The sequence below is a fragment of the Hydra vulgaris genome, chromosome 01 (genome assembly GCF_038396675.1).
Source record: "Hydra vulgaris chromosome 01, alternate assembly HydraT2T_AEP".
Classification (NCBI taxonomy): domain Eukaryota; kingdom Metazoa; phylum Cnidaria; class Hydrozoa; order Anthoathecata; family Hydridae; genus Hydra; species Hydra vulgaris.
In genome coordinates this window covers 113324-185412 of record NC_088920.1, presented here as the reverse complement: position 1 = coordinate 185412, position 72089 = coordinate 113324, and the positions used below count along the sequence as shown (strand labels likewise).

Sequence of the window (72089 nt, the reverse complement as noted above, 5' to 3'; positions counted from 1 at the left end):
GTTGCAGAAGACATTGTTTTTGCTGTACATTTCTCGAGTATATTGCAACATCTTCAACCACCGAAGACGAATAATAGTTATCAACTAGAGTTTGCAAATGTATAAAATATTATTAAATCTGTTAAGTGAATCGGATACTTTATCAGAAGATATCAGAAATATTCATTAAATGATTGAACTCAGAACTTTTCATTTAAAAAATTTAGAGGTTTCACACAGAACAACTAATTCTTATTCCGGTTTTAACACCAGTTGTTGTAAAATCTTCAGAAATTTTGATTTTTAGGTTTTTTTCTTTTGGTATCTTTTTTTATTTTAAATGGAGTTTAACTATTAAAGTACATTTGTACTTAATATTTATATACAATTAGTACTTTTTTTTTGTTAGTATTCACTTATACCTGCTAATTACAATTACTCTAATGGTGCTATTGATACATTATATTGTTATGTTTAGCATATTAACACTAAATTATTTTTTTTTTGCTTTTTTGTCCATTTCGTGGATATATTCGATAACAAATCTTGTTGTCTAAATTTGTAATTTTACCCGTAAAATCTTAAAAATATATTTGTAAATTATGTTGTAATTTAGTAAAACTCCAAAAAAATGTATTTATGGCATTGTGAAGATGGCTTAATTAATAAGCTTTTAAGAAATAATGAACTATCAAAGTCAACCCCAACGAAGGATTGGGATTGATGACATTTTTGACTTAAAAAAGTATATATTAAAACCAAAAAAAAAAATTATATTTAATGGAATCCTATAAAGGAAAGGTATAACGTTATATCGAAAAAAAAAATTCAAATAAAAAATTTATACAAATGAGTTTGTTTGCAAAGATGCTATAAAACCTATCAAAGTCACCCCACTTGACGGTACCTTTTGTTTAAAAACTCTCAGTCATAGTAAGTGGAAACCATGTCAAAATAACTACATCGAAAGTTTTCTGCCAACGGTTTCTATCCGTACAGAAGTTTTGCGCTAAACTTGTGTCCCATACATTTTTCGACTGTGCAAATTCAAGTTACGCGTCTTTTGTAAAATCAAGAACTAATTTATTTAAAATATGTAGCCATTTTGTATGAGGAATCGAAACTGAATGCAATAAAAAACATTAAAGTAATGCCGAGAAACTTAACTTTTAGGAAAAAAATTAATTCATGTAAAACTTATACGTGGTTTTTTTAGAGAATGATTTACATTGGTAAAAGTGTTCTTTATACATTACTAAAAAAACTATATTGTTACAAATTATAAAAGAGATTATATGCTCTATTATCATACTGAAGCGATCAAACGTGTTTTTCTAGCGTGGATAAATATTAGAATCTATAAGTCTACAATTTATATTTTATTGATTATATATTCAAATTTTAAAACAAATACAATGAGCAAATTAGGTTAATACGTCTCCATTGCGATGATGAGGGAACTACTTAATGCTTAAAAAGAAACGATGATTTCTTTTTTTTTTTTTTGATATCAACGACTTTAATAAACAAACAAAAAAAATAAAGGATTAAGTAAAGAAATTCAATAAATAAAAACTAGCATGAAGTTCTTTGGTGATCTGTGTGGTAAAAAAATAAAGACGCACGAAGACAAAGTAAAACAAGTAAGAGAAGAATTATATAATTGAAAAAAAATACAAAGAAAAATTTTGTCAAATAATAGCGAGTTTATGCTAAAAAGTGTCGACATAGAGGACAGGAACCGAATGAACAAACTGCGAGTTGACGGCCTCATGAAAATAGCGACGAAAGGGATTTGGATTTTACAAAACAAAAAGTTAAAAAAACTTTTTTGTGAAAGTAACAGATTATTAAGGGTAGATTAGGGTAATATGAGCACCTTGGCAATATGAGCATACTTAAAGATTTCTTTGATGCAAGCAGTCAATTTAAAGTTGCTTTGTATTTTTCGAATCAACTTTATGTGGTAATAACAGGAATCAGTACATTTTGCGAAAACGTATAGGCAGTAAATAGCGGCTATCATCTAATTAAAGTGGTACTCCAAGAAATAAAAGTCAATTTTGAAAAAAAAATTTAAAATTTGGTTCACTAATCTTTTGTTCACAGAGTACAAAAACTTTTAATGCAAAAGTTTAACTTTGAGTAATAGTAATTTAGATATATATCAACTTAGATGTTTGTAATTTCAATAACAACGCCATAGCAACCAATATATAAGCAAAAATAATCCCAATGTATAATCGCAAAAATCTATATATTTTGAATATTTTTATATAAGCATTATAGCCAACCTTATTTATTTTTTTGGTTATAAGTTGAATGATCATTCGAACTCCTAATATGGTTAGCGATCTTTACCATTCACCAAAAGGAGTTGCCATAGATTTTAAAATTTACAGACTACGGAAAAATTTGTTGATATAAAATATGACGCAGAGGTCGTCTCAACACCATCCGAAAATATTTTCACTATGCTTTTGAAATCAAAAATTGCGTACAAAAGTTGTTCTTTGGATATTTACCAATATTTGTTTAATGATATTTATATTGTATTTATCAAAAAAATTTGCGATATAATTAAAATGGACGAGATTAATTTGGAAGATTGTAATGTTTGTGATATTGTTTTTTCATTCGATAAAGATTTAGTTGGTAAAATTTTATATTTAATGTAAATATATTTAAACAAATATATTAATAATATTATTATAATATAGCATTAATTGATGGCATTAATTTATTTATATTAATAATATACATTATTCAATGCCATTTATTGTATTTAAGCCTAATTTGCTCTGAAATAAAGTTAAACTACTTAAAAAAAAAAATTAGTTAAAATGTTATTAACTTTGTTTATTTCTGATAGTATACCTAATGCGTATCTTAAAAAATTAATACATTTTGATTTTTGCTTTTATATATAATTGATACAGGCTTTAAGTTTAACCTAAACTTGAAACTTTGCTCTAAGTTACATTCTTTTTGCATTTGATTTTTGACTTCATGTCATAAATCATAAATCATAATTATTATTAACTTTTTCTATAATTTTTTTTCTACTTTATATTTGCCATATGTGAAATATAAATAAAAAAATTCATTAGTTCATGTCATACATGTCAGGGTTAGTTTATTAGTTCATGTCAGACATGAACTAATGAATTTTTTTATTTATATTTCACATATGGCAAATATTAGGTAGAAAAAAAATTATTAAAAAAATTAATAATAATTATGAAGTTAAATTTTTGGTATAATAAACAAGTTTTACTTTTTACCAATTTTGAAATATAGCTATTATTCAAAGTTTTTTATTTCACAATTTTTATTTATTCATTATGTGCAGAACCAGGATCAACAACAATACCTTTAGATCCCCTTAAAGAAACTCTTGAAGAACGACGCATTCTCAATCGATATAGAGATGTTTGTTTAAAACTAAAAGAACATCAAATATGCTGAAACATAATGTACGTAGTGCATTATGTTTCAGCATTCTCAAGAGGAATGGAAAAGGAATTAAAAAGTTTGCAAATTTAAAACATTTTTACAATCCAACAATGTAAATAGAAGTATATGTATACTTATGCATAAAATAATAGATGCATGTATAGATGTAATTTGAATGTTAGTTATTTGTGTTTCCATTTAAAATGCATTGATTTTATTTAAAATTTTATTTTTTATAAAGGAATACAAATTCTTTAATTTTAAAACATTTGTTATTTTTGTGTATATAAGATTCAAATAAAAATTAAACAAAGGAAAAAATAAAAATTTCGATTGTCCAAGAAAAACAATTGACCATCAATTCCATGTGTTAGCCGTTTAAATTGACTACTTGCCTTCAATTTCTTACATTCCACGCTGCACCTTGCTCAATTTTTATACTGTATTTTGCGTAAAATAAAATTCATTTGTTAAAAAAAAAAGGTTGGAAATGTTGATTATACCTGACGAGTCACTACTGTATGGGCATAGCATTGGTAAACTTATAATTATGTTTTGTCAAGCACGGCTTTGTTCAAAAAATTCCCGATTACCAGTGTGCATTTTTAAACTCATAGTCAAAGTAAGTGGAAACCATGTAAAAATAACAAAATCGAAAGATTTCTGCCGGTGGTTTCTATCGGTACAGAAATTTTGCGCTAAACTTGTGTTCTATACATTAGGGTGTCCCAGAAACACACTTTTTTTTTTTGAGGATACCTATAAAGCTTTTCCCATTCCCTGATGTCCCCGAGGCTAAAAGTAAACGAAAAAAAAAACCGTTGTCAAAAAAGTGATAGCTGTAAAATTTAAAAAATACGATTTTTTAAAAATAAATGTCTATTATGTCAATGTTAGTGATGATAGTTTAACAATATTATTAGCGTGATAAAATGCCAATTTAAGTCGTCTGTGGTCGATTAAAAAGGTAAACTTAATTATGCTCAATTTGATCACGTTTTTGAGATTTGTACTACATATATGTTTACTTTTATTGACATGCTACATAATGCATTTTACACACAGCTAAAAATTAAAAAAAATTAAATGAATAATATAATTGTTTAATGAATGATTGAATGAATAGATAAACTAAAGTATGTTATATAATTTAATATTTAATAGTAATTTCTAAAATGGACCGTCATTGTAAGAAAGACAAGAATAAAAGAGAAAAGAGGAAGATACAGACTAATCTTAGAAGGCTGCTGTTTCTTCTCAAGTATCCTATCAACCAGCTGCCCACAAACCAGCTCCCCAGCATTGGAAATGTGCTCAGATATATACAGTTTATCGAATCTTCCAAGACTTTAAAGTTTAAATCTACAAGACCTGTTGTAGCTTGTCCTCAACATTTTCTAGGCTAAGGTCTTATCTGCAAGGTTGGATCCTGTAAAGATCCCAACCATAAATGTGTTACTTCTCTTGTAATAGATGTGTGGAACAAGGCTGGTTTTGGCGAACTTATCATTTCTGGAGCTGCTGTTAGGTAGAAAATAAAGTAATTTTTAGTTACGTATATAAACAAATAAGTAAATCAAAAACAAAAAAATAAATAATTAATTACCAATATAAATAAATAAATAAAAAATAAACAATATTCATGTAATTAATAAACTTCTTTATGTATAATCAGGGATAAGATTCTGAAGCTCCACATTAAGTATTGCAAGCTAATCCAACTGAGAGATTTAAACTGGGATTCGAGCATTGGTAGATTCACTAAGACACAGGAAGAGTTCATTAATGAGAGCAGCAAACTCCTCGACATATCTGTAGGGAAATTTAAGGAGAAGATCCAATCAAATCAACTTCATTCCCAGAAGACCAAGGCAGAGAACATTCAGTTTTTTTTAAATCAAAAAGAAGAGAGAAAAATGTATATTATTACAGAGGTAGATAAAGAATTTGAAAAATCGTTTAAAAATAGACAGAATCGGTGGCAGAGAATGAAGCATATGAAGATTACAGAAGTGAAAGAAGGAAAAAAAAGAAGGGAACTAGTTTTAAGTGAACTTAAGGCTTCCTTTGAATCTGATGTTGGTTCTTCTGCATCCGAGTCAGAAACTGTAACTTCCACACAAGAAGATTCTGTCGATTTTTTACTCCAAAACTCTGATTCTATAGTAAAAGGCAAGGTAAATAAAAGATTGTATTAAAATGTAAAGTTGGTTGAACTAATTTTGAGGAAACTTAATAAAATTGATTCAATTAGATTAGAAATATCATAACTGTTTATTATGTAGATAATGATAAGCTTCAGTTCTAAGGATCTAGTGAATTGTACTTTTGAAGTATCTGCTCGATACAGGGTCGGGATTTGACCTCAAACCGCAATCATTGCAGCAGTATGCAACAAAGCAGGCGTAAATCTTGAGGATGTGCCCATCTCCAGAAGCTCCATTCATCAAAAGAGATTCAAGAAGATTGAAAATCCAGGTAAGAATAAATAGTAGGATATAAAATTATTGAAGATAATGAAGATCAAGTAAAACTAAGATAAATAAAGATTAAATTATACAGATGATAATGTTATTTTAATTACTAGGAGACCAGATAAGACAAGATATAATAGAAACTTTGAAGGGAAAGAGGCTTGTCCTGCACATTGACAGCAAAAAGATCAAAGAGATTAAGGAGAACCTGAACATTACTGTTACTGTTTAAAGGATTGCAATCAGTGTTACATCTCCTGATATTGATGACACAAATGACATTTTTCTTGGAGTAGTTCAAGCTGAAAGTTCCAAGGGAATTGACCAGGCACATATGATCTTAAATCAGTTCTTTGCTATATGCTGTGACACCACTGCTTCCAACACTCGATCATTAGTTTTATTGGAGTGAGCTACAGGTCGGATCATCCTTGTACAACATTTCAAGGGAGGCCCTGGAGTTTGGCAGGAGGGCACTGGTTATAAAGAAATTTAACAGGGGGGACTACAAGAAACTTTGTGAGCTAGTTGTCTTTTATTTGGGAAAAGATGTGCCAGGATTTTATTTTTTATCAACCTGGAGCCTGCCATGAACCCAGGTATAGTATCAATATCAATAATTTATAGTATATTATCAATAATTTTTGTGTTTAGGGGATATTACATTTTCAAGTTTTTCTTACATATTTAATAATAATAATAATAATTTATTCTAAAGGTTCATGGCAGATGCTTTATACTTTCAAACCATGAAGATGACTGAGAAGGTAGCTCAGGTCATGAATGAGGAAGAGAGGAAGATGGTAAAGAGAGCGGCATTCTTTGTTTCTGTATGTTATGGGCCCTGGTTCTTAAAATCCTGTATGGTGGACAAGTCTACTTCAAATGACTTGGCTGCCTTCACGTCATTGTTTGACATAAAGGACTACTACCCAAAACTCGGACAGGCCCTCCTTTCCAGCATGGAGCAACATGCTTGGTATTTAACAGAACAGTTAGCTATTCTGTCCCTTACTGACGATGATATCGATGACGAGGTGAAGAAGAAAATGTTGAAGAAATTAGTCAAGTGTAATGTCTCTGACCAGTTTCATATGGGGAAACCAAAGCTACCGGTTATTAGCAGGTCAACAGAGCTTACTGAGCTGGTAGGTTCCCAGAGCTGAATTTTGTTCAAGATATGTTAGATCCCTTTTGAAGAGGTGGAGAAGTGGATCAGCGGAGATGCCAGTCAGTTATTTGGTATATTTAAAAGGTTTTTGAAGTCTATTAAATGTGCCAATGACTGTGCTTAAAGGAATATCCAACTAATCTGTTTCATGTACTAATTTCATCCAACTAATTCTGTTTCATGTTGTTCAACCTGTAGCCTTCAACTTTGTTGATGGATACTGGTTGAACAACATGAAACAGAACCTCATGCTGGTTGCCAGAGACAACAGAAAAAAGCTGAAGAAGGACATGACAAAGAAACAATTCAAAAATATTTAATTTTTTAAACTGAAAATGTATATTTGCAAAAGAATTTCTAAAGTACATAATTTTTTTCCAGAAACTTTATTTTTTTTGAAAAATGAAATTTTACAGATATCACTTTTACTGGGACAAAAATTTTTGTGTGGTTTTTTTAGCCCATTTAGACCTTAGAGAATGGGAAAAGCTTGAAAGGTATTTTTTTTTTTTTTTTTTTGGGACACCTTACTATACATTTTTCGAGTGTGCAAATTCAAGTTTCGCTTTTTTTGTAAAATAAAGAACTAATTTATTTAAAGTTGACAGCCATTTTGTCTGAGTAACCGAAACTGAATACAATAGAGAACTTTTATAGTAGTAACGAAAAACTTTACTTTCAGGAAAAAAATTAATTTATGTAAAACTTATACGCGGTTAAAAATAATTTGTTACGAATTGTAAAGGAGATTATATCCTAATTTATCATACTGAAGAGATCGGGCGTGTTTTTCTAGCGTGGATAAACTTGAGAAACCATAAGTCTACAAATTTATATACTATTGATTATATATTCAAACTTTAAAACAAATACAATGAGAAAATTAGGTGAATACGTCTCCATTGAAATGATGAGAGAACTACTTAATGTTCAAAAAAAACGATGATGTTTTTTTTTTAAAAAAACTATTAACAATTTTAATAAAAAAAAATTGCAACAAAAAAATAATGGATTAAGTGGAATTCAAGAAATAAAAACTGGCATGAAGTTTGTTAGTGATCTGAATGTTAAGAAAATAAAGACGCATGAAGACAAGTATTCGTAAACAAGTATTTGTAAAGTATTAGCAAACAAGTAAGTGAATAATTATTTACCAAAAAAAAAAAAAAACACAAAGAAAATTTTTGTCAGATAATAGCGATTTTAAGCCAAAAAAAGTCGACATAGAGGAAAGGAACCGATAAAAAAGTTTACGAATTGACAACCATGAAGAAAATAGCGACGAAAAGGAACGGGAACTTACTAAACAAAAAGTTAAAAAAACTTTTTTGTGAAAGTAATACATTATAAAGGGCAGATAAAGGTAATATGAGCACCTTGGTAATATGAACATACTTCAAGGTTTCTTAGATGTAAGCAGTCAATTTAAAGTTGCTTTGTATTTTTCGAATCACGTTTACTTGGTGATAACAGGAATCCATTGATTTGCGTAAATTTATATGTAGTAATTAGCGGCTTTCATCTAATTAAAGCGCTGTTAAATTTTTTGCGATCTTAAAACATTATCATCACGCAAGTGGATCTTTTAATGATGAAGTTTTGTTAATAAAGAATCATTATACTCCAAAAATTGTTTCTTATTGTCAGGTTGCTATTTTTTTACTTAAATGGTTTGTTTTTTTTTGAGCTAATTTAAAGTGCTCACATTACTAAGTAGTCTGGGTAATATAAGCACTTTTGCTACTTTTTTGAAACCTCTGTGCTTTTAAACAAAAATTTTAGGTGCCCAAACATCTAAGTGGATCAGGAGTAGGTATCCCTAAAAACTGTTTATTCGCAAAAATTTTGGATCCAGCATAATTATCTTTTAAAATATTTAAATTATCGCTTAAGGTGCTTATATTATCCTAATCTACCCAATGGAAAAGGATATTGAAATAAAACGTGCGCATAGAGTTTCTTTTTACAATCTTATCTTTTTATTTTTGAAGTGGAAGTGAATACTCTAAACAATAAAAATACAGAGAATTGCCAAGAATCTGAAAGTTCGGCTTAGTTAAATTCTATCTATACTTCGCCGACACATAAATTAATTAGCAAACCAAGAGCCAGCGGGAAAAGAGGCGGAGGATTTGCAGTTTATATCTCCGACAAATATATATTTAAATTAAAAATTTTGCTACGTTTCTCAAATACCAATTATGAAAGATTTTTTTGAGACCCAGGTTTAGATACTTTTGAATAATTTTTATTCTTTTGACAATATTAGGGATTTTACCCCAAAAACTATATATTTGAACCCAAATACCTTTTCAACTTGACATAATGGTGAAAAATGAGTTGCATATTTGAAATCTAAATGAGAAATGCTATTCAAAAAGCAAATTGTTTTCTCGGCACCAGAAAATTTTTTTTTTGTTGACCTGTGTAATTTATGGCAAGAAACTATTTCCACTATATATGCCGCAGATGCATATTTAAAAATTGAAGAGCAGTGTCTTGTTTTCATATAAATAACCAAACCCAGTCGGGATGGGATATAAAAAAGACATCTTTTGAGCGTCTTTTAAACGTTTTTAACGCCTTTTGAATGACTTTTGAACGTTTGGACGTCTTTTGAGTGTTTAAAAGACCATTGTCTTACGTTATAATTGTTACCTTGGTAGTAATTATAACGTTAGACAAGGGTGTGTTATAATTTTCTATTTGCTTAGGAAGTCTTGAAAAAAAACTGCTATGGCTATAATTAAAAATTTAAAGTAAAAAAAGATCTGGTAAACCAAATCTTTTGAATACTTTTGTCTGCAACCCAATATAGGATGTGTGGTAAAAGAAAGTACAAAAATTTATTTTCAAATGTTGTCAATTAAAAGTTTATGATAAGCATGTTTTGATGTGTAATAAAGTAAGTGTTAATAGTTTATAAAATGTGTTTAAAGTTTATATATGTTTATATTTTGTTTTTTTTTTAAAGTTGAAAAGCGGTGTTACATAGCAGTGTGTAAAGCAACATTGTTATCCTTCCCAGTCAAGAGATGTTACTAAGTTGTGTTATTACTTGACACTATATAGTGCCGGGTGGTTTTAATTTCTGTAAATTATTTTTTACTTAAGACACTTTGGAACTAAGACTAAGTATAAATCTTACTATAATCAGTATCAAAATATAAATACTAGAATTTGTTAAGCTACAAATCTTTTTCTTTCCTTATTTTTTTTCATTTTTCAAAGTTACCAATTAAAATTTCTTGGACCCATCAGATAAGTTCTAAAATTTATATTTTAATTGAAATTCAAGCTTACGTATACCTACTTTATATTATACTCAACTTTCTCATTACTTTCAGATATTCTATGATATCACGACTGATAAGTAAAAGATTTTTATAATAACGTTTTTATGACTATTATTAATTAGACTATTATCAGATTTATTATACATATTTTAGCTCTAAATTAGTCACTACATTTTGAATCTTATTTATGAATTTTTTTTACGAATCAAATTTTCGTTTAACTGATTATAATAATCCTATAAAGAAATGATTTTTTTAAGTTTAAACATAACTTTTTTTTTTTTTTCAGCTGCCATTGCTTTATTAGTTTGCTTACTGTTGAAACATGGTTTTAATCAGGTGTACGGTAGGCGGGTACAACGGGTGATTTTCACCAAGGCGCCAAGGCGACAAGGGCGCCAAATTTAAAAAAAATATTTTTTTTCTTGAGAATATGAAACTATATAAATTTATACGAATAGTTATATAAAAATTTGTATACGTATTTATATAAGAATTAGTCTATAATATTTTTTATTAAAAACCATAATTACTCAAAAAAACATTTTTTACATTTTCTTTAATTTATTTATTGTACAATTTTAAAAATGTTTCAGCCAATTAAAAAAAAATCAAGTTTTTGCATTTTTCCGCTAACCAATCATTGACATTGTTTAGAAGTATTGTTTTTACTTGCGGCGCAAAAATGAACCAATTAAATTAAGAAAAGAATTATCGCATCGAAATAAATTTCTAAAGAAAGGCGAACATTTCTATAAAGAAGCGTTCGTGTTTTAAGGGGCTGTTCATTAAATACGTCAAGAATTTTCTGGCAATTATACCTCCCCCTCCCCCTTGTCAACATAATGTCAAACCTCCAGATACCCCCCTGAAAAAATCCGTCAACATTCAATTCCACCCCCTCCCCCCCAAAAAAAAATATTGTGAAAAGAATAATTCACAACAAAAACAAAAATTGATTAAAAGTGAACTATTTAGAGAACCGTTTAAAAATAAAAATTTTTGCTCTGAACAAAAAGTGAATAAAAGTCAAAAGGTATAGTTATTAAATTTTTAACTTTCCAGTTTATAACATATTTCCAGTTTATAACATATTTCCAGTTTATAACATATTTCCAGTTTATAACATATTTCCAGTTTATAACATATTTCCAGTTTATAACATATTTCCAGTTTATAACATATTTCCAGTTTATAACATATTTCCAGTTTATAACTACAAAAACTTATTCCTAACAAAAAATAAAGAATAAAGTGTTCACGAAAATGTACACTTTACACGTTTAAATTATAAACATATTTCAAATTAATGCAACACTTCAGTGTAACAATCCTCCTCACTTTAACTTTAGACCTAATTCAGTTTCATAGTAAAAACCAATTATTTCTAACAGAGTTTAAAGAAAAATGCATTTAACAAATTGTATAAATCAGGGATCGGCAACCTATTGAGACAGAAAAGCCAAAAGTTGCAACTTACAAAGTTTTAATCTGCTGTGCAAACAAAAAAGATTTATGTAAGTACATGTTCTACATTATATTATTTAAACGTTTGTACCAGGGGTTGGCAACCTGCGACTTGCAACCTTCGCGTGGTTCTTTCAATGTCAAGATGCGCCTCTTTAGCTTAATGCATAATTATTAATATAATAATGAAAAAAAGATGTTAGTAGCACTTTAAAAACACAGTTTTTAAAAAGCTACCAACACCTTCATTTCAAATTTTTTTTTAAATCATCTACCAAATCTTTATTTCAATACTATATTAATATATGTGTATGGAGCTTAAGAGCCGCATCAACCTCAGGTTGCCGACCTCTGGTATAATTGTTTAAATAATATAATGTAGACCTTGGTCTGCATTATATTATTTAAACGGTCTGCATTGTATTACTTAAATTATTGTAACGGTCTTCATTATATTGTTCAAATTATTTACTAACATAAATCTTTTTTATTTGCATGGCAGACCAACCAACAACAACTATGAAAAATTAATAGTGCTACGAGTAAACATCTCATGTGTGCTTACTTAGTTCTGTAGGTGTCGAGTCTTTTTAAATCACAAAACAGTTTTTAAAAAGTATGGTTATAAACATTATAATATAACAAATATAAATATTTATTAAAATACTGAAGGTTAAGCGACTATGTAACATAAGACTGCCAGCGCTGCCTAATTTTCCTTTTTTTAAGTAAGTATATTTAAAAAGAAAACTGTTGGCATCAATTTATCTTGACCTTCCCCCCTCCCCCGTATTTTAAAATCAGACTCCCTCTCCCCCTATTTTGTTGACGTAATTCATAGACAGCCCCTAAACAAAAAATTTTAGAAAACTATTTTAAATTAAAAAAGCGTTTCTTTATATATTGGTTTAGAAATTAAAGATTTAAAAGTAATTTTTTTTGTGTTAAATATTTTTCGTTTTCAAAGTGGTTTAGCGCTCTTATTTGAGAATTTCAACTATTTTTTTATTTTGATATAAAGTTACCTAATTATTGCTATAAAATTTTATATAATATTTATTGATTTCTTTTAAAAGAAATAATGAAGAAAAGAAAACTTTCAAGTTGGGAGTTTAAACAAAAGCCTTGATTGAGCCTCAGAGGCTCTTGTGACAAAGTCTATAAAGATATTAATGAAAACTTTCAAAATTTTAGGAATTTTTGGCTGAATTTGATCCAGTTATGGAAATACACTTGTTGAGAGCAAAAAAAAACAAAATTTGTGCAATATCTGGCAAAAGATACTCAGAATAAAATTATTGACTTGATTGGCAAATTCATTAAATTCAAAATTTGCTCAAATGTCCAAAAGTCCGTGTATTTTCAATTCTTTTTGATTGTACACCAGATATCAGTCACCAGGGGCAAACGTCAATGCTGGTTCGATATGTCGATGTAGAGAATAAGAACAAAATTCACATTAATAAAAGTTTTCTTGGATTTCACTTAATTGAAGGTTCGACGAAACTTGAATTATCAAATGAGATTATTGACACTCAGGTAAAAAATAGTTTGTCAGTGAAAAACATACGAGGTCAGAGCTATGACAATGGTGCAAATTTGAAAGGTGTAACAAATGGTGTAGGGGAGACCGGGGCACGTTGGCCCGCTTTTTTTACCTTGATGTGTAACTTTTTAGCTTTTTGTTTTTTAGTTTATTTTTTTTTGGAAAAAGGTTGACTAGTCCTCAGACTATCCGGAAAAATTAATAAAAGTTCATAATAGCTTTTTAACACATTAAAAACTGTTTTTGTTAGGTCATATCGGCCAACCTACCCCGTTATCGGGGTAGGTTGGCCCAAAGATTGGGGCAGGTTGGCCCACATACAACTTATGGCAGATTTTGAAGTGAGAAAACGCTCATTGAGCAAAAACAACTTTATAACTTGATAAAACGAAATTGAAACAATTTTTAAACAATAAACTACAAAAAAAATAAGTAAAAACAAAATACAACAATAACATTTTAGTTAACAACAGTATAAACATTTATAATCTAATCCCTTTGCATCTTTTTCTACACAACTCACATGGGCCCAACGCTGACAGCTTGAACACTGTTTCCACACAGCACCTTGAAGGCTGTTTGAGAACGGTTTGAAGCAACTAAGACACAAGACATCTTCCTCATTACCATCTTTGTTTTTCTTGTTGCATTTTTCTTTTACAGGTTTACGGGCAAAAATCCTCCTCGTTTTAGAGTTACTTGGACCGGCTTCTTTGATAGAAAAAAGTTTTTTATTTTTTGAGCCCTTCTGTTTTTTTTCTTTTGCTGCTTTCTGTGCCTGTTGCAAGGCTTTTTTAACTGGCGTATCAGTTAACATAGCAGAAATTCGTTTCCGATTTCTGAGCTTATTTAAATTGTTTTTTCTCGGCTGAGCTTTTTCAAAAGGCCTCACAAGAGTTTAGAGTAGCACCTGATGTGCTGTCTAAATCTGGCAAAATTTCCTATCTTAGATTTTGATTCACTTGAATTAAATTTTTTGAATTTTTGTTTACAATCCACAGATGAAACTTCGTTGCTAGGTGTTTGTTTACAATCCCCAGCTGAAACTTCGTTTCTAGGTGTTTGTTTAGTGATGCTAAAATCCACAGATGACATTTTAGTGTTAGAGTCTGGTCTATCTGTTAAATATGATGGCAAAAAATCACTTTCTGGAAAAATATCTCTGTTAAATGGACAAATACCTGTTGCTTGGAAACCACTAATTATGTTCCTTGGATTCATAGCATTAGGAAGTGCTGTTTTTACTATACCAGGTATGTCATAGATAGTCATAGGTCGTTTGTTTACAGTAACCCATGCATCACATGCTGAGTTCACAAACTTTTTAAAAGGACCATAAACACTTCTATCTAATGGTTGTAATTTATGACCACAGTGTGCTGGAAAAGATAAAAGTGTGATACCATTTTCTTTACAAAAATCAAGTACTGCTGCATCAAGATGAGAGCTGTGGTTGTCAATCAATACCAGACAAGGGTGATCATTGGAACAACGTGCATGGATAGAAAAATGTTTGATATATTTAAGAAAGTTTGTCTCTGTCATCCATCCTGAAGAATGTGCTGATCTATCACATCCTATTGGTCCATCACAAATAAAGTGAGATTTAAAATAAACTCTGGGAAAGATAAAATATGGAGATATGCTATTGCCAATCGCACTAACCGCCAAAGCCATAGTCACTAATGCTCCTCTTTCTGCTGATGTTATACGACCTATCTGGCGAAAGCCTCTACGTGCAACAACACAATCAGGCCGCTGCACTGTTGTGATTCCAGTCTCATCAATGTTCCAAATGTCTGAAGCACTTAATTTTAACCTATTCAAAACATTGCTTAAGTTGTCAAAAAATAATTTTACATTATGTTTAATAAAACTTGTGCACCGAGCTAAACTTGTTGCTTGAGGAGAGCGAATAGAAAGCTTTGGATGCCTTTTTAAGAATCCGGAGAACCAATCACTACCAGCAGATTGAAGTTCTACCCATGAGTGAGGAATTTTCCTGCTACAAGCAACAGCATATGTATAAGCAAACCGTCGAACTTCTTTAGGAGAAAGACCATAGTAAATATCACTTGCTTTCATTAGGTATTCTTCAAGAAAAACTTCCTGCTCAGGTTCAAATACCTAAGGAAATATAAAATACATATTACCATTAGACGTAAACATTAAAATCATATTAAGTATCTGTCCCAGTCTCTAAAAAAATTCAAAATTTTTAATATATCAAAGCAGTATTTTATATTGAAGTATCTTATAAAATGTTTAAATAAATTACAGTACTAAACTATATTCAAATTTGTTGGAGAAAATATAAATACCTGAAATCTTTTGGCATAGCCAAACTTGTGCCAGGGTTTTTTTTTAATCTAATTTAGGTGATAAATCTCTCCCTATAGCTGCGTTATCAGGCGTATGTTCTGCATTAGGTTTATGTACTGTTGCAGTAACATCAAACTCAAGTTAATTATCATTGTTAGAATTTGAAAGAATAACTTGGCAATCAAGTTCTACTTCAGTTTGAACTGAAGTATTAGATGTAGATGGCAACCTTTTAGATATGCAAAATCTTCCTAGAGGCTTACGTGGTATATTAAATTCTCTACTAACTGCTCTAATTGATCTTTTATATTTTGTAACTTGTATCACTGCCAATAACATTGTTTCTTCTGACACTTTTCCACGTTGCGACTTGCAAATATAATTTCGTACTATTTTTAGGTAGGTCTAAAAAAAATGCAAAAACCAAAAGTACATTACTTTATTACATGTTTTATATTTAACTATTTCTTTTTTATTTAATTGTTTATTTACCTGCATACTTATATATTTAAAAAATTACATTTTATATTTTTCTTATTTAAAATATTTATTTACTTTTAATCATTAATAACTTACATAACTCATGCCATATTAAACTTATATATCTTATACAAATTTAAGTGTTAAGCATGAAAAGTTAAGTGCATTTTGTATAAAGTATTAAATTTATATATTTAAGTATAACTAGTTGTTAAGCATGAAAGTGTTAAGCATGAAAAGTTAAGTGCATTTTGTATAAAGTATTAAATTTATATATTTAAGTATAACTAGTATGTAAAAGTTTAAATATCAATCAGATATAATTACATACATAAGTTATATTATATGTTAAAAAATATATATAATAAAAATATATAAATATATACAATATTTAAGTTTAGACATATGTAAATCTAAGATAAAATTACATTTTATAATGAGATAATTTATTTAAATTTAAATCTTATGTATTCAACCCTCGGAATTAGGGTCGGCATTCGGCAATGCCGACCTAACTGCCGACCTGAAAGTGTTTAAGGTCGGCAAATTATTGCCGACCTCATTTTTCCTAATTCCGAGGGTTGTGCATTTCAGTGATATTTTCTTATAATCGACGTATAAAACCCAAAAAAACGTATAAAAACAAATGCCAATTTGTTTATGAGGCTAATTTCTGGTCTAATATGTTTTACAAGTTTTAATACTTTTATAACAAAAACAGTTTTTCCGTCACAAATTACCCGAATTATTTTAAAAATCTACGGGGCAAGTTGGCCACATGGCCAACGTGCCCCGGTTGCATTGGGCCAATCTGACCCATTGTCATGTTTAGAGTATGAACAACTTTCGCCTTAAACAGTCAACTAGTTTTGTGGAACATTATATACTAAAATAATCCATACACTATAACCTTTAAATATGGCATTTTAATAATGCTGTACTGTCAAACGTCAGTGAGTATAAACACGTTAAACAAGTTTTTCAAAATTTACTTTGATGTATGAAAAATTATTAAAACGGCATTACACACTCAAATATGGTCCGATAAATATGATTTTTTTTTGAAAAAAGGATTGAATTGCTAACAACCTTCACTTAGATTCCCAGCTAGTTAAAGCGTCTAGCCTTTGAATAAACTCGAATGGGCCAACCTACCCCGTGGGCCAACATGCCCCGGTCTCCCCTATAGCATTTAATGTGAAAATTTTAACTACTTATAATTATAATTCATGTTACATATGTTAGCTAATGTAACAGGATAAAGTGGAGAAGTTTTGATGTATAAAGCTATTTTATTGTTTATAGACATTAATTTCCTAATTATCCTTTCTCTTCGGGACGCCACAGGCCGCTAATTACTGCATTTTCGCTAAGTGTACTGATTCCTGTTATCACCACATAAAGTTGACTCAAAAGATACAAAGCAGCTATAATTTCACCGCTTACATATAAGAAAATCTTTAAGTATGCTCATATTACCAAGGTGCTCATATTGCCCTATTTTACCCTAAGTTAAAAATGGAAATACCCATATATATATATATATATATATATATATGTATATATATATATATATATATATATATATATATATATATATATATATATATATATATATATATATATATACACACACATATACGAAATTAACATACTGCAACACTTATACAGAATAAATATAAATGTCAGCATAATATGTCCATAATATAATGATATTTTTTAAACGAAATCAATCTCAAAACACGGCATGTTTAATAAAGACTCTTATTCGTGTAACCAATCTATTAAGATCACAATATTTTTATTGATATTAATTTTTTAAACGATGATAAATTTTATTTAACATCTATCTAATTTAAACTAATAAGAATAGAAGAATTAAATCATCATCACTTACGTAAAGAAAATTATTATCGTGAGAGTTACAATACAAATGTTTCATAATCCGTTTTAAACATTCAATACTATAATTCCTATGGGAATCGAATTCTTTGGTTCACGTTTTAAATATACTTTTAACAAATATATATATATATATATATATATATATATATATATATATATATATATATATATATATATATATATATATATATATATATATATATATATATATATATATACATATATATATATATATATATACATATATATATATATATATATCGCAATAACAAAATTTTTGCCTATAAAATACTTTAGACTTTTATAAATTAACTATTTAAATACCAATTTAAATACTTTAATTATTTGAGTAAATAACTAAAAATAGTAAAAACCTTAAATTAGTTTCATTTCTTAATTTATAATCAATAATAAATACAATTTATAACATGTAAATAAATGATAAATTAAATGAGCTTTCGTTTTATTTTAAAAAAATGCGCTATACGAATGATAACAAATATTAAAAAATTTTTTATAAGAATTGGGAACGGAGTTCTACAACTTTTATAGAAAAATGTCAATTATAAGTTAAGAATAACACTTTACATATAATAAAACTAAAATAATAATCAAATAATTGAACAACTTGTTTGCTGTTTTTCTTTATTTTTCAAACAGCTTGCGATATTATTTTTTGTTCTCATTGTATTTGGATGGTTGATACCTAAAATTTCAGTTTGTATTTTATCAACAGAATAATAAATTTCTAAAGCTTCGTTATATTTTCCCATAGCTTTCAAACAGTTTGCGATATTATTTTTTGTTGTCATTGTATCTGGATGGTTGATACCTAAAATTTCAGTTCGTATTTTATCAACAGAATAAAAAATTTCTAAAGCTTCGTTATATTTTCCCATAGCTTTCAAACAGTTTGCGATATTATTTTTTGTTGACATTGTAATCGGATGGTTGATACCTAAAATTTCAGTTCGTATTTTATCAACAGAATAAAAAATTTCTAAAGCTTCGTTATATTTTCCCATAGCTTTCAAACAGTTTGCGATATTATTTTTTGTTGACATTGTAATCGGATGGTTGATACCTAAAATTTCAGTTCGTATTTTATCAACAGAATAATAAATTTCTAAAGCTTCGTTATATTTTCCCATAGCGTACAAACAGTTTGCGATATTATTTTTTGTTGTCATTGTATCTGGATGGTTGATACCTAAAATTTCAGTTCGTATTTTATCAACAGAATAAAAAATTTCTAAAGCTTCGTTATATTTTCCCATAGCGTACAAACAGTTTGCGATATTATTTTTTGTTGACATTGTAATCGGATGGTTGATACCTAAAATTTCAGTTCGTATTTTATCAACAGAATAAAAAATTTCTAAAGCTTCGTTATATTTTCCCATAGCTTTCAAACAGTTTGCAATATTATTTTTTGTTGACATTGTAATCGGATGGTTGATCCCTAAAATTTCAGTTCGTATTTTATCAACAGAATAATAAATTTCTAAAGCTTCGTTATATTTTCCCATAGCGTACAAACAGTTTGCGATATTATTTTTTGTTGTCATTGTATCTGGATGGTTGATACCTAAAATTTCAGTTCGTATTTTATCAACAGAATAAAAAATTTCTAAAGCTTCGTTATATTTTCCCATAGCTTTCAAACAGTTTGCAATATTATTTTTTGTTGACATTGTAATCGGATGGTTGATACCTAAAATTTCAGTTCGTATTTTATCAACAGAATAATAAATTTCTAAAGCTTCGTTATATTTTCCCATAGCTTTCAAACAGTTTGCGATATTATTTTTTGTTGACATTGTATCTGGATGGTTGATACCTAAAATTTCAGTTTGTATTTTATCAACAGAATTATAAATTTCTAAAGCTTCGTTATATTTTCCCATATCGTTCAAACAGTTTGCGATATTATTTTTTGTATAAAGCGTAAATTCATTATTTTCGCCATAAGTTTCCGTATTAAAACTTTGAATACTTTTTAATATTTCGATTGCTTCTTCAAATAAACCTTTACATACTAATAATTTTATAATAGATTTCGTCATATTATGGAATGTTTTTGAAATTTTTATTCCGTTAGTGCGAAACATACAGATAAAATGGAAAACAATATAGTTTCCGTAATCCACGTGATCTTTTACTTCATTCAATTCAAATATAAATAAATTTTCAATTAAACTAAGATACGTATTTGTAGTTGAATTTCTATTTTGAAAACATCTACACGTCAGCTGTGTCAGTTCGTGCATTGAATATTTTTTATCATCAAAGTTTAGTAAAGAATAACTCATTAGTAACCCAACGGCTTCATCAATTACATATTCTTCGTTTATTTCCATTTGTTTTGAAATTTGGATTATAAACTGTTTACTTATGTTTTGATAGTCGCAATGAGATAAACAGTTTAATATTTTAAATGGAAAAGGTTTACTTTTTTCTAATTTTATTAAAACTAAGTTAATTGCTTTTATTGCAGACTTTGGTTCTTCTTCGGTTGGAAAGTTATTGTCTAATATTTCTGGTTTTGATCTATATCGATCTACGTATTTTTCTATCGAAATTCTATGAATATTTATATATTTTATTGCCTGAGTAATAGCGAACGGATGATAACCAAGTTCTTTAATTAGATTTCTTATATTTTCATCGGCGTGTTCTTTAATATTATTTTTTACATAAGCGAATGCTTCTTCTGAAGTGAAAACATCAACTAGCATTTTGTTTACGTTATGCGACCACGCTCTCCATTGGGAGGTAATCAACGTAAATGAATCCGGTTTTCTTGAAATATACATTGTCAGGTTTTTAACACTTTCATCGTCGACATTGTCAAAAATATACAATGTTTTTTTATTTTTATAATGGTTGTGAATTTTTTCAACAATCACTTCTATATTCAAATAATCACCTTTTGAGTCATGAATTTCGAATCCTAATATTTGACATTGGTTTCTCATTGAGGTTTGTAACTTTCCAAATGCTGCGTCTATCCAAACAAAGTTTTTGTAGAAGTTATAATAAATTTCGCAATACTTTCTTGCAATTTGTGTCTTCCCAACACCGGACATTCCATATAATATTAAAGTTGACTTGTTTGCTCCATGTAAAAAACGTCGAATTTCACAAAGTAGTTTTTCGCGTGAAAATAAATTTTCTGAAAACGGTTGAACTTCTAAAAATGAACGCATGGTTAGTTTATAAAAACTTGTTCTCTCAATTAAAATAAAATTAATATCGTTTATTTTAGTAAAAATTTTTTCAAACGTGACGCGTTATTTATTAGCGTAATAAGTCCAGTTTTAAAAAGTTTTAATATAAAAAAATTATAAAATTATACTACTTTTAAAAACGTTTTTGAATAAAGTATCATGTTACAGTATTTTTATATATTAAGGGAACGTTTTTGTGAACAAAACTTTGTAAACTTAACAATTTGAAAAACATCAAGTAATTACTCTAGAGAATTCAACCAAAAGAACGATGTTTTATTTTTAATTCAAATTTTACTAAATTTAAATTTTAACTGAGTTTTGGAGTTTCAAATTCATAAAAAAACCCACATTTTTTAAAGCTTGTTCTCTACCAACCCGTAATGCAAATGTTTGGACTTTCATAAAATTTCTATTTCTATTTTATGTTTGCTTGTTTGTTTCATTTTCGAGTTCTAAAATTTTGTACAAATTAGTTAATTAATAAATGTAATATTTATTTTTGAATTAAATTAAGGAAAAATAACCAAAGAAGTGGTACATTTAATTATCAGGTTAAAAGATTGCTTGCGCAGATTATGATAAATAACCTAAAAGCTATAGTCAATATTTCTATAAAACTGCAGGTATAATACCCAAAAAAGGTTTCTCGATTTACTTTCTGATCATTGTTTATAATCATTTGGAAAATGAAGTACAGATAGCTGATGCATTAGAATGATATCTATTAGTTTCTTCTTTGAGACTCTAAATAGAGAACTTCGCAAATCAAAGTTGAATTATATATCCAACATATCTAGATAAATTATTTTTGATGAACCTATTTCTTATAGTCATAAGTGATCACATACCCAACAAGCATTTTCCGTTTTTTCAATGTTAAAATTAGGTCAATATTTTGAAGCCATTTTTTTTAAAGTTCTACGTATTTTTCACGTCAAACCTCAGATGTTGATTAATTAACCGGATCTCAACCCAGGGCCGTGCACAGGATTTAGGGGCCCCGAGTATCCTTCAATTTGGTCCCCATTCTTTTCAAAAGGTAAAAAAAAAAAAAAAAAACCTTCTCAAACATTTTGATTATACTGCTGGTATATAAGTATAATTAAGTAGTCCAGCTTTTGTGTTTGACAATGTTATTTTTCTTGCTTGTTTTTAACAAACTCTTTAATCACATCATGAAGTCAATATTTTGAACTAATTGAGACCTATTACTTAAAATAGCAAGATCATTGGTTCGTTCTTGCGCAAAAATTTCTTGAAGAGCTTCAATTTATTGAATTAAAGAAACGCAGTCCAATCTCTACATTTTTTGAAAATTTCCCCCAGCCTTATTTCAGAAATTTCGATTAAAAAGCCGAATGAGACAAATGGTTTCTCTCCAAAGTTTGCCGAATGAATTTGCTTCATATGAAGCAATTCTTAAGTCAGTTCATTTTCAGTCTCGTCACATGAATATTTCTGCAAAAAATGGGAGCAGGCACTCTTGATTTCTGGTTCAAACAGTTTTTAATATTCCCACAAAAAAAAAGAATTTAGCAAAAATTTCTTGAATGGCTACGAGCAGTGAGTCCACCAATCACAGAATCAAAAATTTGATATAAAACGAATCCTCGAAATGTTGCCTCCTCTCCTCATTCTGTCTCTGTTGATTATATTTTAAATTTTTTATATAAACTTTATATTTTAAATTTTTTATATAAACTTTATATTTTAAATTTTTTATATAAACTTTATATTTTAAATTTTTTATTTAAACTTTCTATTTTAAATTTTTTATATAAACTTTATATTTTATATTTTTTATATAAACTTTATATTTTAAATTTTTTATATAAACTTTATATTTTAAATTTTTTATATGAACTTTATATTTTAAATTTTTTATATAAACTTTATATTTTAAATTTTATTATATAAACTTTATATTTTAAATTTTTTATATAAACTTTATATTTTAAATTTTTTATATAAACTTTATATTTTAAATTTTTTATTTAAACTTTATATAGAAAATTTAAAATAAGTTTAACAACCTTCAAAATTACAAATAACGGAGTGTAACTTAAACTGTGTATATCCATTTGCTTTATATGATAAACTAAGGGGTTAGTTCAACAATTGTTTCTATAATATAGCCTATATGACTTGTATATATTCTTGTATATTCTTCTATTTTAAACGTGAAATGTTGTAGTTTAGGATATAAATTTAAATCAGTTGTAAAATTTAAAATATCAACATATCTTTTGATGGTTATCATTATTTAGGTTAGTTGCAGCTATGTTTACATAGAGCTAGATTTAGATATTAATTTTAGACAGGTGGCATGCAATATCACACTGTAAGTTTCATCAGTTGTAAAATAAATCAGTTGTAAAATGTTTACTTGCATTTTTTTTATGTGTACTTATTTATGCTAGTTAGAGCAAAGTTTATATATTGATTATTATAATTTGTATATTTAAGTTTTATAATTTGCTATTTTAGACAAGTTTTTTTTTTTTTTTTGAAATTATTTATTTTGCCGTTTAAAAATGTTTACATTGCAAATACATTTATATAAACTATTGGCTGGAGCGAGAAGGAAGCGTATTCAGCCTTATCGCCGAGCCCAATTTAAAAAAAATAATAGCAATAAATTCTACATTACCGTAACGTAAAAATATATATAAGATAACAAATAGAAATGAAAACCGAAAATAACTAATATAATTAGAAATAAAATATATAGATATTTTTTTAAGAAGCGAAAATTACTTGAGGATAAGAGACAACAAGAAATGAAACTTCATAATTAATATAATCACTAGATAAATTATTAACATCATCAGTGATATTTTGTATGTATATATTTTTTTTATTTTAAATATTTTGTATTAATTTATATTAATCACTGATACAACTAAATCTATTTTTTATATGATTGTTTTTAGTTTAAAATAAACATTTAAAGTTGGATATATCCATGAATAACAATAATCGTTTTGATTCGTCCTTAAATTGCTCTAATGTAGTCTGTTTATTGTTAACAATATCTGGAAACTTTTTCCACAGATTAGGTCCGCGGTATTTAATTGAATAGGAAGTTAATTTTAATTTATATTGTGGAGCAAAAAAATTGTTATCTGAAAACTTTGTTGAGTATTTATGGTTAATTTTATTAAAATAAGATTGAAATATTTTTGGAGGTAATCCATTTTTTGTTATAAACATAAATAATAAAACTTGGTGTAAATTAAGTTTATACACATTTAAAACATTGAGCACACGCAGAAGTGGTTCGCAAGGAACACTTCTGTTGGCTCCAAATACTATTCTGCACGCATGTTTTTTTTGTTGTAGAGTTTCTTTAGCTTTGTATGGTTAGTACTACCCCACACAATATTACAATAAGACAAATAACTATGGATAAAGGCATAATACAAGGATTTTTCAGGGATGATATATTTAGAAAAGGTTTAGCCCTAAACATCATTGCAATATTTTTTGAGATTTTTTTTTCAATACTATTTATATGTAAATACCACTTTAAATTTTCATCCAATTTTACTCCAAAAAAATTTATGAATGATTCTCTTTTAATAAAAGTGTTATTAATTATAAGATCTGGTAATTTAAGAGGAATATTTTCAGATTTACTTACTTTATGAAAAAGTGTATATTTTGTTTTATCCGCATTTAGTGAAAGTTTATTACTTTCAAACCGCTTACTAACTTTACATAGCTGTTTGTTAACTATTTTAAAAAGTAATTTAACATCTCTGTGAGAAAAAAAAAGATTAGAATCATCAGCAAACAAAATTATGTCTAAAAGATTTGTTGATAAGTATAAATTGTTTATGTACAACAGGAATAAAGGGGGTCCTAAGATAAATCCCTGAGGAACCCCGCAAGATATAGAGTATGGAGTAGTATTTGTTTGATCATAGTATAAAAATTGCTTTCTGTTTGTCAGATAATCTTTGAACCAAAGTAAGTTTTTATTTTTCACTCCGTAATTTTCGAGTTTTGTTATTAGAATATAGTGATTTACGGCATCAAAAGCTTTGGACAGATCAATGAAAACTCCTAATGTAAAACAGTCATTATCTAAGGCGTTAGATATTTGATTGGAAATTTCAACTACTGCGTGTTCAGTAGAATGTTTATTTTTAAAGCCAAATTGTTTGCAATACAACATATCATTCTCAGTTAGATGATTATAAAGTCTGTGATACATTATTCTCTCTAGCAATTTTGAGAAACATAGTAATATTGATATAGGCCTGTAATTTAAAATATTTTACTTATCTCCGGATTTAAAAATTGGTGTAATACGGGCAAATTTTAACTTTTCAGGAACAATACCTGACTTTAATGAGAGATTGAAAATGTGAAATAAAGAAGGTTCAATGACGTCAAATACTGATTTTACAATACCGACACTAATTTTATCAAAACCTTTACTTTTTTTACTTTTAAGACTGCTAAAAGCAGTTCTCAACTCACTCAGTTTTAAATCAGTTTCATCCAAAAATTATCATAAGTTTTTTAGTATGAATCGAATGGAATGGAATTATTAAGAGTTTTTGAGGCCAAATTTGGGCCAATATTAACAAAGTAGTTCTTTAGTTCTTCAGCTATAACTGATTTTTCATAAACTAACTTTCCATTAATTAAACAATTTTTTTGGCAGAGTGCTTTTGTTGTAATTATTTTTTCCAATTAAATCCTTAATTACATTCCATATTTTTTGGTTTTTTCAAATATATTTTTATAATTTTTTTTTGAGGATTTTAGTAAACTTTTAGACATCCAGGGAGTTTGGAGCGACTTATTATTTATACTTTTTTTTATTTCTGGAAACGCTATTTCATATTGTTTGCAAAATTGATTAAGAAACAATTCATATGCATTATTAGCATCATTTGATTGCAGTACTAGATCCCAATCAACGCAATTTTGTAAACAAATTTTAAATTTTTTTAAAGAGTTTTCATTGATCTGTTGCCAAATTAAGGTGGATTTTGTGGAAATATTGTTTATTAAAAGGTTATTTGTAGCTAAGAATGTAGAAAAATGATCCGAAATATCGGTCTGTATTATACCTGTGTAAAGAGGATTATTATGAAAGTTGTTAGTTATGATGTTATCAAGAAGACCTATTTTTTATTCTTGTAGATTAGTTTATTGTTGGGATAAGGTTATTTTGTAGAAGAGTGTTTATAAAGTTCTTAGCATTAATATTTGAGGCATAGTTAATCAGGTTGATGTTAAAATCTCCGACCATATTAATATATTTTTTTTTAATTTATAATTTTGTTTAGAAATGTTTAAAGATGAGTTTTAAATTTTTTTAAGTTTCCAGTTGGCAGTCTATAAGTAGTTTTTATAGTTGTGTTTCATTGATGCAGAGATCGTTACGTAAGACAAAATTTATTGAATTGTGGATATAAATACAAACGCCCCCACCTGCATTTACTTTACGTGCTTGATGAATTGATATGTAATTAATTAGTTCAAATTCATAATTTGTTTACACAAAGATTTCTGTCAGACAAATAATTTTAAAATCGTGTTTAATTGTATCCAATAATATTTTTAAATTTTCAAAGTTTTTATTTAAACTTCGAATATTGATATTTAAAATTGAAAAAGTGTTTTTAGTTTTACTTAGATATTGTGATGATTCAGAAACTGAATAGAATTGACTTTCTAGCATTTTGTGACTAAAATAATTTAAATTAATGCCGTTATCATCGACGATGTCATTTTCATTTGAAGATTTAAATATGAAATTTTCCTCCATTTTTAAAAACAGTTTAAATTAAATATGCATAGTAATAATGAAAATAAAATTTCGTTAATTAATGACAAATATTATAAAACTTATTGCTTTTTTTTGCATCCCAATCGCGAATTATCAATTGATCGTAAGATAAGTTGGCAAGTATCGTAAGATAAATTGGCAATTTATCGTAAGATAAATTGGTAATTTATCGTAAGATAAATTGGTAATTTATTGTAAGATAAATTGGTAATTTATCGTAAGATAAATTGGTAATTTATCGTAAGATAAATTGGTAATTTATCGTAAGATAAATTGGCAAGATAAGAAGACAAACTTACCAGGCGCTCTTTCGATTTTCATTTTTTTCGTTAAATCTTTCCGGATTTGTGTCGTTTCAAAACAGAAGTCTTCGTTTATATAAACATTTTTCCTTTTAGGTTACTCGACTTCCTCAAAATTTCGACTTTATCTTTATAATCTAAAGGTTTTATTACTATTGTTCTTGGCATTTTAAATTCTTTGCTGCCAGTTCTATGGGCCCGTTCAATTTGACATTAGTAAAAGATAATATATATTCAAAAACTTTTTTACCTTTATTTCGCTTTCCTCCCAGCTTTCACCTTCATATTCATCGATTCCATCTACTCTTAAATTATTACGTCTCGACCGATCTTCTATCTCCCTTAATTTTTTTTTGTATGCGTATACTTTCTGAATTGTTTTCTTTACTGCAGACTTTTGCTTTCATAACTTTTTCATCAATTAGTTGTTCTTGAAAATTCAAACTAAGTTTTAAATCGTCGCTGTCCTTTTTTTACTTTTTCTAATCTGTCATTAAATATTTTTAAGTTTTCACTAATAATACGAATAAAAACTTTTTCTTGTTGCTTTAACATCAGTTCAAAATCTTTTTTGTAATCTTCAAACAATTTTGTTATTTCTAATATGGTAACTGTCATAATATATAAAAAATTATTTATTTTCTTTAGAAAAATAAATATAAACAAATTTAGCTTTAACAAAGTCGTTTGAAAAAAAACGTCCGCTCGCGATGATAATAAAACGGTAAATGATAATAAAACGGTAAATGACACGTGTCATGCTATATCACGTGTCATGCTATATCACACTGTAAGTTGAAATTAGTTTTTACTACTTTTTTTTATTTGCAATTTTTTTATTTAGATTTTATATGCAATTTTTTTATGTTAGTTACAAATAAGTTTGTATATTGCTTGTTTATAATTGTATCCTCGCAGTCGGAGAGTCACGTGGTTAAGCAAAATAACATTAGGGCAAGTTGTTGCCATCTTGGATGGGGGAAAACAAATGATAACTTGAGATAATAAAGCAGGAGAATTCGTACGAAAAAGTGGTTTAAAGAGTTTAAAAAAAGAAATATCGGTTTGTAAATACTTTGAAAGATTATAATTTAACGCCGCAGAAAGGTATATAAATAAACTGTCAATACTTGGAATCAACCGGTGTATATACAAGTTCCTTGCAAATACTTGGAAAGATGATCAAACTGAATGGTCATGAGTTATATACCATGATGTTTATATCTATTTAATTAAAAGTCCAAGAATATATTCTCTTGAGGCTATAGATAACTAAGAAGCATTAGATGCTTTTAAATATTTTGTCTTTGGCTTGATGCAGGAAGCTTTTCACACGACGTTAAGCTCTGGTTTTTTTGTTTTGAAAACACAAGTTGTCTGACTTGTGTGTTTAAAACAAGAGAACCATCTTAGTCATCAGAGTTGGCTCAAAACAACAAAACCATCTTACAAAACATATATACATATATATATATATATAATATATATATATATATATATATATATATATATATATATATATATATATATATAAATATATATATATATATATATATATATAAAAATATATATATATATATATATATATATATATATATATATATATATATATATATATGTATATATATATATATATATATATATATATATATATATATATATATATATATATATATATATATTATTATTATTATATATATATATATATATATATATATATATATATATATATATATATATATATATATATATATATATATATATATATATATATTACTAGTCGTTTCGCTCGGTTGAGAGAATTTTTTATTTTATAATCAACTGTAGGGTATAAAACAGCTAAAATTATTTCAAATCTTTTAATACGAGGTGGCCCTTGGTAAGCACATTTTTATTGTATGTATAGCTAAGGTCTGGATTAATAAAGTGGCCAACGGGTATAAACATTGTATAATTGTTCTAATTATCTTTTGTTATTCAATACAATTTTTGACATTTGTTTTAATTTCAATAAACGCGCACATGCCTCTAACTCAAAATCAAACAACCACATTGCGCAAAGCTCTGTCTATTCTAAGCCTGTATATATACAGGCTCAGAATAGACAGAACTTTGCGCAATGTGGTATGTGTAGTAAATTGTGTGTTTTATTTGCACAATCAAAACAAAAGAATTTTTAAATGCTATATTATGTTATAACATGTATGATAACGGATTGCACCTAATTGATTTTTAGGCTTCACCTTCATCTTGAAGGTGATCAGTTTACTTTGCTAATAACTGTGACACACAGTAAAAAAATCTTTTGAGAACTCCTTCGTGCGGAATTTATCCCTAAGAAAGTCATAGTTGTGATTGTGCAAATAAAACATACAAAACATTAACAGCTGTTCAAAAGTAACTGTTTTGTACCATTCATTACTATCACAAAAGTAATACTTTTTAAAAATAAATTTCTTAGTAATTGAAAAATAAAATAAATATATTTCCAAAAAAGTGAATTTAATTTAAAAAAATATTATAGTTATTTAACTATTATGCTTTAATTTTTTCCCTAAATAGTATAAAATTCTGTACTCAAATAGAGTACTGAATGTTCTAAAAGAACAGAGAAAATAATAATTTAGTAAAAACACTTATCAAGATATCTTCTACGGTCTCTTTTCTTTCAACAGGTTTAGCAGCTTCCTGATGATTAGCTAATGGGGAAACCGACTATTGAAGATGTTTAGATAAATATTTTACTTATCTAAGTATTAGGATCTGAAAGACAATTATAAGATCTTGAGCTTTATAAATATAAAAATCCGAACCTTATAAAGTATAAGTAAACGAAAAAAAGAGAAGTATAGTATATTAAAAAAAAATTACTAAAACCCTAGTTGTGTAACAACTTACATAATACTAGAAGTATCTGAGTTTATATCGAATTAAAGAATTCTTTTTTTTAAGGTTGAGTTTTAAAACGTGAAAGGTATTTAGATCAAAGTTCCGCAAAACAGTATTATTCCATAAATGGGGTCCACTTTAAGCATTGAATAATTGAACAATATTTATTTGACTAAATGGCTCAAAATGGAAAAAAGTAATAATTCTAATATCGTATTTGTTGTAATGTTTTAGGTATTATAAAAAAATGATAGGGGAAAGTTTTTTTTTTCTGTATATATATATATATACATCCCTATTATATACAAAACACATCCCTATTATATACAAACTTATTGTTTAGGTCAATGCTAAAAAATTTTTTTTTTCGTGCGCCAAAAATTTTTTTTCCATCATGCTTATTTTTGCTAAATACCATAAACACTGCAGAAATTCTGTTTGTTTAATTTATATAAAAAAAGCAGACAGGCACCCTGAAAATTTGAGAACCTAACGCTGATGGAAAATCTCCCCAAAATCCTTTGAAGTGGTGATACTGTATACCATAAAGTATCCATAAAAAAATTTCAAAAATTTGTATTAAAATCCAATAGAGTTATTAACGTTTTTCTACAACTGATATTTATCTAAAGTTATAACAACTTACAACTTCTCCAAAAAAAAGTTATTTCACTCAAAAAAGTCTAAATGTTAAATAGAAATACACAGAATTGATTTCTGAATTATTTTATTATTCTTTTTTCTTATTAACAAACATTTTCGCAAAAAAAAAAAACACTTCTCAATAAAGCATTCTAACAACCCAACGTTTGTCAGAATATTCTTATTTGAATTTTTTACATCTTGCTGCAGTTCCGCGCAGTTGGTTCATACTTTTTTACTATTATACATTTATATATATATATACAACAACACAGTTTAAGAACTGATGAGAGTAATTGGGATGAGAAGCATCTCTTTTGTATCTTTTCAAATTAATTTTGAAACAAGAATATAAATCTTTTGTGGCTTTTTACTATACAGTCCCAGGCTAATTCTTTTCACCTTGATAAATTGTTGAACATGATGAAAAACAGCATAATCCTTTGGAGTGACAGAAATTTGAAGCTTCAGAAAACTGGATTTGAAACCTTTGATTTTCAAAACATAATCAAATGAAAGAGAACGAAAAACAACGAGCTTTGATAGCAATAACCAAGGCGTTGAGAGAGCAATTGATTTGGAAAAAGTAAGATTTTTCCACACCAACTGGCTATCTTCTGAGTTAGCCTTACTAGGCTAATCTAGTTGAGAGCAAATCCAATTTTCCTCATTCCGGTATTTGAAAGCCCCATGTTCTCTTGGATTGAAATCATATTTTGAACACTCAAAGGACCAAAAAAAAGTTACTGGGAAGCTAATGACCCTAAAAATTACATTATAAGTTCAAATTATCTTATTTACATTTTAATCCGAACTGTTTCTCTAGGTGATGCATCTTTGCCTGAAACCACAGTTGATGAAATCTGCTCGGCAACTATTGGGTCTGCCAACACAAGTTCTCTGAGGTTTACATGACGATTTTCTTGTTTACAATGATAAGGATGTCCACGAGCAAACACAGATAAGCAATTGTGCTTATCTGTGCTTGTTTGTGATTAAAAAGTAAATCATATCTGGGGCTTGGATCAGATTTATTTTTTGAACTAAACCCAGCTATTTTATTTTCTAAACATCAAATTACGTAATTACAGCCATAAAGTTTTTTGCAATAAAAATTTATTATTTTTAAATTTAATAAATGTTTTTAAAAACATTTTGTTGTTTTTCTTATTTTTTGTTTGTTTTTGTACTATCTCCATAAATAATTGTTTGGAGTAAATCAATTTGTAAAATTAATCAAGCGGTTTGCATGTTTCTGACGGCGGTAAAAGTAAATTTACGTTAAGTTTTTGTTACTTTTTTTGGTGGTTTTCAATAATATACCTTGATAGTTTATATAACTGCTAATAAATAAGAAATATAGTTGAGTTAAGGATTTTTTATTAAGATATGATATGGATTTGTGTAAGACTCCGTTATAATTAAATTTTTTTGAGCAAATATTGTCAATGTATGGTTTCCATTTATTGTTCTTGTCGAGAAACCACTCCTAAATGCTTCGTTACAACATCTCTTTTTATTTCAATTTCATCAATAAAAAATTTGTCTGAATTTTGGGGTAAATAGCGTATTTAAGAGACCGAACGGATATAGATCCATTTGGTTTTATTAATGTCAAGAGTTTAAATCTATAAAAGTTAATATAATTAATATCTTCCATGTAAAACAAAATTGATCCCTAAAATAAAGTAGGTAGACAGCTGCACGCTTTTAAGAGTTGTTTAAAATCTAAATTTGATTAAAAATGAATTTCCAAGCTCCAAAATAATGCTACATTTACTGATATATCCACATAAATGTTTGTATTAATATTACTACTAAATTTTTTTAAGTGATTTGTAAAGATTTATAAATGTCAGATCTACTCGAATATACCGAAGATTCTTCTGCAGGTTGTTTACTACTACTACTACTACTACTACTACTACTACTACTACTACTACTACTACTACTACTACTACTACTACTACTACTACTGCTACTACTAATACTACTATCACTAAGTATCATTGAAAGAAAGAATTTAAAAATGGGTATTTATATAAAAATTACCTTTAAATAAGCTAATTTTATCTCCTTGATTTGGTTCCATTTAAATTTGTACAGTCTTTATTCTAAAAGGTTATAATAAAGTATTAATGAGTATTTTAAAATTAGATTAAAAAAAACAACTCATAAATAATTAAAATTGTATATATATATCAAATCTGAACATTACATAGTATTAAACAAAATGATAGTTCCTCCGTTTTTAAACTTCACAAACAATAACAAGTAAAAAAAACTTTACATCTCTATTTAATATACAATATATAATATATTATGTATCAATATTATACATATTATGTATTTATATAATATATATTATGCATATTATGTTCATAAAATTTCTATATATATATACATAAAATTCTCAACATTTGAAATTATTTGAAATAAACGTTCTCAACTTTGAAAAACGAAACTATATGAAGTATTTATTAACTGAAAACAAACCTTTGTTTATTTAGATGTTTTTATTTGTCGAAAACAAAAAGTATGTTTGATTTTTCATTAAACAATAATGAACATTTTTACTATTAAAGGTAAAAAACTCATCATATGAAATATGGCACTTCAATTAAAAGTTATGTAAGCCATTTTACCTACTCACGTGAAAATAGTTTACTATATTGGGGCTTTGAATTTTTTATTGACTTAATCTAAAAGAATTCAATACAAATTGTTTATACTTATTGTTTTTTTTTAATTACCCAACTAGTGATTACAATATATGCTTTCAGTCAGGGTTAGGATTACAATACAGGTTAGACTACAATATATGCTTTAAATCGCGTTAAGTCAAAAATAGAGAATAAGAGAGTGAGAAAAAACTTCTACAAAATCCTTTGTGGTTTAAATACACTAAATCCCAGTCTTAAACAAAAAAGAAACCTAACTGGCTGCTGCATTGGTGTTTTAATATAAAACTCGGCTAGGGACTTTATTGTTATTAGTTAGTACGCTTTCCACTTTATATAACTTTACTTTAATTCTTTGATAAAATTTTAAACGTTTTTTTAGTAAGTTAAATACTTGTTAATTTTATGATGTTTTTACTCTTTTTATAGCTTTCTATTCACACACTGACGAGTCCGCATTTTTTTTTTGTGGAGGCCAAAACTTCACAGCGCTTTTTGAAGCAATTCTTTTGATCGTACAGCCCTGAAATTTTACAAAAAAAGTTTTGCCTACTAACAATAGCTATATTTGTTACATTTGATTCAATAAGTATTTTAGATTTACGATGCCCCATCTCCCCGTTGGTTAGATCTGGAACTCCGAAAAAAATATCGGAAACCGAGAGGGCATCAAAAAGTGTTTAGTATCGATATAAATTTAATTAAAAATTTTACAAATATTCCACTTGCTAATTTCAGACAAATAAAAATGCGTCCAAAAAAGAACAAATACATCAACCGAGAAGAAGACCCAACCAACATTTAAATTAATAATAAAAAAAAATATGCTCCAAATATTTTTGTTAATTATTATATACAGAATTCAAAATAAATTTTTATTGAATATTAATCATAATCAATAAGTATAATAATTAAATTTTATCAAGACTAAAAAGTAGAAAATAAAATAAAAAAAACTTTTTAAAAATAGCTTTCTATTCAATCGACTAAAAAGTAGAAAATAATTTTTTTCTGTTTCTGGTACTCGTGGAAATCATGTACTTAGTAATAATCACTTTTGTAAAGCCAATACTGGAAGACATTGAAGGCAATTTATGTACGTATGTAAACAAATAAACTCATCGAAGTAAAGGAATAGAAAGTTTGGCGCCTTTAGCTTTATGTACATTTAAAACGAATTTGATTTTGAAATCATCTGACTTAAAAGGCGTCAATTAATCTGGTACAGAAGTAAGATTAGATTCGAGACCGGCTGCTTATTCTAACGGGTTGAAAAGAGAAGACTTTTTGTAAAGACAGGATTTTAAATTAAGTTTTCAGGAAAGAGAGCCACTTTAGATATAAGATTTTCATGAAGAACATTTATTGCCTGTAAAAAACGCTATTTACCCCAAAATTTGCAAAAAAAAATTTATCGATGAAATTGAATGACCAAAAACAAATTACTTTAAGTGTCTTGAGGGCAAGGTTAGCATAAATATATATAATAAATTTTTTTTCAGGGTTTAGATAAAAATCTGTATTTTTGCTTAAAAAAGTATGGCTTATTTTTTTCTTCTCAAAAAACAGTATAACTTAGGGGAGGATGGGTAGGAGTGATCCAAGGATAAGAGTGAATCGTTGATCCAACAGCTAAACGGGAAATTAAAAAGACTCAAAATTTTCACTAAGTACTTACATACAAATTGTTGTTAACACAATCCAATTTTTTTTACCGCTTCTTAGTGCGGGTGTCTCCGTTAACGTTGTCACCCACTCTTTTCTGTGCAAAAGTAAATTTTTTATACTTTTTGAAACTTCTTTAATGAGCATACCCGCTGTTTAGAGACATTAGATAGTGGTTGAAAATTTATTAATAAACAATGCAGTTTTTTAGAACAAAGTATTTTACATATTTTACAAACGTACTTATTGCACAATTAATGTTTTAGTCTAGTTGCACAGCTTGGGGAGGAATGAGCCATTCCTTCACCGGTAGGATTGAACCGCGGGTCACTAATACTTCACGTTAAAAAAGTTTTGACTTCAGCGTAAAAACATACTTACGTTTTATATCATAGTAAATCATTAGAAAACTCGTGTGCAACATTACATTTATTTTTACCTTATGTTATAATGCCTCGAGTCTATAAAAGAACCACTTTGAAAGCAAAAACTTCCAGTAAAGATATGAAAGATGCATTACATTTAATCCAAAAAGGAAAAAGTATTAGAGAAACTGCAATAACTTCCAAAATACCCTACCCAACGCTTCGTCGTTATTGGAAAAATTTTTTGTTTGATGAAAAGACAAGCAGGAATTAGAATTAAAGGAATATATTCCAATTAAAGAATGTCGATATATAGCTTTTAAAATGGCAACCATTAAAATTAGTAAAATTAGAAAAAAAATTTGAAATGGCAACCAATAAAATTAGTATTCCACAGAGGTGACACAAATACTCAATGACAGGTATTGATTGGATGAATAATTTTAGAAAGTGACATCCAAATTTGTCTCTTAGAACACCTGAAGGATGTTCGCTTTCTAGGGCAACATCATTTAATGCCCATAATGTAAATATATTTTTTGTTAAATTAAAAGAATTTTTCGCTAGATCACCAGCATTTGAAAGTGGAACTCGGATTTTTAACCTTGATGAAACTGGAACTATTACCGTGCAGAACCCACAAAAGGTATGTTAATATAAAATAATAAGTATATTTTTCATGACTTATTTATTTCTTACATAAAACATCTAAATATTTTGGTTCTTGCAAAGAAAGGTGTAAAGAGTGTCTGCAAAGTCACAAGTGCTGAAAGAGGAACCCTTGTCTTAACTTGTATAATAATCAGTGCTTCTAGACAATATCTTGCACCAGTACTTATTTTTCCAAGAGGGCATTTCAGAGAGCATATGTTGTCAGGAGCTCCTTCTGGATCTCTCGGACTCGCATGTAAAACAGGCTGGATGAACGGTGAACTTTTTTTAGATGTTATGAATCACTTTATCAAGTTCTCGTTTAGTACGAAAAAAAATCTATCCTTATTAATATATGACAATTTCGAAGCGCACTTATCTATAGCAGTGTTAACTTTAGCAAAGGAGCTTGGAGTGACCATTTTGACATTACCGCCTCATTCCACGCACAAGTTACAACCACTTGACGTGGGAGTTATAGGGCCATTTAAAACTGCATATAATGCAGGAATTTATTTATGGATGCCCACAATCCTGGAATTTACAATTTACCAAGTGGCTTCATCTGTAGGGCTTGCTTTTCTGAAAGCCATAACACCTTCTTACATTGTAGCTGCTTTTAAAAAGACAGGTATATTTCCTTATGACAGGAACGTGTTTACAGATATCGATTTTATGTGCAGCTCTGTGACAAACAGAACTTTTGATGTCAGCAATACTTGCATAGAAAATCACGTAAGCATTACTTCTGATAGTTTTTTTAACTTTTATGTTTCATCAAATGCAGACTCCACTACCTCTTCTACTATAGATGTAATAATGATGCCATCTCTGCTAACTATAGATTCAAACAAACTAGTTACCAATGATACAATGGTTGATCTGTCTTCATCATCAGATTCTTCTATCAACCCGAAACAATTCAGAGGTTTTCCTATATCTGGAGAAAAAAAGTAAAAGAAAGAAAAGGAAGAAGGGTTGCTCTATGATTGCCGCAGACACTCCTGAGAGAGATCGGATCCAGAAAAGGCTCTGCAATAAAAATTTAGTCAAACTTACAAAAGAATTCAAAACAAATTTACAGAATATTAACAAAAAATTACTTAAAAAAAAGACGATTCTGTATTGGAACATTTGACAATCACAAATGAGAAATGTTTAATAATCCTAAAAGATGATTTGGGTGGTTGTGATATATATTCTAAAGAAGACTTTGTATTGGTTAAATTTGGAACAGCAAAAAAAAAATTGTTTTATGTTGGAAAGGTATTATGTATAAACTCTGTAAAAGAAGAAGTTACACTGAGTGTTTTTTGGAAAAAAGGTGATATTTTTAAGATGCCTAATTCACCAGATATTTTGACTATCCCTAGAATGGATGTTAAATTATTGCTACCTCGGCCAACTTTTTCTGGAACAAGTAAAAGGCAGCATTTCCATTACAAATTTGAGATTGTGTTTGACTATATAAGTATTTGCTAAATTTTATTTTTATTGCCAATATACTATATGCTAATATACTACTTTCATTACAAACAGATACTTTTATTATATCTTAATATTTGGAAATAATCATTTTTCATGGCAGAAGTTATTGTTATTTATGTTACATTATTACTTATTTATGTTATGTTTAATTATAAAGTATTTGTTACATACTTAATTTTCAGTAAATTAGTTAAAGAAAATATCTAATTTTAGTTTTCTAGTTATCAAAGATAATGGCTCATTCCAACCATTTGCTTGGTTCACTCCTATCCATTCATGGGTAGGAGTAAAGCAGAAACACACCTGCGTTATTGTTCAAGTTATTAGAAATCTGAAAACATTTTGATATTTCATTTATTACTATTAGAAACCTAATACATTAGGCTACCTTAGGCTCCTTATTCTATATTTTTTCCACTTTTGGTTTTCTTGATATAAAAGATTTTAAAAAAAGTGGCTCACTCCTACCCATCTCCCCTACTAAATCGGCTATAAAACGTTTATTACGTGGTGCGGCGTTGTTTTTATAACTTATTCGACAATTAAATTTAATCTTTGTTATTTAGATTCATAATATAGTTTGCAAGTAAATATATTTAAAATAAGAATAGAATTACTCATTTCATGTATGTGTACTATTACCAAACAAAAGAACATTTTCTTAACTTAAAACTACAATATGTGTAATTTTATAAGTAACAATATGAAACACAAATTAAGATATAATGTGTTGGAATATATCATTTAATTAGTAAAATAAAACTATATAAATCATAGCTAATACTTAAATAATATATTAAGTATTTTTCAGGCTTTTATAATATTTACAAATATATTCTTGGTTATTTAGATTAATGATAATGATAAATACTAAGCATGCGATAACTATGTATAAAGGAAACGAAAAGTGCGAGTTTGAAAACAAATTTAAGTTAAGATCAAAAAAAAAAAAGAAATTGTTTATTATTGAAGCAGCAAAACCAGAAGTTATTGGTAAGTTCAAATTTGTAAAAAACTTGAGCAATTTAATGTATATTATATATTTAAGATAGAGAGTGATCTAAAACTATTATCAAAAAGAACCATCTCAATCTAACTGTACAGTAATTGCAGAAATTCCAATAGACGCGTATGCCGGGAACGTTGCCCTATCGGCTACGTGAGGATCAATATACAAGTATTATGAACCTACAAAGAAATATAAACTTGAATTAAAAGTAAGAGATCTTTGTTTTGATACAACTGCAAGCAATACCGGGATCAAAAATGGTTCAATCATAAAGATATCCAATAATTTAAATAAATATCTTTTAAAATTAGCATGCAGGCATCACATAACAAAATTAAGAATGGTGCATTTTTGGAAACATACAACAATTGAGTTGACTACAGGATCAGAAAACTTATTGCTTCAAAAATTTAAGAGCCTACTTGAACATCTTAATTTTAGTTATGCCCCAAGTGAACTGTGCAAGTTTAACTAGAAAGAGGTGATTGGTAGTATAAGTAAAGTCAAATCCAAAAGCGATTATGACACAGAGTAGAAAGTATTTTGATTACTAAAGTAAGTTTTCAAGTGTTTATATCAATAATCATTTGTTAAAGAATTTAAAACATAATTTTTTTATTCAGTTTCACTCCCAACAAAACATGCAAGCAGCATCTATTACTTAAAAAAAAATAAAAATAGAGTTAAAGAGCAAGAAAACGATTGACAGAAGACTTGAAAAGTGACAGATACAATAAAAAATGAGACTTTACTAAAACGAGTCTAGCGAGAATAAGTTTTGGCTGATAAAACTAGAGATGATAGCTCCTTTGAGAAGCGACCTTGATAGTATCTGTAGAAAAGAGAAAGAGATGCAACTTTACAACGATTGGAAAGAGGCTAAACTTTGGGAGATGTAGCAGGTCCAACTACATTTAGGTCCAAATACGTTTTTGGAAATTGTTTAGAAAAGAAAGAGTATTATTAGAAGAATCTACCCAAATATGACAACGGTGTAATAAAGGTTAATCCAATGCCTGACCATCGTATCGTTACAGCTTCTGTACCTGAAGTGATTTCCTCCTTAGACTCTTCTACAACTTGTGGTGGGAAAACATCACTGTTATATTCTTGCAGAAGTATTCTCAGGAGCTGTCGTCTATATTTTCAAAACTATTTAACAAGAGCTTATCAGAGTATTATTTTCCAGCCTGCTTGAAAGTGGCATCTGTTATCCCTATTTCTAAATATTCTGGAGAGCAACTATCATACTAATAGACCAAGTTTTTTAGTCAAAAGCAAAGTTTTTGAGTCTTTAATTAACAAACATTTATCCTCTCATCGGTAACCTAATAACTTACTCTCTGATCATTATTACGGATTTCGACTATCCCGTCCTACTGCTCATTTGTTGACGGTTGTAACTGGTTTGTTTTATCCTTTCATTAGATAGATGTGGAGAGGCTAAGGCTATTGCTCTTGACATTTCAAAAGCTTTTGATAAAGTTTGGCATGCTGGTCTTCTCTATAAGCTGTCTTTTTTTGGTGTATCAAGTAACATCTTTAAGATTATTGAGTTTTTCCTTACCAATTTTAGTATAACATTTGTCCTCGATGGAGGGCACTCTTTTTCATATCCTTTAACATCAGGAGTTCTTCAAGGTTCTATCCTTGGCCTAATAATTTTTTTAATTTACATTAACAATCACCCAGAAATTCTCACATCTAAGGTAGCATTGTTCGTTGATGATACTGGCATTTATTCTTGTCTTTATAAAAAGCTAAAACTCTCTGATTGTTTGGAAGGTGCATTTGAGCTTAAAAAAAGATCTCACTTTTTTTTCAGTATGGGGCTTTCAGTTGTTGGTGAACTCAAACTCTGATAAAACTTTTTTTAACTAATTGAAATAATAAATAATTATAAATAATATAATTATAATCAAAAGTTCTTTTTCAAGATTCTTTAGTTAAAAAAACCAAAAGTTTTTTAACTAGAAGTTTTATTTAACTTGATCTTGAAATTGAGTTGTTTTAAATTTTTTTAAATAATTACAAATAGCTATAGCAATAACTTAGATCTTCGTATATTTATGAACGGTAATGTACTTGATGAATCATCTAACCTTTACCTTCTAGGATTAACTCTTACTTTCAATCTTTCTTGAAAACTATAAATCAAATCAATTGCAAAATTAGTAACTGCTCAATTTGCATCACTTCACCGTGCTCGCCACTTACTTACTCAAGATTCGATTCTTTATCTCTATAAATTTTAAATCCATCCTTGATGAACACAGATTCCATCTGTGGCCATCATACAATGATGCCGCATTTATAAGCGGAGAGAGTTAAATAAAATTATTGAAGGAATCCCAGTCAGCTTTAAAGTAGATGAATGTGCGATGATAGGGTGAGTTCAAAGCAGGAGTATGAGACAAAAGGTTAACAGGGATTATAGCATTTTCAGAATCACCAAAAGTAGAAAAAGAAGAAAATGAACCCAGTTATGGTCGGAGACAAGACACCGACTAAGGAGAGAAGGTATGTGATAAGAGTTGTCTTGAAAACGAATCAAAAATTTAACTGAGTAAAAGATTAAGAAATTCAGAAGAATACCCTAAAGTCTTTGCTTTGGTGGACTCCTAAAAGACAGTAGTTGGATGCAGTTAACATTTGCCTAAAATGCATTTTTATGGAGACACCATCTCTAGCCTTTACTCATCCAAGAGCTCCAAGATAGGAGATTTTCAAGTTGGAGTATTTCTCAGAACAAAAACATTCATAAAGTAACAACGGGTAAGTAAACACCGCGCCAGAGGTTCAGACAGAACAAAAACATAGATAAAGTAATATACGGGTAAATAGTCTTTCTTACGATACATCTAGACCTTACGAGCTTTTCCAGCAGCAAAGTTGAAAGTTACAACATTGCAAATATATTTCTTTGCAATATCTGTTTTGATTAAAAGAAAAAGACAGTCGTTAAGTCAATCCTGCTCCATGGTAGCACTTAGAAAGTTCTTGAAGAGAGCTAATTGACAAAGTAAGAAAGATACCAAGACAGATGCATATCTGGGGGATATTTTCTTCAAATCTCTTCGCCTAAATGCTGTTCAGAAGATCTTCGGGCTGATCATTTGTTTGTAGATGGCATCGAACGGACGAAATGTGGCGGAATTCATCAATAAGCTTGTCTTCACTAAGATCATATGGATACATAAGAACAAGATCTTTAACTTGTAGATTTGTCAAAAGCGTTCCTAAAAATAGGTCATGAAATCCTAACTAAAAAATGGAAAATTATGGACTTAAAAATAAACACCGCAGTGTTTCAAAAGTTACCTGTATAACAGACAACAGCGTGTTACTAGATATAACAATTACCACATTAAATTAAAATTAAAAAGCGGTATACCTAAATGTTCTATCCTTGCTCCTCTTTTTTCCTAATCTATATAAACGATCTTCCAAATGTTTCGAGCAAACTTGAAAATATTATGTTTGCAGGCGATATATATTGATTTTACTCTTCGACCAAAAACCAAGGATCTGTATGATAATGTTAAAAATTAAATATACGGTTTAAAACAATAAAAATATCCTTAAAGACAGAAAAAAAAAAAACTCTTTGTTTTATTTAAGTCAGCAAAGCAACACACCACCAAAAAATCACACCATTAAAAAAACACACCACCAAATATTCTATCCCCTCTAAAAATAAAATATATAATCATTGAGAGAACTCATAAAACTAAATATTTAGGAATTATAACTGATGAAAACTTATCTTGGAAAGCTCACATAAACACTAAAGTATCAAAAAACTTTGTTCAAATATATAAGGCAAAACCAATGTTATCGCAAAGTAATTTAAAACTTATACATTTCTTTTTTATACTTAGCTACCTCGCATGAATAAATATAGCTTGGGCGAGTACGCGTATAACCAAATTGAAAGTTTTATATCGACGTCAGAAACATGCTATAAGTCGAATAATTTACCATAAAGAAAAATTTACTCACGCCGAATTTAAAGAAATGAATGTGTTTAATATTTATCAAATTAACATTTATTAAAATATATTGTTTATCTAAAATTTAAATTAGGTCAAGAACAATATCACTTTATAAATAACTTTTTACAAATAACGTTAATAAATATAACACAAGAAAAAACAGGAAACATTACACCATTCAAAAAAACAAAACTTATCCAATTCTCAATTTCATATCGTGGTCCCTATTTATACTAGTAACTAAAAATAAATCAATTCGAAACACAGTATTATTGGTATAACTGAAACTAAACTAAAAAATGACATCCTATCAACTATCCCATTAAATCTTACCCGATATGTTTATAAGCAAACTCCAAAAAAATCTTATTTTGGAGTAACTTTATGTTATATATCTAATACATTAATTTACAAACTTCGAAACAATCTTAGTATGCTTTAACCAAAACTTTTAGAATCTGTGTTTGTGAAAATCACCTTTCCTAAAAAATTAAACATCATTATTGGCTATATTTACTGCCATCCTAATATGGATATTTCAGAATTTGTTAAATCATATTTTATTTCACTTTTTGAAAAGCTATCTATCGAAAATAACAAAACTGCTTTTTTAATGGCGATTTTAATGTCAATCTTTTATTAGCAAACTCAGATAATTCTATCTTTTGTTGGCAATGAAATAAATGGAAGAAATAACTTTCTTCCCTTTATTTCATTTCCAACAAGAATCACGAATCACTCCAAGACTCTAATCGATAACATATTTTCTAATGCAACATCTCCAAATATTTTTGCCGGTAATATTACTTCTACGGTATCAGATCATTTACCCCAATTTTTGATACATCCGTTTTATTGAACTAAAAAAATTCTAGTAAAAGCTGCATTTTTTGTCGGAATTTAAAAAAGTAAATTGCGAGGAATTATTTAGTGATTTCTCAAAAATTAGCTGAACTAATGTAATCAATGTCGACGAAGGTAACTACTAAATCATTTGAAGAGTTTTTCACTCACAAGTTTCAATTTTCCATTGGATAAACATGCATGATTAAGGTGATTGTCTAGTAAAAAATATGTAAAAAAAATCAAATTTTTGTTATTGGGGTAGTTTAAAAAAGAAATTTTTGCTCTTTCAGAAACTATATACTTTTACACATGTTTTTTAATTTGATTTTTCCAAAATTTACTACCTATAAAGACATGTATTAGTTTGTTCCCTTAGCAACGTCCTTAGCAACAATGTTTTTTGGTTGTTTTGGGCCAAAATAAATAACCAAGTTTGATAATATAAACTTTCTTAAAAATGAAGAAACCTTAACCTGGTGTTTTTCTTTATCAATAAAAGCCTAAAAGGGTTTAATGATTGAAGAAAAACACCAGGAAGGAGGAGATAATTATTCTTAATGATCATTTTAATTTTTTTATATTAATTTTGTTAGTTTTCTCTGTTTGTGATATTTCAGACTTAAAACAAGCATATCTCAGCTTCTATGAATTATTTTTGAATGAAATTTTTAGGGTTTGTTCATCTGTATATAAGTTAGTATGTGAACCAGAATCTATTTAATTCTTTAAGTATTTTCGGAATTGCGGGATGGTTTTTGTTGAATTTTACCCCCTTTTTAATTTCCCCAAATACGTAGAGCTACCATTATGAATCTAAACATAATTATAAGTTTTTACTGGTTCACGTACTAATTTTATGCATATCATGCATGCAAACCAAACATCGTGCAAAACGAAAGTACTGATAACTAGAGCTCTTTGTTTTAAGAAAGTGATGTTTTAAGCATTTTTTCGCTGATTCATCATTAAAGAACGTAAATATTTTTTTCTTTTTATGATATAATACAAATATAACTTCTTTATGCTGAAAAATAAAATAAACTTTCCGACAAATTGTATTTTTTTTACAAGACGACCACCTTAAAAAAAGTCAGGAGTCGCTGCTTTTCAAGGGGTCTCAAACCTTAGATAACACGAGGAATCTTGACTTCAATAAAAATACGAAATAAAATATTTAACAAATTTCTTAAAACAAAAAATCCTAATAACAAACTCAATCTAGAAAAATCTTGTAAAACGTATAGAAACTTACTTATTACTCTCACCCGTCGTAGTAAAAAAAACTACTACTCAACGCCGTTAATGCAAGTTCTCAAACTTTTTTGTCTTGTTTGTTCTCGGTGATATCAAACATATTTTTTTTCCGGTCTGCAACATTTTTGTTGCAGACCGGAAAAAAAATATGTTTTGTAACTTTGTTTTTAAACAATATGATATGTTAAGTTTTAAAAGATATGTTAAGTTTAAACAATATCTCTATATATATTGTTTAAAACTTAACATATCTTTTGCGATGGAGTATGAAAATATGTATATATACTTTCTACAAAATAATAAAAAATATATATATTCAAATAAAAAATATATATTAATCTATGATAATTTAGAGACCGGAATTTTAGTTGAATAGTTTTATGGCATTATAAAATAGGGATGGCTCACATCACAGTAATGTTTGAATTTTGAGCTTAGACATACTAGTCGTATGTCAATTTGTGTGTTCTTCACACTCATACTAATAAAAACTTTCATACAAAATGGAAAAAACAGATTTTAGACTTGAAATAACTAATTTTTTTCGACCTTTAATATGTTTGCAGACGTATGACTAGTTAGAAATTAAACATATTACTTAAAACTTGCTTGAAAAAGTTGTTTTCTCAGTTTAATGTTTTATCTTCATTGAGAGCAGCACTATTTTATACCAAAATATGGTCCATCAACTATAAAGCAAAATTTTATATCTAAACTTGAGTAATTAAAAAAAATTTCAACTTTGTTTGACTTTAGACAAACTAAAGCGCTAGGAGAAAAAAAAACTTTTTTTTCTCCTAGCGCTTTAGTTTTTAAACCGAATAATTTTTTTTCTAAAAATTATTCGGGTTAAAAAAATGCAGCGAAACATAACCTTTTTGTAAAAACGCAAAATTCGTGTATTTTCCAGTACATGCATTAACCGCGTTGAGTACTCTAAGTTCTACTCTTATAATGCCAAAAATTTAAAATCTACATGGAATGGTATTAGGAATCTTTTAAACATTTGCTCGAGAGTTAACTCATATCCTTCCTGCTTATCTTCTATCAACTCCATGATATATGACCCCATTAAAATTTGGGAATCTTTTAATTCGTTCTTTGTTTCAGTTCCTGAATAATTACAGAAAAAGATTCACTCGTCCAACACTGACTTTAATAAATATCTTAAAAATCCTAATCTTAAATCAATATTCATAATACCTACAGACAAAAAAGAAGTTATCTATTATCCATTTTCTTAATGCCAGCAAGGTTTCGGGACCTAACAGCATTCCAATACCTATTTTTAAAGCTCTTGCAAATAATATCTCTCCTGTTCTTTCTGAACTATTTAATCTGTCATTCATTACCGGTGTATTCCCTGATATCTTAAAAGCTGCTTCTGTAATCCGAATTCATAAAAAAGAATTTTAAAACTTGAATATAATAACTACAGACCAATTTCATTATAATCAAATGTCAGCAAACTTTTAGAAAAACTTATGTATTCTCGTATTTACAACTTTTTGAATAATTCTGCTTGTTTTCATATTCGACAGTTTGGGTTTCACTCAAATCACTCCACTTCTCATGCTCTTATTAGCATTACTGAAATAATTCGTGGTGCATTTGACAGTGGTTCCTTTTCTTGTGGTGTATTCATACATCTTCAAAAAGTTTTTGATACGGTTGCCCAGGACAAAAAGTTTTATAGAATTTCTATAAACTTTTGGAAATTATATAGTCTATAGAAATTTTATAAAATTCAATAAAATTTCTAAAGAATCTCTGTTATATTTCTATAGAAATTCTAATAGAATTTTTTTTTCTACTTTTTATTTTATAGAAAAAATAGTTTTATAGCAATTTCTATTGAAATTAGTAGACATTCTATAGAAATTCTATAGAACTTCTATAGACCTTATGTTCCAAAAGTTTGTAGAAATTCTATAGAACTTTTTTTCCTTGGTGATCACAATATTCTAAGAAAAAACTTAAACTACTACGGAAAACGTGATGTTGCTAATCATTGGTTTTCTTTATATATTAAGGATCGCACTCAGTTTGTTTCATTTAATGGATTTGAATCCACGCAAAGTTATTAAATATGGCGTTCAACAAGGTTCCGTTCTTGGATAGTTATTTTGTTTATTATATATAAATGATTTATCTTGCTCATTAAAAAAATTCTAAGGTACATCATTATGCTGATGGTACCAATCTTTTATATATCAACAAACCACTTGCAACACTTTGTAAAAAAGTTAATCAAGATCTTCATCGCTTACGTAACTGGTTAAATAGTAATCGTATTTCATTGAATATCAATAAAATTGAATACATTATTTTTCATTTCCCTCAAAAAACTATTGATAATATATAAATTAAAAATAATGAAAAAAATTTCTTTCCCTCAAAATATATAAAGTATCATCGAGTATATTTTGATGAAAACCTATCTAGGTATAATTAACTGTATTATCTTCAAAAAAAACTTACACGAGCTAACAGCATGCTTTCTCTAATTCGTTACTATGTTCTTATCTAAACTCTTCGTATAATTTATTCTTCTTTATTATCTTCTCACCTTTATTTATTTTATTTTTTATTGTTTGGGGTCATAAAACTTTTTACTTAATGGTATTGCTAGTTTACAACGCGAATCTAATAGAATAATGACGTTTTCACCATAGAGATCAGATATCCAAAAAAATTTTCTGAACTAAAAATCCTAAAACTCCATGATCTAGTAAAGTTTTACAATTTTTTTTTTGTGTTTGACTATCACCAAAATAAACTACCGAACTCTTTATTAGATTTTTTTATTAAAAAAATAAAATTCACAATCATCACACCAAAAATACAGAAAATAGTAAGCTTTACTTTTTATTTTTTAACACAATTAAATATGGTAAGTTTTCCATAAAACAAAAATGTATTTCCCAAATGAACCAGTGTATTCCTGCATTATTAAAAGAATTTAAAAAAATATCCCCTTGTTACGGATTATTTAATGCTAAATTAGAATTCAATTTAAAAGTATATTGTTGGAGTGTATTTCTTTATAATTTGTCTCTGTACCAAAGTTGCCTTTGATATATAATTTCTTTAACGAACAATTGGTTTGATTTTCGCTCTATTTATTATTTTTCTATATTATATTCATTTATTATTATGTTATTATTGCTACGTTTTAACTTATTGTTATATTTAATTATTATCTATGATATGTACATACAATTTATACTTTATTATAAATATTCTTCATATTATTGACACTTTATTTTTATTATTATTTTGTATTATTACTATAATTATTACGTACATCATTATTATTTGTTTAACAATCTAATTAATACATATATCATTATGATTTGTTTAACAATCTAATTATTACATATATCATTACTATTTGTTTAGCAACCTTTTTTTTCACTCTTACTCATATTTTGTATGTTTTTTTAGGTGTCAAGCCATTGACTAGTTTGTAACTATATGTTACATCTAGTCAATGTGACACCTAACCAAATTCTATTATTTTAGGATGAGCATTTGTAAATCTTTATTAATATGGTTGAATAAAAAATTAAAAATATATATATATATAATAACAATACTTAACGTAAATTTAGTATTCTTAAAAGATTTGAAGATTTTCCGTACAAATTGAGTAATTGCATGCTCAATTGAGTTCTTTTTTTAAAAACCAAACAGTTTTTAAACATTCAATTTTGAATATAATTAATAAAGATATCTGTTGCGATGAATTTATCTAGCAATTGCAGAGTTTACTGACAATTAGGGCAATTGATTGAGGGTACAGCTCAAAAATTGAGAATATAGAAGTTATTAATTTTGAAGTCGTTAAAACAGTTCAAAGTAAAATCTCCGCTAAATCTTTTTTTTTCCTCCGAAAACACGATTATTTTAATTTTTATCATGAGTTTTATATATTTCTATATATATATATATATCATATATTTCTATTATATATATATTTATATTTAAAAAAACTATTTTAATTTTCTTGGATAATGATACATGTAGTAAGTAAATAAATCATGATAGTTTATGTCTGAGTCTATGTTTTTATCCGATGAAAAATAATTAGGTTGTGAAAAATTGAAGGTTAATGATTGAAAATAATTTATTTACTAGGCACTTCACATGATTTTACAATTATCTTTATCTCTGGCTATAATTAATACCAAAGTACAAGGATAATAAATACGTTTTCAGAATATATTCGTTTTTTAAATTTGGATAACTGGTTTCAAATTATGACAATTTATGTTGGACTCAATAACATTCCCATTCTGGGGCAAATTGGGCCAAGAGTACAAAAAGCTCTGTTAAAACCATAAAAATTATTTATAGGTAAAAAAAAAGAGATTTTTCGAACTGTCAGAGTGAACAAATTTATTTACATTTATAAATATCAAAAAAATATGTAGAAAATTCAGGTCTAATTCCCCAATAGTTACGAGCCTTAATTGTTCCCGAGGCGGGAACAATTAAGGCTCTTTAAAAATAATAAAAATTAACTTTGGTTAAAAAACAAGTGCTTTTTCATATTGTCAGAGTTAACAAGTTCATACACATTTATAAAAACCCAAAATACATGTAAGAATCTCAGTGCTCGTTTGCCCCATTTGGGGCAATTGGGTCAAAGGCAATGAAATTTCTGTAAAAACCAAAAAAATAAACTTTAGTTAAAAAAAGGAAGCTTTTTTATATTGTAAAAGTAAAAAACTTCAAATGCATTTATAAAAATCCAAACTTTCCGGAAAGAAATGTCTTTGTAAACCATAAAAATGCAATGCCTTGCTTTGTCCAACCACTGTCTGAAACACTCCATGTTCTTTCTTCTGGGGCATTTTCAAATTAACAACTTAAGAGAGACTTAGTAGTTTTTCCTTTAAATATGAAATGTGGTGGAAAAGAGTTACCAATTGCATTGACACAAGCTATTACTCTGATTATTTCCCGGTTACCTGATAGACAACATTGTAGATACTTCGCTCTTTTTTAAGCAACTATTTTTCCATGACGTTAATCAAATTGCATCCCCGTCTCATCTACATTTCAAATGTTTTGCGGTTTCTGAAGTAGGTTATTCCTCGTTAACACATTTTTAAGAATGGAAAAATATTTTGACACTTTACAAACATTCATATACTAATGGTTAATAGTTGCTGTACCTTCTGGTTGATATAAGATAAATCTTTGTGTCTTTTGCAGAAACACGCCACCAATTTTTTTGTAGGAGTTCTATTCTTGAATGCTTTTTATGTTTTGAAGAACAATTTTCAGCATTCAACAACATATGAGAAATTGCAATCGGCTAAATCTGATTCCTAAAGCTGCACGACTATATGCAAAATCAATTAATTTCTTTTCTTCTTCTTCATCTAAATTAGTTGGATGTCCAGGTTTGGCTCCCATTTCTGTTACACCAGACAGTCAAACTTGTAACAAACATCTTAGAATGTTAAAAACTTTTCATGCTGCTCTCTGTGAAACTCGATATTTAACAGCTTTAATTGCCGATATCATTGATTCATCATTCCATAAATGATATTTTCTGCGTGTGCTTCTGTTTTTCAATTTTCTTTAAATTTTCTATTTTTTTAGTTTTATTTGTTTTTTCCATTATAAAGAAAAGTGCAAAAACACAATAAAAGTTTTATTATAAAAAAGTTATGACTGTCTAAAAATAAATGTCTTTGTTTCTCTAATCTGTGTTTAAGTGATTAATTTTTAAAAACTATGCATTTAATGCATGGCCAGAATTAAAACTTTTCATGGCCAGATATAGAATAATGGAATTATCCTATATCTGAAATGATATAAGATTGTATACAGAAATATACATAAAAAAAAAAAAAAAATAGAACTATTGAACGTTATACAGAATAAGCATATATGCATACACAGTTTTAACAGTATTATATCATAATATTAATAGCAATTTAAAAGATTTACAAACGCAAAATGTTAGGATGTAATCAGAAAAACTTTGAAAATACCAAACATCGAGTTTGGTATTTTCAAAGTTTAACAAATTTATCAAATTTAAAAAAAATATTCTTGAAGCAGTTAACGAGTCAATAAGTACTTTAAACTGCATATTTATAAATTATAAAGTCTAAATATTTTATTTTTACTTTAAAGCAATCAATACAACCCTGAATTAAAGATTTTATTGAAAATCGGTCATAGAAAGGACGCAGCCAGATCAGTTTATTCTAAATAACCACTGATCTTATAATAAAATTATTTTGAGATAAGTGTAAATAACTATGTATGTTGAACAGAATACCATAATGGCGTCAAGAAAAGTATTCAAAACATAATAATGTCCTTTTTAATTGTTAAGTCCAGATATAAAAAACAAATTAGTATAAAAAAAGTATCAAATATTGTTATTTATTAACCTAAATATACTTTTTTTGATGTGCTATAACCAAAAAAAAGCAATTAAAAACAATATATATACTTGTGTAAATAAAATAAACTATAGAGAAAACTACTTAAAAAATCTTCTAGCTTCTTTTTTAAGAAACTCAATAAATGATTCCTCCATAAACACCAATTTGTCTTGTTGGCGTTTGCTCGTTCTTTTTTGTTTCTAGTCAAGAGAGTACTTGTGGGTGCCCACTAAAATCCTTGCCTTTTTTTCAAGTTTTTCAAAACTTACTAAGTTTTTTTCAAGTTTTTCAAAGCTATATATAAACCTTCTGTGGAAATAGACAGAGAGTTATATAGTTCATTCGCAATTTTTAAATCAATTTCAAAGACTTGAAGCATTTTGTTCACTTTGTTGAACCTTATATGATTGTTATATACTTTTTTGAAAGTCTACTAGCTTCTATCTTTTTTGAATGTCTACAACTGTGTTCCGTTTATGCCTTTTGTCATTATTCAGCTCTTTTGGTGCTACCTTGAAGTTAAAGCGCATTGCTTATATATACAAATATATAAACACTATATTATGCTAGGACCTTAACAAAACAAATTACATAAACAATAAAGCAAACGAAGTCGCTTTCTTTAACATGCATGCGAAAAAATTTATTGTTATGTTTTTGTATACTGTTATTTTATTCTAAAAAAAAAAAAGTTTAAAGATTTAAAAATAGAATATAGGATAAAGCGGGGCAAGTTGAGCATAGGGGCAATTAATAAATCTTAAAAACAATCCATAACACGACAAACCGACTAATGGGTGAAAGTTAGGGAATTAGAATGTTAACACAATGCGTAACAAAATATTTTTATATCGGGCTTCAAAGTTAAAGATGTTGCATAATATAATATTTTTATATTTTATGACACTTTCTTATTATTTAAGTTTTTCTCTTCTCTTACTTATGTCATTGAAGTGTATAAAATAAAACTTATATAAATCAAACACACGCTTAATGTTTGTGAAAGTTTTATTCACACAAGTTTCTTTCCATGCATATTCAATTTTTTTAAATTGCTCAACTTGCCCTACTCTAGTTGTCTAACCTGCCTTTTCTTTTTTAGTTTTTATAATTAAAAAACTCATATAATTATATATATAACTCATTTAGTTATATCATATATCATTAATACGATTTAACAATAAACAATATTATTAAATATAAACTTACTAATATTATAAACAAATCTGCTATGGTTTGATTCTTTACTTTGTAGTTTCTAACAAAGTTTCTCAACACTCTAATAGATGTTTTTAATAACATGTGGCTTCAAAAAAAGGCGTTTTTATATTTAAATTCAACGCAGAGCAGCTAATCAGTATAACATTCTTGTTCATCATATCTTTTGTTCATCGATCTTTCTAGATTAGTTACCAGATCTTTCTAGATTAGATAATTACTAGTTAAAGTATATTAAATTTTTTTAAAATTTTTTTTAAAAACAAAAAACAACAATAATTTGAATTGTTATTATAAACTTTATTGAGATTTCTGTACCAAAAAAAAAATTAGATGTTTTTAATAACATGTGGCTTCGAAAAAAGCTGTTTTTTTATTTAAATTCAACGCAGAGCAGCTAATCAGTATAATATTTTTGTTCATCATATCTTTTGTCCATCGATCTTTCTAGATTAGTTATCAGATCTTTCTAGATTAGTTACCAGATCTTTTCTAGATTAGTTAATTACTAGTTAAAGTTTATTAAATTTTTTTTAAAGTTTTTTTAAAAACAAAAAACAACAATACTTTGAATTGTAATGATTGAATTTTTTTTTGAATTTGAATAATACCACTGTATTCATTATTATTATCTCTACAAGGCAGACGCCGGAGGAGAGAAATAAACAACAATATGATACTTTGAATTGTTATTATAAATTTTATTGAGATTTCTGTACCAAAACAAAAATTAAAATAAAAAAGACAAAAATAGCCTAACAAAAATAGTCAAAACTTTTAACAATAGCATAACATTCAAAAAAAACATTCAATAGAGGTACATATCAAATGACACAAGCACATAATTAGCTTATGAAGCCACAACAATGAAATTTCAAAAGCACTACCAGGGACACCATTTCATGGCACCATTAATACTCTGATATTTTACAGAAGATTCATCATCCTAGGCATGAAATAATATAATAACACAGGTTTACACTTACACCAGCCTAATAGATGAAGAAAAGGGTGCAAGACTTGAGGAGTAAGCAGATTCTCTTTAATCCTAAAGTCTTTGCTTCGGAAGCCTTCTATGATACAGTAGCTGGATGGAGTTAACATTTGCCCAAAAAGAGTATTTTTTTTGAGACACCATCTCTAGCCTTAACTCAAACAAGAGCCAAAGACAGAGCTATTTTAAGGAAAGTCAATAGGAAGTAGTAAAAAGACATGGGAAATAATTAAAGAAGTTACAATACAAAAAAACACCATTGTTCCAAATAGATTAAAACTGAACTTGAACAAACAAATATCTGATAAGAAAGAAATAGCTGAAAACTTCAACAAATTTTTGATAATGATAGGAAAAAAATTAGCAGCAGTTATAACTTCTGGAAATAAAACATTCCAATCCTATTTTAAAAAATTCATTATGTAATGGATAAGTCGGAACTGTCTCTAAATGAACTTCAGGCTTCCTTTAATGCGCTTAAAACAAATAAAAGTGCCGGGTTTGATGATATTAATGTTAAAGCTGTTTTTAATGTTATTACATTACCTCTTTTGTTTATCTTCAATCTTTCAACAACAACTAGTATTTTTCCTTGTCAATTAAAAATAGCAAGAGTAGTCCCTGTATACAAAAATGGTGGCAATTCTATAACATCTAAATACATACCTATATCTATCCTTTCTTGTATTTCAGAGTTACTTGAGCGTATTATGTATGCGTATTATGCGTATTACTTGAGCGTATTATGTAACAGGCTCTATATTTATCTTAAAAAACACAATATCTTATTGAGCTAACAGCTTGGTTTTTGAAAAGAGCATTTAACACATCATAACTGATTTAGCCAGTCAAGTTCTGGATGAGTTTGCTAAAAAAAGTTATACTCTCGGCTTGTTCATCGATTTGACACAAGCTTTTGACACTGTTGATCGTAAAATTCTCTTGTACAAACTAGAAACTTATGGAGAGTATCTCATGATTCAACCTATACAAAGTTAAAAACAATAAGTTGCAGAGTTCCACAAGGCTCTATTCTTGGACCCTTACTCTTTCTGTAAATGAAATCTACCTATCTTCAAACATGCTTAATTTTGTTCTTTTTGCTGATGACACTAACTTTTTTTTATATCCATTTTAATATAAAAACAATTTTCTTTACAGTAAACCTTAATGGCTGGGTTTAAATCAAACAAACTCTCTTTAAATATCAGTAAAACTAAGTGCATTTTATTTCATCACCAATCTTCGATGACTTGCCTCTGCAACTTCCTCCGTTAATAATAAATAACAATATAGTAAAGTAAGAGTTTCAGCACGAAAAATCTTAGGAATAATATTTGATGAACATCTTAATTAGAAAAATCATATTACGCAAGTTGAAAACAAAGTTTCATAAATTATAGGCATTATGCATAAAACAAAACTACTAAATAAGAAATGTTTAATAGATTTATATTACTTATTTATCCATAGCTACATAAGCTATTGTAACATTGCTTTGGCAAGTACTTGCCATTCAGCATTGAAAAATATATATATTAAACAAAAACAAGCCAGTATAATTATATGTAATGTGCATGAAAACGCCAACTCCAAGTCGTTACTCCGGGAAATTAAAACTCTTAATGTCTATGAGTTAAACGTGTTCCAAAATTTGTTATTCATGTTTATATATTAAAATGAAATGCTTCCAATATCCTTTAATCACCGAATTCTAAAAATTAATCATAAATACTTAACGAGGTACTCTGTCGATAATTTTAATTTAGTTAAGTCAACTCTTAAAACATCTGATTACTCAATTTCATATAGAGGACCTCGTCTGTGGAACATAGTTTTTAATGAAAATGTGAAAAGTATAACTTCAATAAATTGATTGACGAGCACTGATTTTACTTTTAGATAACACTCCACTATTTTTTATTATTAAAATTAAGTAAAATAGCCTACATAAATAAGCGAAAGTTTGTTAAAAATAAACAGGAAAACAAACCTTAAAAATTTATGATTACTTTACTTAAATGCGTCTAAAATATTGCTTAAGTTTAAAATGCAATTTAAAATTTAAAACAATTACTTTCTTCGATTACTAAGATATTTTAATTAAAAGCGTGCAAAATTTTTCTTAAAATAAACGCATTCATTTTATTTTAAATCGAATATTTTAAAACATTATGCACAAATAATAAAAAAAAAATTTATTAACCACCGTTTTTAATATCAATCTGGAAAATTAATCAGGCTGTTTTGCAAATAAATAATGTTTACTACTATTGTAAACCTTAATTAATTAAAAAAACAGCCCTAATTATAGTTATTTTCTTGGTTTGATAAGTTAAACCAAGTAATTCTAGAAAATAATATTTTAGAAGGTTCTTGGTTGAACTTTTAATAAAAAAACATAATGTTATTAAAAAAATGTCAAATGTTAAATAAAATTGTTGAGTTGATTGTTCGTTAAAGTTATTATTTATACTAATGAACAAAATGTTGCAAAATGCTTTTTGTTAAATTTTCGTCTTTATTCACGAAAATATTTAGAAAAATAAAAAAGTAAAATTTTTTTACACAATTACTTTTTAATGTAAATGCATGCACTTTCCAAAAATTAAAATTTCATTTTTTTGCAATTCGATTTTGGGACCCCTTTTTTTGCAGGGCCCCTAGGCCATGGCGTATTTGGTTACTGGCAATATGTTTAATAATAATAGTGAAGTTAAAGTGGATAATATTAGGCTCAAAGAAGTTATTAATGTAAATATTAATAGGCAACTTGAAAATAGTTGTATTTAAGTAAAAGAAATAGGTCTAAGCAAGATGAAATTAATCGTTGTGGAAATAAAAATTGTAAGAAATAAAAATTCTGGCAAGTAAGTTTTCTACCCAGCGAGCAGAAAACTTACTTGCCAGAATTAAGTGTCAAGCAGTGTTAATGTCTGTTAATTTGATTTTACTTTAGACAATTTAGAACAAAGCAAAGTATGAATTTTACTATTTATAGTAATTAATAACAGTTTTGAATTTAAATGATTTTAAATTTTTTTAAAATTTCAAACATAATTATGTTCTTTTTTTTTTTAGTTGCCTTTGTCATCACTTGATTAGTTTGCTTACTGTTGAAACATGGTTTTAATTTTGTATATTTAATATGATGTGAAATTTACTCTATTAATCATTAGTCAACAGTTAGTGAGAAGCTGGAGCTTAAATAAGAAATGCTGGAAATTAAAACAAAGGTAAAAATAATTTTGTTTACTGGTTTATTGCGTGTGTTTTTTTTACTTTTTTTAACATGCTGCTTTGGAAACACTTTCTTTTTCTCCCTCTCTCTCTCTCTCTTAGATGAGAGGGAGAATTAATAAAACTTTTTAATTACTCAGGGGACAGTATTGTGTGCTTACAAATATTTTATGCTATGCGCTATTGTTGCTGTGTTTTGTGTTGATAGACCTAGGCTGTTATAGCTGTTTTTTATTCTTTATATTTTCTGTTATATTAACTCTAACCCTGACCCTAACCCTAACCCTGACGGATTATTATCCTAATTCTACTAACAATAAAATGCAAATAATATTTTTTTAATTAAAAATTGTAACTTTTTTTTAATTTCTTTTTTTAAGTTTTTTCAGGCTTTACTTGACTTCCATTTTCTGGTACCTGTGTTGTGACAGATTTTAAAAAGAACTTAACTGATGTTAATGCGGTCTTTCTGTCGTTAACTATAAGCAATGATATTGCTGATAGGGAGTCAAATAAAATATTATTTATAGATAAATTTGTATTTAATTTTTTAAATAATATATCAAGTTATCAATGTGATTTTGTTATTAATGATTTAATTACTCATAACCCCTATTAAGGGTTGCTTACTGCTAGTTTTTTTTATTATTGCTACTGTTGTAAATTTCTACTGCTATTATTATAGTTGTAGTTGTTATTTTTATTACTACTGTTATTATTACAATGATTATTACTGTATTATTACACAGGTCAACAAAAAATTTTTTTTCTGGTGCCGAGCAAACATATTGTTTTTTGTATAACATTTCTCATCTTGATTTCAAATATGCAACTCATTTTTCACCATCACCTCAAGTTGTAAAAATAGTTGTAAACATTTATAACATTTTCACTTTCAATTAAAGTGCAAGAGCAAATTTAAAATATCGCGAAAAAAATCATATAGTTGGACCAGTAATGGTACCAACTGTACCATTAACGACCCAACACTTAGCCAACAGTTTATAAAACAGTTGGCTAAGTGTTGGTAAAAGCGTTGCGTTTTTTTCACGGTACCAACTAAATAGCCAACTGTTGGCCCAACTGTAGCTAATAGTTGGTTATTAGGATCGGGCCAACTATTTACCGACTGTTCAATATTTACTGGGTGCCGATTTGATAATCATGTTAGTATTTGCATAATCATTTATCAATGATGTTTTTGATGTTTGATGATCAGCAATTTTATCATAATTATTACTCACAAGTTCAACAGATTTATTAAGTTCGTGTAATTTCTTTTTTAGTTCCTTGTTCTCGTCAATTACTGAGTTTAATTTGTTTTCAAGTTTTGAAATTCTATCAGGTTGTGGGCTGCCAAATTTTAAACAACCGGCTTGCCAATTTTTCAAAAAAAAAAACGGTAAATGCGTTGGGGAGAACGGGGTGAGATGGGACATGGGGTGAGATGGGACTTGGCAATATCTCAGTGAAAAATTTAAGAAAGCAAAAGTTTTTTATATATGTTATAAGTTTGCAATAGCTTCTTCATATTATTGCGTTTTTTAAGTTTCAGAATTATTTTTTTTTCGAATTATTTGCGAATATGTAAAAATCTAACAATTTTCCTGGATTTTGAAGACATCATTAATATTAAATATTTACGTGTTGTTTGCATATATTTTTATGTTTATGGTTTTTAATTATTCACTATTGTTTTATTTAACTACTGAAGAAATGTGATTAGCATATGGCTACGAGAACTATATAAAATAAAGGTTTTCTCACACCTACTAGTGATGGGGTGACTTGGGACTGGAAAATTGGGGTGAAATGAGACACTGTTCAATTTTATCATTATTTTAATTTACTGTACTTTAACTTTTATAATCAATATTTTTGTAAAAAATTCAAGTGAATAGAAAATTATTTTTATGTTTATGATGAGATTTCAATGTTTACTTTATAGTAAAGTGTTTTTTATCATAGAAAATAATAAAAACTATATTGGATTTCTTTGTTACTTTGTCCTGAAGACATCTTTCACAGTAATTATTGTTTTAATGCCACTCATTTTTGTATTTTAAACTCATTTTAAATAAAGTTCACTATTAGCCTCATTAAATTTAATCACATTATAAGTTTTTTAGGGTTGTGATACTGTTTTATTTTCATTAAAATAAATTTAAAATTTATAGCCTAATCTGGATTTTGGTTAATGTAATTAAAAACAGCATAACTTTTTATAATAATGGAGTGAGTAATATAAGTAATAATTTTTCAGATGCCAAGAAAGTACAAACGAGTGACAAGTCGGTTAAAGCCTGATGCTCATACAATAAAAGCTGCTGTGATGGCTGTTGAATCTGGCAGTTTATCACTACGAGCAGCTGCACAAGAGTATACAATTTCAAAATCAAGTTTACAGCGGAAAATAAAGGTTAATAAAGAAACATCTTACAGTAACTTATACTTTGATGAACAACATAAATATATTTTTAATAAGACACAAGAAGATATATTGAAAGTTCAATATATCTTTTTTGACGAAGATATATTGAACTTTCAATATATCTTCGTCAAGCATCTAATATGCATTATGGACTTGATGCTACAGAAACAAAGCAACTTGCATATTAATATGCAATTAAAAATGACATTAAAATACCAGAAAACTGGAAAAAGAGTGAATGGTTTTATTTATTCTTAAATCGTACAAAGTTATCTATCTTATCTAGAACAACTAGTTTTAATCGCACAAATGTAGATACTTTTTTCAAAAACCTTGACAGTGTGCAGAAGCGCTATAACTTTTCGGATGATTGCATTTACAATATTGATGAAACAGGTCTGACAACTGTTCATAAGCCAGTGAAAGTGATTGCTGGTAAAGGAGTAAAGCAAGTAGGACAGGTAACTTCTGCTGAAAGGGGAACCCTAGTTACAATGGTGGGTTGCATTAATGCCCTTGGAAATTTTATTCCACCGTTTTTTATATTTCCTCGTGTCTACTTTCGTAGCCATATGCTTAAAGGTGCATCAACAGGTACAAAAGGTGATGCTAATCCTAGTGGATGGATAAATACAGAATTTTTTTGAAATGGTTTGATCATTTTGTGGAGTATGGACATCCTAGCAAGGATCATCCATTACTTTTAATAATGGACAACCACAAAACTCATATATCGATTGAACTAATGGATAAAGCTAAGGAAAGCAATGCTGTGCTCTTGACATTGCCACCCCATTGCAGCCACAAACTCCAAGCACTTGGCAGATCAGTATTTGGGCCATTAAAGAAATTTTACAATTCAGCATGTGATTCATGGTTAAAGGCACATCCAAATACTCCTATGACAATATATGACATTTCTGATAATTTAGGAATAGCTTATACGAGAGCCTTTACTTCCCAAAACATTGAAAATGGTTTTAAAGCAGCTGGCATTTTCCCGTACGATGCATATGTTTTCAGTGATGTCGACTTTTTATGTTCTAATGTATCTGTTCGACCAATTCCAGCAAATGACAATTCCAACAAACAAACAATCCCCACATCACTGTGTATTGTATCTGAAGTTATTAATGAAAAGAAACAGCAAATCAGCACTCCTGCCTACAATTGGACAGCAGAAGATATAAGGCCATTTCCAAAAGTGGGTGAAAGGGTGGTAAAGAGAAAAAGTGCAAAAAGAAAATGTTCTAGGTCTCTTGTATTGTCTGACACACCAACAAGAAATGAATTAGTTGAAAGTTTATCAAAATGTAAAAGAAAAAAAGAAGATAAAGATAAGAAAAAGAAAAAAAGTTACCTCTTCAGACATCAACGTAATTTTGACTCAATTTAGACATCAAGAAACCTGTTGAACAAAGTTACAAATGCATTTAGAATGGTATTTTATTTTTGTTAAACATAAATAAATTTTGTGTATTGTTATTTTTTAGAAGGAGTAGAATAAACAATAAAATAATGCTTAAAATTATTAGTTTCTATTTTTTTCCCATTTCACTCCAACCATTGTCCCATTTCACCCCAACATGGGGTGACATGGAACAAACAGTGTCACTTTAAAAAACCAAGCCCTTGAACTTAATTTGATGGTTAAATAATAGGTTTTGCAATAATTTAACATGACAATTCATTGGACTATAGTTTTAAACCAATTTGTATGGCTTTTGTGGAAAATTTAAACCGCAGCACGCAGGCAAATTTTTTTGTCCCATCTCACCCCGTTCTCCCCTACATTGTCTTCATTAATTTTTGTACAGTATATAATATATATAACATAACAAAACATTTTTTGCACAAAATAACTATACAAAATATTTATTGCACAATAAAACTAATAAATTCCAAATTTAACATACTACGCTATGTATTTGCCTAATTAATTAATTAATGCAGAGTCCATATGCCTTGTTAATTTGCAGAAACATCATTATTTTGCCCTCTTCTTACCCTTGTTTTATTTGCTAACCTGTGATTCTGGTTCATCCAAGATGTAACAAAAGAAATGGCATCAAAATTTGCTATTGGTTTCCCCAATAAATATATTGTCATCAGATTGGATATATGTAACCTCTCTCAGCTTCTGAACTGCGAATAGCAATTGCTATTTTTTTAGTCCTTAAAATTGAATTGAAATGCTTGCTATTTTTTTAGGCCTTAAAATTGAATTAGGTAACTGAACATTTTTTGGCTGTATGTTTGCATCTACAAAGTCACGAAAATTATTAACATCTACTTTAAACTTTAAAATTTCACATCATTTTCTAACCATGTCTTTACCTTCTAGCCATGGTGACATAATTTCATTTAATGACCAGGTAGAAGGATCTAAAATCCCAAAGAGCTGCACAAATTTTTTATAGTTATCAGTGTCATTGTTCTCATTCTTATCCTCATCCATATCTATATGACTAGCCGATAAAAGTCATGCTTTCATATTCTTTGCCACACTATCTAATAATTGCTCTCTGGGAAGAGACACAAATTTATTATTGTAATTAAATGGTATGCATTTGAACTCATTTGATGAAATTAAATTTTGAACGTTTTGTTCATAGATACCAAAAATATCATTCTTGTTTGTAGTTCTATAACTCTTATAGAACGCTTCATTAATTGACCAGCTTTAGATATAGTAATTTTTCTTGATTGTAGCGCACTGGATAGTATTGAAAATTCTTCTAAGATATCTACCATTAAAGCTAAATTTTCAATAAAATGTGTATTAGCTAATTTTTTTGGCTATTCCTGAATTTGATTTGGACTGGATAAAATGTTTATAAAACGCTGGGTATGCTCTCCACACAGCAGTAGCTGCTCGTAAGCTACAGGATGCCCAACGAGGTCCAAAATCGCGAATAATTTTCATTATTTCTAGGTTTAAATCACTAGAAATAGTTTCCAATTCGGCTTGGTTTTTATTTGACTGATGATATATCGCATATATTTTGTCTAAAAATATTTTTAAATGATTTACTTGTTTAATGTCGCTTATGGAATCATCTAGTGGCAGTGCGTCTGGAATGTAAACAATTACCTATATTAACACCATTTTTTTCTTGTAATTCCAAAGCTGCTTCTATATCAGACAATGGTTTGTTTCGTTTAACAAGACTATAAACTGCGTTGAAAATTTTTACAGTAATGTTAATTGCTTCAGAATTGAATATTTTAACTACATTTGGTAAAACTTGTTTGTTAGATTGAATAATTGTTTCTTGAATTTTTATATGTGAGCATGAAGTGGAGTGTTCTTTAATTTTTTTGCGTAGAGAAGCTTGCCTTGTGTCTTTTTTAGTTCCATTAGGAATTATTGAACATGAAATCCACTCATTTTATACGTGAATATGTTTTTTGTTTTCTATTCCTAAGGTTTTTATTTTTGAACAGTCTTTACAACCTAATTTGCCATCTTTTACTACTAACCATTTATATTGTTCTGTGAACAAACTCACTTGTATTTCTGTCCAACAATCTAGTAGTTGACTATTGCGTACTGTGCATGATTCTAATGATATTGTAGATGATGCTGATGAACATGAAGCTGATGTTTTGTTTGAAATTGATTGTATAGGTTCAATATCTGCAGAACTTGTTGTTTTCTCAAGTAATTCTTTATTGAGTTTTGTTTTTTTGACATTTGCAAAGGACAATAAATTTCCTTGCACTCTCTTCATTTTTTAATAAAAAAAATCTAAAATATAAATACTGCCATTATATTCACACACTTTTTAAATTAATGAATTTATATTATTTACAAATAATAATTTACAATTATTTATTTATGTAAACTAAAAATTTAATTTTACTTATATAACTTACCTTAGCAATTAGACTAATTAATTGTATTTTGTATTGTCAATACAGTAGACAAAGTAAGTTTTTATAGTAAATATAATCTTACGGATTGCATCTCGAAATTCGAAATTCGAGAATTCCGGAACTCGTTTTCATAATATAGTTTCGAATTCCAAAAATTTTACCAGCAAATTCCAAAATTGAAATAGATTTTTTCGTGCTCTATACAACTTTTAAATTGTGTTTTTGTTTCATATAAATGTTCTACATTCTAATTCTATAAGAAGATATTCTATAAGTTCTAAATTCTGTAAGTAGACAGAAAAAACATTCCCAAATTGCAGTTAACAGTGTCATTCTTCATTTCATTTGCTGTAATATTTTAAGATTTGGAACAGTGTTTGTTTATTTGAGTACACTCGCGCCTGCCTTGCACCGCATTAGTGCGGTGCAAGGCCGTGACACCTACTCGCGCCAACCGTATCAACCGTATTCACCGTATTCACGTGACACCTACTCGCGCCAACCCTGGAGCGGTGTGTATTGATTTATTTAGATCATTAATTAGGTAAGCATTAGAAAACAAAAACTAAGCCCTTAACATTAATGCAAAAGTTGCAAAATCAAATTCAATTGAATCTATTGTACAACACACCGTCCAGCTCAACTCAACAATTTACAAGTCGGAACTTTAATTCAAGAATTAAATCTGAAATGAAATACTTCGAATAGCGCGTCTACTAATTTTTGATTTTGATTTCGCCATTGAGGGTGGAGTCTGAGCGAGCCTTCTCAGTTGCTGGTAACTTTTGTATAAAAGTTCGATCGAGACTCGGAGACTCAGCTTTAAGCGATATCTGCTTCCTCCAATCATATTTTAGACAAATAAAACAATAATTAAATATTATTGAATTGGAATTCCGAAAAGATTTATTTTCGAATTCCGATTTTTTTATTTTCGTTAAAATTTGCATTCCCTATATAATCTGTAGAAAACAAACAAATTATAAAAATAATAAAGTTGTAACAAGTAATGAAGGAATTAATAAAGCGGGCGATACCATGTGCAGTGTGCCGAAGCTTCATAACTTGTGACTCACTTACAAGCACTTCGTATTTTACGTTACGAGCCAAGCACTTCGTATTTTACGTAAGCACATGATGTGTGTATTGTGTTGCGCACATGATATGTTTGCGAGTATGTGGTACATCAGCGCGATGTGCATATTTTGCATAAACATACTATTAATATGGCTTAATTTTGGTTTTAGGGTTAATTTAACAAGCGGCTGGCTGAGTTTTAAAAATTTTAACAGCCGGACTGAGCGGAACTCGAAGTAGGCTAGAGCCGGACCGAGCCGGCTCTAGCCCACTCCTGAGTTCTTGAGCCATTAAACATCTTTATAACAGTATTTTCATGAATTTCCAAAATATCTTTTGATTGTGCAGATGTAAAATTTTTAGTAGCCATTTTGAATTTTTTTTTTTTTTTGTTGATAACCAGTAAGTAAAAAAAACACATCCGTTCGCGATGAATGCTAATGTTTTTTAATGTTATTTGTTACCATCCTTCTTCATAAATAGTTTCATAACTTTTCACAATTACGTTCAAACAAGATTTAAATGATTCAAACAAGATTTAAATGATTAAGATTGTTCTTTACGCGTCTTCTTCAGCTTTTTAAAGCAAAATATACAATTGGGTATCATTTACAACAAAAAGCCTAGCAACTACTGCGCTCAGGTGTGCACAGAAAATTCGGTTGTAAATTTTTATCTATATATATAAAGTGTAATTTGAAGTAGATCAGGTGCGGCCAAGTGCGACCTAGTGTTTTTCTGCTTGTGTAAAGTAAGTGTTAAAAAAATGTTCTGCTTTTAAAAGGATTTTCTTGAAAACACTTTAAAAAAAAGCAAGCAAAAAATTGAATTTTTATATTTCTTCTTCTTATTTCAATATATGATGTCAATTGACTAATATAAATTGTTAAGAAATTAAAATTTTGGAAAATTGTCTTGGCGTCATATTTCATTTTTATATAATTTATTTACATTTCCCCAAATATTTAAAAAGGTACAATATTGCTCTTTTTGTTATAAAATTGATATAATGAGTTCAAAAATCACAGTAGGGAAAAATTATATCGGTTTTAGAGTACTGGGGGTCTCTAGATTGATTGGTTGTATGCGTTTTATGCTGAAAAATTCGACAAGTTCGATTCGGGTTTTCAAGAAATGGATGTAAACAAATGTGGTGAAAGACATCTTGACACAGATTTTATAATAGTTTTTCGTGTCATAGTGTGTATATAACACAACGTTCTTTCAATTCAATTATTATTACTGGTGCATACATGGTATACTACGGTAGCATACATGGTATACTACGGTTGCAAACAGATACTAAATTTGATAAGCTTAACTTAGTTAAATTCATGTTCAAGAAGACTTTCGCAATTAATATATTACGATTTCTTATTTATATTTTGTAATTACATACAATTACATACTATGAGTTCTAAATTACATGTGGTATTTCCCAATTACATATTACGATTTCTTAAATACAACTTTCATGTTCTCAATTACATCTTAAAAAGGTGAAGAGACTTCAATTTGACGATTAAGTTTGGTTGCAATTAAACTATAACTGAGACTTAACGTTATTTTTTAAATTTTTTTTTTGTTAAATTTTGTTAAATTTTGCCACTTATTTTGTTTTAAACTACAAATAACAATTTTCAAATTTGATTATTAAAAAAAAGGACGGATTTAAAAATTTGTCACATTGATTCACTTTCAGTTTTATACTTTTAGGTACATTTAAATTTAGAAACATGTTTCAAATAAGAATCCTAAACAAATTTATTTACTCAAAAGTACTTAAGCCCCTGTTAGACGGTACAATATTTCTCAAGTCTTGCTGTATTATTTTAAATATAAAATTAATCAAAATTTTGTTTCCCTTTTTCCCACCAGATTTTTATAAGCATAATTTAATTCAGCATAGTTAAATTAGATAAAAAAAGACCTGTTGCTTTAGATTAGAATCAATAACTTTAGTTGATAACTTTTCCTTTTTAAGTTAATACGTATAAAACATTAAAAATTATATATATATATATATATATATATATATATATATATATATATATATATATATATATATATATTTATTATTTCGTCATTATTTCGTCATTTTACACATTTTACAATGTTATCTATAAATTTAAACAAATATATATAATTACAAGCTGACTGGGGCAAGTAGAAGTCAAAATGACTTATCATCAAGCCCCTTTGTGAAATACAAAAAAAAAAAAATACAATTAAATTTTACATTTTCCAATATTACATAAAAGAGTGAAATTATTAAGTTTAAAAAAAAAAAATTGGTTAGAAATTTAAGAAGGTTAAAGAAGAACTTAAAGTTAAAAAAAAGAACTTAAAGTTAAAAAAAGAAGAAATTTAAGATAAAGTTAAAATATGAAATAACAAATAAAAAATTACAAATCTGTACATGTTCGTATACATATTAAAGACAATAAACAAAAAAAAAAAAAATTTAATTCGCTTCATATGCATATACATATTCAATACAATATTAAAATTAAATAAAGTACATAAAAAATTAAAAATACAAAACTATTTCGATTTTTTTTTTCAAAAAAATGAGAGAATGTACGTAATGTTTAAATTTAGTAAGTGTTTTTTTATAGTTCTTTTAAATGTAGCAATAGATTTTATTATTTTCATATTTTCGTCAAGAACCGAATTCCACAAGCGTGGTCCCCGGCATATAGTCGAGAAGTCAGATTTTTTGAGTGATGTTAGTGGGATGTAGTAATTACTTATTGAATGTCTTGTTTCATATTTATGATTAATTCGAGTGAAACTTTTAAAAAAATATTTTGGAATCATTTCATTTTGAAGTTTAAACATAAATAACAAGTTATGGTATATATTTAGTTTGTATACATTTAGAGCATTTATTTCCTTGAGTAACGGCTCGGCACTTTCGTATCTACTTGCGCCCAAAATTAATCTACTTGCTTGCTTTTGTTTAGTATAAATAATTTTTAGGAAAGATAAATGATTGTTTGCCCAGGCAATATTAAAATAGTTAATATGACTATGTATAAATGAAAAGTATAAATTTTTTAAACATAAATTATTTAAAAGATGTTTTGTCTTGTACATAATCCCCAGGGTCTTTGAAACTTTGTTCTCGACTAGCTTTATTTGGCTTTTCCAATTTAAATTCTTATCGAAAATTATTCCTAGTATTTTCATTGAAAAAACTCTTTTTATTTTAATATTGTTAATTGTTAGTTCAGGTAATTTGAGTGGAAGGTTCTCGGATTTAGATGACTTAGCAAACAAAATATATTTCGTTTTTTCAATATTTAATGAAAGTTTATTTGCTTCAAACCACTCATTAAGATATATTAATTCTGTGTTTACAATATAAAAAATATTTTTTAAATTTGAGTCAGAAAAGAAAACATTTGTTTCATCAGCAAAAATAATATAATTAAGTATTTTTGAGGACAAATAAATATCATTAATATAAATTAAAAACAGCAGGGGTCCAAGTATTGATCCTTGGGGAACTCCGCAATTTATTGATTCAAATGGGGAACATGTTAAGTCATATGGTACTCCTTGTTTACGATTTTGTAAATAACATTGCAGCCACTTTAAATTGGAGTGGACTACTCCATAATTGTGTAGTTTATAAATTAGAATCTTGTGATATATATATATATATATATATATATATATATATTGCCCAAACAAAATATAAATTAAACAAAAGAAATATTTAAAATGCAATAAGTAAAATAAATTTAAACCATAAAAAAGTTTTAAACTTTATTTCTATATAACATATACTCATAGAATAAAAACATATATTTACTGTTAAGATAACAAACTTATCTCAATTTTGACTTGAAAATGCGCGACTGAAATTATAATAAATTATATAAATAATAAATTATATAGTAGAATTTGAAAAATTTTTAACAACGCTTACTTTTAAAAATAGGAATAAAGTTACTTTTTTTTTAACAAACAAAATAGTAAAGCTTTGATGTAGAAATAAAAAATTAAATTATATTTAATTAATTAAACAACTCGTTTTTCAAGTTTTTCGAACAGCTTCTGATATTATTTTTTGTAGAAATTGTGTCTGGATTGTTGATACCTAAAATTTCAGTTTGTAATATATCAACAGAATATTAAATTTCTAAAGCTTTCTTATATTTTCCCATATTGTTCAAGCAGCTTGCGATATTACGTTTTGTTCTCATTTTATCTAGATGGCTGATACCTAAAATTTCAGTTCGTATTTTATCAAAAGTGTACAAAATGCCTAAAGCTTCGTTATTTTTCGCATATTTTTCCATATGGTAAAAAACAGTTTGCGATATTACTTTTTGTAGCAAGCGTTAGTTCATTATTTTCACCATAAATTTCTGTATAAATACTTTGAATAGATTTTGATACTTCGATTGATTCTTCAAATAAACCTTTGCATACTAATAGTTTTTTAATAGATGTTGTCATTTCATGGAAGGTTTTCGAAATTTGTTATTCCGTTTGTTCGAAACATTTAGATAAAATGGAAAACAAAATAGTTTCCGTAATCTACGCGATCTTTTACTTCATTCAATTCAAATCTAAAATAAATTTCAATTAAACTAAAATCTATATTTGTAGTTGAATTTCTATTTTGAAAACATCTACGTGTCAGCTGAGTCAGTTCGTGCATTGTATATTTGTTATCACCGAAACAAATTAGTAACGCATAATTAATTAGTAAACGAAAGGTTTTATTTATTAAAAGTTCATCGCTTATTTTCGTTTGATTTAACATTTGGAATATAAATTATTTATATTTTGACCATCGCAATGAAATAAACAGTTTAGTAATATTATTGGAATAAGTTTACTTTTTTTTAATTTGAATAAAACCAAATTAATTGCTTTTATTGTAGACTTTGATTCATCTTCAGAAGGAAAGTTATCGAGTCTAATATTTCTAAAGGTTTCAGTTTATATAGATCAACATATTTTTTTATCAAAATTTTATGTATATTTATATATTTTATTGCCTGCGTTATCTGCAAACGGCTGATAACCAAGCTCTTTATGTAAGTTATTTATGTTTTCATCGGTGTATTCTTTAATATTATTTTTTACATAAGCGAATGCTTAAAAAAAAATATCAGTAAACATTTTATTTACATTATTTGACCACCCTCTCCATCGGGAGGTAATTATTGTAAATGTGTTCGGTTTCCTTGAAATGTACATTTTCAAACTTTTAACACTTTTATCGTCGATGTCATCAAAAATATTTAAAGTTTTTCCATTTATGTAATAGTTGTGAATTTTTTCAACAACTACTTCTATGTTAAAATCACCTTTCGAATCATGAACAGCCCAATCTTAATGTTTAACGGTTTCTTATTGAGATTTGTAACTTTCCACATACTGCGTCTATCCAGACAATGTTTTTAACGAAGCTAGAATAAATTTCACTGTATTTTCTGGTAGTTTTGTCTTTCCGACATTCCATATAGTACTAAAGGGAACTTTTTTGTATTTCGTGAAAAATAACGATGAATTTCGTGAATTAGTTTTTTTCGTTGTACACCTATTATTGAATGAAAAGCTATTAGTATGCAAGTTCATTTTAATACCTCAATTGGATGATTTTGCGCCAAACCAGCCAATAAAACGAATATGTTGAAATGAGATAATTTGACGCAAAGTTTAAAGTCTGTAACAAAAACCACTAAAAAGCACGAAAAAATTAAAAGTAATTGCAGTTCAGTGGACTTAAAAATTTTAATCATAGTATTTTGGTGTTTGCAAAGAAACACTACATAAATCATTTCTTAATATAAGCTAATTTTTCTCAACTTTATTATAATTTTTTTCAACTTAATCATTCATTTATATTAATATCATTTATTTGTTTAATGATTCAATTAAAAACATTATAAAACATTATAAAGTTTTAAAATAAAGTTAAATGTGATACTGTAACAATTTTATAAATTTACAAAGCATAATTCTATGAAACCAAATTTTATATAAGGACCTTAGAAAACATGAAAAAAAAGTTATGTAAAAAATAAATTAATTGTTGTTACTCAGGAGAATATTATTATATTTGTTATTATATTTGCAAATATAATAGTATAAAATATAAAAATAGTGTATAAAAAAATATATAAAAAATATAAAAAAAGTTTTATTCACATAAAATTCATAAAAAATATAAAAATATATAAAAAATATAAAAAAAAAATAAAAAAATATAAAAAGTATAAAAAAAGTTTTATTTGCAATATAATAAAATTACAATACTAGTAGGATTAAATAAATGTTTTACTTGATTATCATTTATTTGAGTAGGGGGGTTGGGGGGGAAAAGGGATAGTTTGTCCATGGTGATTTAAGCATAGGATGTTATTGTGAGCTTGCGCATTAAGTTACACTATATAAAAAATGGCGGAGCAGTTTTTCCGTAAAAACTAAAAACTTTAGTGATTGATTTCCTTTCTAAATGTCTATTTAGTCTACGCAATCAAAAAAATGAAAAAAGTTTTTAAATTATATAATTGATAAGCTCTTTATTAAATTAAAAAGAATAATAATAATAAGTCGTAATGTGAGACATTTTTTTGCTTAAAATAAATAAGTTTTTACATGAAAAAAAAAACAGCATCCCCTCAATTATTTAAAGAATATCTTGCGACCGAAAATTTTTTGGATAAAAATAAAAACATATTCTTATTCTCGATACTGTAAGGAAAAATTTTATGTTAATCATTTTCACCAGTCATTTTTTTAAATCGAGATTTATATTTTATATAACGTTAGGCAAAAATATTTTTCTTTTTTTGACTGAAAAATATGTAAGGTTAGCTTTATGCTCAAGGGTTAAAATCAATAAGGTCAATTTGAAAATGCAATTTAAATTAGGATTTTATATTTCTTTTAAACTTTTAAAATTTATAATAAATTTTCAACTAATTTTAAAATTCTTTTACAAAAATATTTGTAACATTTTATAAACTCATTTTTCTTTTTTTTAAATTGGCTTTATTTCTTTTGCTTTAGGGTGATTTCTTAAAAAATGTTCTTTAACAGTGCTTTCTAGCCGACTACAACCCTTCATATGCCAGAATAATCTATTAAGACTGTTGAATTTGGCGTGTAAACTTTCACCACCTTGTTCACAATACACACCAATTCCTAATCTCCATTTTTCAATAAACTGATATACATGGTTTTCAAGCAAATGCATTTTAGGTGTTACAGAAGCATCTGGCCATGTAAATCTATAAAATTCCATGAGTTTTTTGATTGCTAAATCTAAAAATTGACTAGATTTTCCATTATACAATACAGAAAGGAAAATAATGCTCAATAGTATCATACTGTAAAAATAACAAGGGGTAGTTTAGGTATTATAATTTACAATCAAGAGAAAAAGTTACAAGAGTAAAATCGAAAAAGTTAGTTAAATATTTACCAAGCTCCTGAATATCATTATCTTTGAAATAGTGTGAACTATTCATAATATTATGACACCTAGAATAATATGAAAATAACTTTTTAAATTTCTGGCTCACATCGATAGATAGTAAGTTAACACCGGTAATCTATAAATCCAAGTTCTACAACTAGCAGTGGAATCGAATTGCATTTTAAGTCAAGCAATGGTTGATACTATAAATAAAAAAATATCAAAAAAAGTCAAATCAATTCATAAATCAAGGCATTAATTAATTCATAAATCAAGGCATTATAAACATTGAGCTTTAAATATATTACTTTATGCAATACATTTTTTAAATATATGTAATAAAATGTATATACACATATATGCATATATATATATATATATATATCTATTTATATATATATATCTATATATATATATATATATATATATATATATATATATATATATATATATATATATATATAT

General features: G+C 27.7%; 3 protein-coding genes and 1 pseudogene across 5 annotated transcripts; all 4 read right to left on the bottom strand.

Annotated features, from left to right (window-relative positions):
- Positions 1 to 13852: 13852 nt before the first annotated feature.
- Positions 13853 to 14206, bottom strand: LOC136075094 (uncharacterized). The gene has a single exon (XM_065787352.1). The coding sequence runs from the start codon at positions 14204 to 14206 to the stop codon at positions 13853 to 13855; it is 354 nt and encodes a 117-aa protein (XP_065643424.1).
- A 71-nt stretch (positions 14207 to 14277) lies between these two features.
- Positions 14278 to 16209, bottom strand: LOC136075093 (uncharacterized). Its single transcript, XM_065787343.1, has 3 exons — positions 16204 to 16209; positions 15886 to 16116; positions 14278 to 15516 (listed from the first exon to the last, which is right to left on the bottom strand). Exons 1-3 carry the CDS (start codon positions 16207 to 16209, stop codon positions 14278 to 14280), a joined length of 1476 nt encoding a protein of 491 aa, XP_065643415.1.
- A 2389-nt stretch (positions 16210 to 18598) lies between these two features.
- On the bottom strand, positions 18599 to 52762 carry LOC136074980 (uncharacterized). Of its 3 annotated transcripts, XM_065787157.1 has the most exons (6): positions 52548 to 52735; positions 42225 to 42358; positions 33024 to 33085; positions 27691 to 27927; positions 27438 to 27577; positions 18599 to 21289 (listed from the first exon to the last, which is right to left on the bottom strand). In XM_065787157.1, exons 5-6 carry the CDS (start codon positions 27457 to 27459, stop codon positions 18708 to 18710), a joined length of 2604 nt encoding a protein of 867 aa, XP_065643229.1. In that variant the 5' UTR covers positions 27460 to 27577; positions 27691 to 27927; positions 33024 to 33085; positions 42225 to 42358; positions 52548 to 52735; the 3' UTR covers positions 18599 to 18707. The 3 variants fall into 3 exon arrangements, with proteins under 3 accessions (XP_065643229.1, XP_065643227.1, XP_065643228.1); XM_065787155.1 differs by lacking the exons at positions 27438 to 27577; positions 27691 to 27927 and having other exon boundaries at positions 52548 to 52762; XM_065787156.1 differs by lacking the exons at positions 27438 to 27577; positions 27691 to 27927; positions 42225 to 42358; positions 52548 to 52735 and adding an exon at positions 33190 to 33255.
- Positions 52763 to 61189: 8427 nt separating this feature from the next.
- On the bottom strand, positions 61190 to 62955 carry LOC136075089 (E3 SUMO-protein ligase KIAA1586-like; annotated as a pseudogene).
- Between the last annotated feature and the right edge of the window lie 9134 nt (positions 62956 to 72089).

Coding starts and splice junctions, on each gene's coding strand:
- LOC136075093 (XM_065787343.1), bottom strand. Junction 15,517..15,885: donor AAGTAGAACTTGATTGCCAA/GTTATTCTTTCA, acceptor ATATTTCCTTAG/GTATTTGAACCTGAGCAGGA.
- LOC136074980 (XM_065787155.1), bottom strand. CDS start 33,063: ATGGAACCAAATCAAGGAGATAAAATTAGCTTATTTAAAG. Junction 21,290..33,023: donor TAAAATTAGCTTATTTAAAG/GTAATTTTTATA, acceptor GTTCATTTTTAG/AAGTTCAACCGTTTTCAGAA.
- LOC136075094 (XM_065787352.1), bottom strand. CDS start 14,206: ATGTTAACTGATACGCCAGTTAAAAAAGCCTTGCAACAGGCACAGAAA.